This window comes from Amblyomma maculatum, chromosome 10 (genome assembly GCF_055883805.1).
Source record: "Amblyomma maculatum isolate TAMU_Amacu chromosome 10, ASM5588380v1, whole genome shotgun sequence".
Taxonomy (NCBI): domain Eukaryota; kingdom Metazoa; phylum Arthropoda; class Arachnida; order Ixodida; family Ixodidae; genus Amblyomma; species Amblyomma maculatum.
The window spans coordinates 103,316,575-103,382,445 of NC_139353.1; the positions used below are offsets into that span (position 1 = coordinate 103,316,575).

Sequence of the window (65,871 nt, forward strand, 5' to 3'; positions counted from 1 at the left end):
AGAATGGCGGGTTATCACTGCGATAGGGATGCTCGACCCGCTAGAATATACTTTCGGGAAAGTGTGAATTGGTTTATTGCCATACAGAAAGTGGCTGCTGAACCTCCCGAATGGCTCTCAAGGGTAGAGCCTTTGCTGTCGTTGCGGGAGTTTTAATGTACTGAGACGAAGCCAGCCTGACATTGGCTGATGATGACCTTCCAATATGTACTTTGTTTTGTGTTATTCGTGTTGTGTTCTTGTGAAATGGTATGATCCAAAGCCAGGAAATAAAGAAAAAAAAAAAAAACTCGTGGCTGAGTGGTAGCGTCTCTGTCTCACACTCCGGAGACCCAGGTTCGATTCCCACCCAGCCCATCTTGGAACTTGCTTTTTATTTATGAAGTGCATGCCGGGATTTATCGCTCACTGGACGCCGACGACACCGGCTTTTGTGCGACACGAGCTCCTTAACGCTACCGCGTTAAAAGCAGAACAATCCAAACCATGCAGAGTTACGTCCACTAATATAAATGTACTTAGGTTTCAAACATTTCAATTTACAAACGGTCAGTGAGATGGATGGACGGGTCGCATTTTTCCACCCAGCTGCCGGAGGCTTTCCCTATTTTGCAAACCATTGTCCTTTATGTATCAAAATTACGCTTTTTTATCAGAAAGAAGTAAAGGAGGCAACCAGGCGGAGAACTGCATGAATAGCAATAATCTGATCACCAACGTTTACAAAAATGACATGCTCTTAATCGCATGCCTGCGGAGGTCGAGTTGATTTTTTAAGCACACATAATGTTGCTGCTTCAAGAAACATCATCACGATCTATCATCATTGAATGTTACAATGGTCTATTATCAACTAGCATGACCTCGGGCAATTCAATGCCACTCTAAAAAGCGCATAAAAGTGGTAATAATGAGAATCAGCATTTTACAATTGTAGTTGAGTACCAAACGAAAAATCTAAATTCTAGAAAAGCACCACATTTCCATTCTGCCTCTGCACATCGTTGTTATCAGAACTCCAACTTCAAAAAAGTAAAAGCAGTTACTGAAATTACACTGGAAGGTTTGGAGCACCGCAGAGCAGCTCATGCACACACACATGCATATATATATATATATATATATATATATATATATATATATATATATATATATATATATATATATATATATATATATATATATATATATATATATATATATATATATATATATATTGTTACCCGGTGATAAGCAAAGACACGGCACAACAAGGTGACAGGATGAACGATGATTTAATGGCTGGCCTATTACGAGGGCTCCTCTCGTGGCACTGCCCATCTTCTTCGCAACACTACGCGGGGCCCGTATTTGGGTTTGCTCGGTCCGGTGGCTCCGCAAGAGACAAAACAACAGAAGAGACGAAGAAAGCGGGCTGTTCCGACTAGCATCTACAGCCCCCAGGAGCCGAGCGGCCTCGCGGTACTCGCGGTTCGCGGCGCATTGCCATGGCATTGCTTTTAGTGCGTCGCACTACTAGCCGCAATCACGGATTTCGCCGGGGTCTATCCGAAGCCGCTAACTCTCTCTCTTCGTGAACTAGAAGCGGAGAAAGAGAAGGTGGCTCGCGCGTGTGTCAGCATTGAGGAGGTGAAGCAGCCACGGAGCTGTATTAGAAGCTTCTCTCTTTCTCTCTCCATCCATCTCTCCGTAAACTTGAGAGGAGGAAGAGAAAGTGGCGCCGCCTACATCCCGCGATCTAACACTGAGGGGGCGGAGTGACAGCATGATGCACCCAGTTAGAGAGTAAGACAGTGAGAGAGGGGCGTGTCAGTTGCGGACGTGGCGGCCGTCCCAGGGCAGCGTTGCACAAGCATGTGTGCGTTTGCTTCGCGTCGCAGTGGATGAAGCCGGTCCATCTGGCATTCCGGCGCAGGTTCGCCGAGCTCGACGTGCTGAAGCACAATTACTACCAAGGCAGCGGGAACGTGAGTTACTGAATCTGGTGTTGCAGCTAAACGGTGCAAGAATTTAGAAGCATAAAGAACGAGGAAACGTGCCGAGCGTGCTCACGAAACGGCTAAAGACACTGAGCTTCGGCGTGAAATGGATGCCGAAGCGAAGAGCAAGAAACGTGCGGTAGAAACTCCGGGGCAACGGGATGCTCTACTGAAAAGCGAAGGCTGCTGCCAGAAAGGTACACGCCTCTGAGAGGCTCGCGAAAAATCAAGCTGCTACAAGGATATTTGAACGCAATTTTCTTGCTTTCGCAGAGGTGTCTCGGTCGCGCACGTGTTCCGGTTCGGCGTTAACTGCTCTGTCTCTCGGTATGAGGGGAAAGGGCGCGGAGGCCATAAATCTCCGAAACGAGGCGAAGCACGGGCTGTGGAGAATGCGCGGCAGAGGGAGCTGCGTTCGGTGCCTTCTCGGGAAGATGGCCGGACATGCGTCCCTTTGAAACCGCCGCCCGGGTGCAACCGTCCAAGGGCAGAGATCGGCGGCGCTGACATCGAGGCACCCTAGCCTTAGGTTTGTGTGTTATGTGGTTTGGAAACGCAACCGCCGGCGCTGTTTGTCTTTGTGACTGCTGGCCACCTCTTGCTTGAGCTGAGGGAAGATTTTGGAGAGAGTGTAAATCGCTGAAGTGTATGCATGAAAGGTATAGCGGGGACAAGCGGTGCTACGCACCTACTTCGTATTTGATTAGCTATTCAAATCGGCCATATTTTTTTCAATAGGCGTCATGTTGGCCGCGGCACTGCCATGAGAGAGCCTATAATAATAATAATAATTAATATTATTAATACTACTACTAATAATAATAATATTAAATTATTATTATCAATTGGTTCAAGGGAAGGGAAAGGCGCAGTATCGGTCACACTTGTTTCTCTGGACACCTGAAACGCTTCCGTTGCCTCTGGGGGCGGTAGATGCCGGTCAGAACAGCCTGCTTTCTTCGTCTCTTCTGTCGTTTTTGTCTCCTTGAAGCCACCGTACCGAGCAAACCAAAATACGCTTCCGGGGCCACTGAACGATCGTCCCAATCGGCTCGTTGAAGTTGGGGGTGAAGTGACGGTGAGAATGTTCAAGAGATAGAAGAGAATGATGTGCTTGTCAGCACGATGACGATGACCCCGATGATTGGGTGATCCGCCTCCCCTGGAGCTCTTCAGCCATCCGCAAACAAACCACCGATAGGACCGATGGCTCGAGGTCGCGTCGGGCGGGTGTTCCGTGTTCGGGTCTTTCGGTTCTTCAGCCCCGTTAGGTCTTTGATCTGATCTGGGGTCAGTTCGTGTGCGTGCCTTGTCTTCAAATCCTGTCTGGGGGCTGGATGGCGGTATTTGCGGCTGACCGGGTCTGGGCAGGAAGGGCTGGGGCGGCGCTGCGCGGCGGCATCCCAGGGTTCTTGGTCGATGGTCACGGCTTAAAGATATCGTCGATGTTCCAAGGTGAGAATGGAGATGACGTACGCCGCACCTCCAACCAAAACGTTACGTGGTGACAAGCGAAGAGACGGCACAACATGGTGACAGGGTGAATGATGTTAATGGCTGGCCTAGCGTGAGGGCTCCTCTCGCGCCACTGCCGATCTTCTTCGCAACAATATTTATATATATTCTTGGGTCAGATTGTTCAGGAAACTCCGGTGGATGGAACTACTCAGGCGGAACATGCAGCGAAGCGTCAAGCGTGGCCAACCACAGGAAGCGGCCAACTTTGTGTTCGAGCCCCCGAGCATGCAGTGCATGCCTGTGGCTGAAGCGAAGCGATGACAACCACCCGCTTCCCGGTAGAAAATAATGACAGATGGCTTAGCTCTTTCATGCCTGGATATACGTAGCGAAAAGCAGTGACTACCTCGGGATCAGAAGTTATTTTTTCTCCAGTCTTCTGCGCCGTTCGTCAGCTGCTAAACTCTCCTTGGCTTCCATGTCGAGCGCGTCTAAGTTGAGCGGCGTTGTATAATTCGTTTACAGGGAAGGAAAGGCGCAGCATCCGTCACTCGACGATGATGATGATAGTGTTAGCTCGTGGAAGGCAATAAGCGCTGCCAGGCGGCGTCGGAGCGCACTCGCTTTTAGTGTAGCCTTTGTACCCCGAAAGCTTCCATACACCTCGCGTATCCTGCGGAGCCATTGCCACAGGCTGTGTGTTCTGGCTAGCTACGTACTGCTGCAACAGCCATCACTTCATTGATAACGACAGGCAATTCTATTGCCAAATTTTAGACGTTTTAAGATTGCGGAGCGAGGTCCCTGCTCCAAAGCAACAAGCCATCCGCCTGGCGGAGGAAGCCACAAAGAACCAAGACCTCACTCTCTGCTTCTGATCGTGGAGGTCCCGGCGTTCTTTCATCAGGCCTGCGTTCCGGGGGCGGGGACTAGGATAAAGTTGTTATCAGATCACATCACACATATACGAAGCTGACTCCACCGCGCGTTCGATCCAGGCGTCCATGTGGCGCCTTTCATTTGGCTACCGTAATTTGGCGCTTCCTCGAACGCCGCACCAAAGAGAATTTAGGAATAGACACAGTATAGCAGGCCTCAGCAGCATGTGAAATTGCTTGACATCAAAGAAAAAGTGCAGTATCTGTCACAATTCTGCGCGGACACCTTACCCGAGCTGTAAAGAAAAGGAGGAAGGTGGCAGTAATGACTGGTTATGACGTCACAGTTATTACTGCCAATGTATTCAATGTGTTCACAGTCATTGTATTCCTGGGACCTTATAAATGGCCGGATAAAAAGAATCCAAGAAAGCGGAAACGAAGATGTCGAAAGAGAATATTTTGAGGGCAAAACTGTGAACTACGTTAAAGCTATGTTATTAAGGAGCTTTAAGAGGGTAACCTTCTCAAACATAGGAGCAGGCCAGGGAAACAGAATAGAAATCAGCTTAGGTAAGACCACTCAAAACTGGCAATGGTGGAAAAAATTACACCTGAACTTACATAAGAAAGGAGAGAAAAAATTTCGAACGAGTTGAAAAATGAATGTGGTCCAATTGGCAAAGGAACTTTTTAAGCATTGGAAATAGTTATAACGAATAGGCGAATTTCGGGCCGCAAGCGACTCAGTAAAATAATTTTCCTTTATAAAAGCAAAGAAGAGAGGAGGCATATCAGCTGCTCCAGATTTCTTACGATACAGGCAGATATACAAAATGCAATTATAAGTAAAAAGAAATAAGTTAGTCGGAGAACTTAGAACAGCTGGTGTCCACAAATAATGCTTAGAAAAAGTTAAAGCCGAAAACAGTCCCTTCAATTTAGGTTCCCTGTACATAAACGACAATGTAAACAGGGAGCGCCTTAGAAATGTGCTAAAAGTGAACGTATCTGGTTATATATACATTATTTCCGAAGGGAAGTACACAAAGACAGTAAACGTGAAATCATATGGAATGGAATAAGAAGCACTGCTACATTAGAAGTATGAAAAACAAATGAAAACCGTCCTCTATTTTTATTTTGTGTGCAAAGTAGACAGAATAGCCGTAGAACTGCGGTTGCCGTGATTACTAAATGCTCACTATATTGCACTGTTGGTAGCTAGCGAGGAAGGCTTACAAACTGTTTTATTTTCGTGAAACAAAAAGGGCGCTCGAAGCATCGGTTTTAGCGCAACAAATCTAGCCAGGTGATGTTACGGGAAGAACCACAGTCCGATAGCTGTCCACAAAACTAATTTGATGACAGCACCGATTGCAGCACCCTCAGCGTCTGGGAGTCTGTCGCACTTCATCGTCCTCAGCACGGCCAGCGAATACCGTTAAGCAGCACAGCCTCCCTCCCCCCCCTCCTCGGGAAAAGCACAGTCCCGGTGCGTTCAACGTTAGGCGGGGCGGGGCTCGGCTGGTTTGGTAGCAAAGCATTGAGGTCCATAATATTACCGATGGTCAGCGTTATGTTAGTAGCGAGGGGTGGGGAAGGTACGGCTATGACTATAGCGCGCAATGTGGCCAGCGCGACAGCAAATAAAACAGACTGGACTGTCGTCTGAGGTGCGCCACTCTGCAGGATTGTGACCAACATAGCGACGTGGGGAGGTTGGACTGGTGTGTTGCAGCAGCTACTAAAGGAACAGGGTGCGATGGTGGCGGGGGCGACACGGGGAGGAGAGGCCGACGTTTGCAAGCTCCTTGCGGACAACGGCTTGTATCATGGCCACTGTGTCGGGCAGCGGAGACGGGAGTGGTGCAGGAGTTAGGTCCTCGAGTTCTCTCCGGACGATCCGAGTGGCGGTCGTGGGATGGGAGGGCTGGTGCAAAGGGGCCAGGTCATTGCAGGATGAAGTAGCCGCCGTGTTCGGAAGACGCTCAAAGCCATGCACGAGACGTCTTTGTTTTGCCTCCTCGAATTTTCTGCAGACTTGTAGCACCGGGTCAACAGTAGAGCAGTCCGTGCAGAACAGGCTGTAGAACGCATCATCCGCGATGCCCTTCAGGATATGCCCTATCTTGTCAATTTCCAAGATGGAGCTGTTGATCTTGCGACACAACGCGAGCGCGTCCGGTTTGTAGGCAAGGTAGGACCCCGTGGGGGACTGGACATGAGAAGAAACACTATAGCCAAACGGGCGAGTTGATGGAACATATTGGATGGAAAAACAGCGCGACAGACAAACACGACAGCAAAGGAACACAAGACGAGCTTCATCCACGAGAAGAAAGTTCCGTTTTTGCGGCCAGAATCCGCCCAATGGGCTTCCCGAACAGGTCTTGAAGCTTTTGCTTGTAGATGTCCCAAGTAACGAGCTCTTGTTCGTGATTTTGGAACCATGTTCGAGCTGTTCCCGTCAAAAAGAAGATTATGTTAGCGGGCATGATAGTTGCGTCACAGTGGCTATTCGTGCTGCAACGCTCTTACTCATCTAGCCAGTCGTCCACGTCTGGGTGGTCGTCGCCAATAGTGGCGAAGTTTAGTGAGTACTACTGGTTGAGGCGATGCTCCCGCGGTGGTAGGGGCTGTCTCGGAGGTCATCGTGGCTGTTTTTGACGTCGTTGTGATGCCAGGTAGATGACGGCCGCTGCGCAAGTGCAGCTTTTAGCAGCGTAAATGAGTTAATCTATGCGCACGGGGATCTTGATTCACCTCCACCAAGATGATACGAGGCAGAAGGCTAGTTCAGGAAAACCACAACAGCTGATGACAGACGTAAGTGTTCTGGAAAGCACGAAACCTGGCTTCGGCGTCGTCGTCTCTCACTGTTTTCCATCGTCGTTCTCTTCGGTGGCATATACGTAACAATATGGAATTGTTTGTAAAAAAAGTGACTTTCTTGTACTTATTGCTCAGTTACACACTGACACGTACTTCACGGGTTGACCAGCCTAACTTTTAACTGTGTCCTCAAATCTCATAAAGGAACGACGCGTAACCGTAATGGGGATCCCGCGACTCTGTTGACCGCAAAGGCGGCGGCTTGTGACAGTTTTCCTCACCGCTCGGACGCATTCTATCAAATTGGGGCGCCTTGCAATAATTCATTCGCGCAACACGATTTTAAAATGTGCAGATTTCATGGCTTCAGCTGAGTCGATATATGTGGGCAGCAATGTATTGTGACGTCACAAATATTATATCCGCGTTATTTTCCAATCCCTGTGTCATCATGAAACAGAGGAAAATGCCCTAGAAGATCAAAACCCACTCGAGAAAATGGATCTATGGGGATGTCGATCGACTGCAGGAGTCCTAGTAGTAAACTGATGGCTTTTTCCGGTTTTGACAGCGGTAACAAGCAGCCACGTAGCGGCGGACTGCGCGGTATAGGCCTGGCCAAAAAAAAACGACGGCGCACACTGTCGTATGTGCGAGAGACGCCTAGATGACCCGCTGTGGGAACGTCGTGAAGCTGTTCAAGGACGGCTGTGCGTAGGTGCTGAGGTACTACTAGCAGAAGGTCGGGGCCGTCAGGTCGCATATTGTGCCGGTTTAAGGTGCCGTCATGGAGCACAAACAAACGAAGGGGAGGGTCATGGGGATCAGCGTTGAGGCGATTGATAATTTCGCGAAGCTGAGGGTCCAGGCGTTGCTCCCGGCGAATGTTGGAAAAGTCAGAAATGGAGAGCACGCAAGCGTCATTGCCATATTCAAGTTGGCTTGGCGGGTCGGCTGGATAACGGGACAGGCAATCGGCGTCTCGATGCAACTGGCCAGACTTATAAACTACTGAAAAATCGTACTCCTGAAGGCGCAAAGCCCAACTTCCAGGGCGGTCAGTAGGGCCTTTGAGTGTGGAAATCCAACACAATGCGTGGTGGTGATACTGTGAATGGCCTCCCTGCAAGTAAGGGCGGAACTTTGTAATTGCCCGAACTAGGGCTAAGCACCCACGTTCAGTGATGGAATAATTCTGTTCGGCAGCAGACAGGAGTCGGCTGGCATAGGCGATGACGCGAGGGGAACCGAGCAGACGTGCGTAAACGGCACCACTTGCGTCGGTGCGTATATCTGTGGGCGCTGACGGATTGAAGTGAGCCAACACTAGAGGACCGGTTAGGTGGGCAATAAGAGCGACGAAGGCGGCCGATTGTTCGTGGCCCCAGGAAAAGGAGACCCTTTTTTTCAGAAGCTGCGCGAGTGGACGGGCGATTTCGGCGAAGTTTGGTACAAATCGCCGGAAATATGAGCAAAGTCTGAGGAAGCTACGCACGTCGTTGCTAGATTTCGGTATAGGAAAATCACTTACAGCTTGAATTTTTTAATGGCCCGGCTGGATGCCATGGGTGTTGACCAAGTGTCCTAGGACCTTGAGTTCCCGGCGACCAAAGCTACACTTCTTGGAGTTCAACTGAAGGCCAGCTCGTCGGAAGACGCCAAGAATAGCCGAAACATAATGGAGGAAGCCCTCAAAGGTCGATGAAAATAAGATGACGTCATCGGTGTAGCACAGACATGTGTCCATTATGGGGGTTCATTCTCGCAAGATATATGCCCCAGGAGGGGGGGGGGGGGGGGCTAGGCGCTACAGTCACCTTCTAGCCCCGACGTGCCAGCTCTAGCAGAAAGAGCTGTGACCCCCAACCCGCGGTGCGAGAAATCGCCACTGCGGCGGGTTCGGGCCAGAGGGTACAAACACCGAGTTACGTACTCGAACAGAGTTTATTGTGCTCGAGTACACAGCAAAGGAATAGCAATCAAGAACAACCACCGTGTAGTGAGCGAACGCCGCGTACGTGGGTGAAATAAAAACCCACCTAATAGGGAAGCGCATCAAGGAGGTGAGAGGAAGAGTCTTCTCACCTGACACGGCTTCTCGCTCACATCCCTTTGCGGTAAGTGCCTACGGTCAGTGGGCGATTCTCGGTGACGGCGGTGGTCTCCTCGGCGGAAATCATGAATCGCGCGCGTGCGCGCCCATTCGCCGAAGAACCCCGAGTGAGTTGCTGCAGTCGCGCTCCTCGACACGGAACGGGAGAGGAGGTCTCCCGATTACGCCGGCAGGAAAGAGGGAAGCCCGCGGCAGCGTCGCCGCAGGGCCCGGGAGGCGGCGGGGGGTGGCCAGCATGCCCTCTCCTCCGCCAACCTCTCTGCCAGCGCGCGTAATCACGCGTGTTAATTACGCGCGGGCGTTACAATGAAGGAAGGGGATTGTGAATCCCCACACCTATTAACCCGCGTAGTAACAAGTCTATCATGCGCTCGAAGGTCGCAGGGACATTACATAAGCCGAAAGGCATCACCTTGAATTGGTAGAGGCCATCTGGGGTGACAAAAACCGTCTTTTCGCGATCTCTCGTCAACAGAGGTCTGCCAATATTCAGAACGTAGATCGTTGGAGGGGAAGTAGTTGGCACCATGCAGGCAGTCGAGAGCGTTATCGATCCTTGGAAGAGGGTACACGTCTTTCTTGGCTATCTTATTTATGTGTTGTTACGTTTCTCCACCGAGAAGTGGGACAGCTGACGCGGCCACCGCACAGCAACAGGCAGAAACGCGAGCGGATCGGCCATTTCGACGCCGTTCATCGGCCGCGCAACGCTTCGCCCGGCCGACAAGTCTCAACGTGATCCTGCCACGCGCCAAATGTGTGTGCGTGCGTGTGTGTGTGTGCAAACGCCGGCCAAGCCTGGAGCTCGTGAGAGAGGGCGCCGTCCTCGCCCGTCTGCAAGAGGTGGAGGAGATGAGGTCGGACCAGCTGCGATTGAGTCATTCGTCGTGAACCAACATGTTTGGCTCTCCCTTTCCTGTGAGGGTTTACCCTTTCCCTGTGAACGGGAAAACCTATAAAAAGCAGCGGCCGACTCCGCTGGGAAAGAGACTAGACTACTTTGACGCGCCGTTGGCACGACGCTAGACACTAGCTGTGTGAAAGTGTCTGCGATCTCTCCGGGTCAGCTTCACTGCCCGTTTCTTCCTGATGTTACAGTAAAGGTTGTTTCGTTAAAAGACGCCTCGTCTTTGCTGGCACCTTTGATGCCGTCCGCCGTCCATGGAGCCGCCAGGCCAACGCTACCGAGGGGCGCGCAAGCGCGAGCCGCACGTAATAACTGCTGGCAGTGGTACGCTACCCAGGCGCCCGCAAGCCCCAAACCTAACAATTGGTAAACAGCGGTGGGACGACGACGCCCAAGCCGTAACCGTGGTCGGTGGGACGACCAAGCCGTAACCGTGGTTGGAGGGACGAGCCAGGTGATACCGTCGTCCAACAACTGGTGAACAGCGGAGAGACGAGGACGACCAAGCAGTGACCGTGGTCGGTGAAACGAGCCAGGCCTGACCGAGGTGAAACATCTGGTGGGAAGAGCGGAGATGTCACAGGCGTGACCCGTGAATCAAAGCAGCTCAGCGGAAAGGCGGGAGCAGTGCAACGAGCCCTGTGTGATGACTGGTTGCCTGCAGCGGAACGACTGCGTTGGATTCTTGGCTGCGAGGTTTGGTGAGTGCGGGACTTTCTTCTACTGAGTTTTGCCAGGCTTTTGTTAAGAAGAGAACAGAGCTGGTAATTGTGTTGTCGTTGTTGCTGGGTTAATTGCAGCAAGGCAATAGTCGGCAGTAGAGAAGGTGGCATTCGGAACAGCCATGGATTTGGATTTGAAGTCGTTTCGCAAACCGAAATTGCTGGAGCTTGCGAAGGAGCTGGGTCTGAATTTGTCAGACAAACTCAGAAAACCAGAAGTGTTAAAGGCTATTCTTGAGTCGAAAGCTGAAGATGACGAGCTTTTGGAATGCCTTGAGATCATTGAAGAACGTAAGGAAAGGCTAGAGAAAGAGGAACGTGAACGTGAGCGTGAACGTGAACGTGAACTTAAGGAAAGGCTAGGAAAAGAGGAACGTGAACGTAAGGAAAGGCTAGAGAAAGAGGAACGTGAGCATGAACGTGAACGTAAGGAAAGGCTAGAGAAAGAGGAACGTGAACTTAAGGAAAGGCTAGGAAAAGAGGAACGTGACTGTAAGGAAAGGCAAGAGAAAGAGGAGCGAGACCGTCAACTCACTATGGAACTGAAACGTATCGAGGTAAACGCGGGACGCGCCGGTAGTACAAGTCGGGTTCACGGTGCAGGAGAACGGGAATCGTTCAAAATCAGTGACCTAATGCGGCCGTTTAAGCTTGGAGAGGACATTGGTTTGTTCCTGATTAACTTCGAGCGAACATGCGAGAAGCAAGAGTTTTCTCGGGAAACGTGGCCACAGCGCTTGCTCACTTTGTTACCCGGTGAGGCGGCAGACGTAATCGCTCGCTTGACAAAAGAGGAAGCAGAGGATTACGACAAAGTTAAATCGAGTCTGCTAAGAAAGTACAGGCTGTCAGCAGAAGCATTCCGTCGGAATTTTCGAGAGCATGAGAAAAGCAAAAGTGAGTCGTATACAGAGTTTGCCTACAAGCTTATGTCAAACGTATGAGTGGCTCAAACAAGAAAAAGCGTATGGTAACCACGATAAGATTTTGCAGTGTTTCGGGCTGGAACAGTTTTACAGTCGGTTACCCGAGAACGTGCGGTATTGGGTCATGGATAGGCCAGATGTTAGTACGGTGGATAGAGCCGCCGAGCTAGCTGAACAGTTTGTGACGCGTCGGGCTCGTGGAGCTAAGGACGGTCAACAGGGGGAATTCGGCTCTAAGTTTGAGAGGCCGAAGTTCAAGCCCTTTAAAGCTAAGGAGAATAAACGTGGTGCGGATGCGAGTCAAAGCAGTCCGGCCGACGATAAAGCGACGGTGGTAACCGAAGCCGAACGGAAAAAGAGGTTCGAGGCAAGGCAATCGCGCGTCTGTTATACGCGCCAGAAGCCTGGTCATTTTTCGGCGCAGTGTCCAGAGACGAAACCAAAGATCGTGTTTTTGTCGTTATGCAGAAGTGACGAGAACATGAAGCTTCTCGAACCGTACACTCGAGACCTCCTCGTGAACGGGAAGCAGTGTCGAGTGCTTCGCGATTCTGCGGCCACCATAGATGTTGTTCACCCTTCTTACATAGAACCAGAGATGTTCACGGGTGAATGCGCGTGGATCAAACAAGCAGTGGAAGCTCACAGCGTGTGTTTGCCCATAGCCAAAGTGCTTATTGAGGGGCCTTTCGGCGCACTTGAGACAGAAGCTGCGGTGTCATCTATGCTTCCTCCTCAGTACCCGTACCTGTTCTCAAACAAGTCCGGTCACCTCTTGCGCGAAAAGGGGCTTGTTTTTGGAGAGGCTAGCGTACTAGCCTTAACCAGATCTAGAGCTCGGGAGCTAGCTGCAAAGGCGGTAGTTCAGAAGATGAGGTTGTCAAGCGATGAAAAAGGGTCGGAGGAACAGCACGCTGAGATTGAGACCACGTCCGCTGTAAACACAAGTGAGCCTGAAAAATTGAAGACACCGGATACAGGAGAGAAAATGCCCAGCACGGGTAGTTTAGAAGAACTATCTGCAGGTTTGTTCGTCGCGCCTACGTCAGAGAGACTTAACGTGTTGCTGAATGTCAGCAAGTCTGCTTTGATAGCCGAGCAACAAAAGGATCGCAGCCTTGAGAACATCCGCTGCAATCTAAAAGAAGGTACCGCCAAAAAAAATGTCAGTTTTGAAGTAAGAAATGGGGTCCTGTACCGAAAGTATCTAGACCGCAGGGGAATTGAGTTCGATCAGCTGATCGTGCCCGAGTGCTATCGTCAGGATGTGTTGCGCTTGTCGCATGGAGGTTCGTGGTCGGGGCATCTAGGAATTAAAAAGACTAAGGATCGCCTATTGCAAGAGTACTATTGGCCAGGATGTTTTCGGGACGCAGAAGAGTTTGTAAAGACATGTGACACCTGTCAGCATGTGGGCAAACCTGGGGACAAATCGAGAGCGCCGATAAGGTTGGTGCCCGTCATTACGGAACCGTTCAGAAGGCTCGTTATTGACACTGTGGGACCACCACCGGTAACAAACTCAGGGTATAGACATATTCTGACAGTGATTTGTCCCGCGACAAAGTTCCCCGAGGCAGTCCTGCTTAAAGAACTCAGTTCAGTGGAGATAGTGAATGCACTGCTGTCCATATTTGCGCGAGTTGGTTTTCCTGCAGAAATCCAATCAGATCAGGGCACAGTGTTCACTAGCGCTTTGACCACATCATTCCTGGAAAGATGCGGAATAAGGCTCTTGCATAGCTCCGTGTACCATCCACAGTCGAATTCCGTTGAAAAGCTTCACTCCGTCATGAAGCGGCTTTTGAGAGCTATGTGTTTTGAGCGAAAAACTGACTGGGAGCTATGCCTACCGGCGGCGATGTTTGCCCCAAGAACCGCGCCGCATGAAACTACAGGGTTTTCGCCAGCAGAGCTCGTGTACGGTCGGACGCTGCGATCTCCTCTTCGCATGCTTCGTGAATCGTGGGAAGGCCAGGGCGATGACCCAGTCGTTGTAGAGTACGTGCTCAGGTTGCTCGAACGTTTGAGGCGGGCGCAGGAGTTGTCAGAAGAAGCCATGATCAAAGCTCAGCTGAGGGCCAAAGTCCATTGTGATAGGACAGCCAGGACCCGTCGCTTTGAGGTAGGCGATGAGGTAATGATTTTGCGCCCATCGCTGAAAAACAAGCTGGACGTGCAGTGGGAGGGTCCGGCACGGATTGTGCAAAAATTGTCGGACGTTAACTACACAGTGAGTCTGCCAGGAAAACGGAAGGTACATCAAGTTTACCATTGTAATCTGCTTAAGCCATACAGGCAAAGGGAAGCAGTGGTGAGTATGATGGTGGACATGCCCGAAGAGCTTCCGGTTGAGCTTCCGGGACTAGGTACAGTGACGAACAGGGAAGTCACCGAACAGCTATTTAGTGACTTAGTCGATAAAGCACCGCTTCCGCCTGAGCAGAAATCCGAATTGCACGAACTCTTGCAAGAGTTTCGAGGTCAATTTTCTGATAGGCCTGGTAGAACTTCTGTCCTTACTCATGACATGGAACTTACCTCCTCAGAGCCTGTAAGGTCTAAGGCGTACCGTGTACCACCCCGTCAGCGCGATATTATGGAGGCTGAGGTAAAGAAAATGTTGGAGCTGGATGTTGTGGAGGCCTGTGAGAGTGATTACACCTCCCCTTTGATTTTGGTTGAGGTACCAGGCAAGGACCCTCGTCCTTGTGTCGACTACCGTAAGCCAAACTCCATCACTAGGGATCAAATTTATCCGATCCCAAACATCGAGGAGCGCATCGAGAAAGTTAGTAGCGCTCAGTTTATTTTCACACTGGACCTTGTCAGGGGTTACTGGCAGGTTCCCCTAACAGAGCAGGCTAGTAGGTATGCGGCGTTCATTTCACCACTGGGAACTTTCCGTCCTAAAGTTTTGAGTTTTGGTCTAAAGAACGCGCCTTACTGCTTTTCAAGCCTCATGGACAAAGTGTTGCGGGGACTGGAGGAGTTCGCTTTGCCTTATTTGGACGATGTTGCGATATTCTCCGCATCCTGGTCGGAGCACATGACACACTTGCGGGCAGTGCTAACCCGTTTGCGCCAAGCCAGCTTAACGGTCAAAACTCCCAAGTGCCACTTGGCACGTGCCGAAGTTGTTTACTTCGGTCACGTTGTTGGACAGAGTCGTCGCCGTCCTTCTGAAATAAAGGTTGCCGCGATACGAAACTTCCCTTAGCCGCGCACAAAGACCGATATCCGGTCGTTCTTAGGTGTCGCCGGCTACTATCAGAGATACATCCCCAGGTATTCTGATATTGCGAGTCCCCTGACAGATGCTCTCAGAAAAACGGAGCCTCAAACAGTCGTCTGGGACGAGACGAAGGAAAGCGCTTTTAGAGCCTTAAAGAGCGCTCTAACGTGCCAGCCTGTGCTACGATCGCCAGACTACACTAAAGAGTTCGTGGTTCAGTGCGATGCTAGTGAGCGTGGCATGGAAGTTGTACTATGCCAGAAAGAGACTGGAGGAGAGGAACACCCCGTCCTGTATGCTAGTCGCAAACTGACCGGTCGTGAGCAGGCGTACAGTGCCACCGAGAAAGAGTGTGCCTGTCTCGTGTGGGCCGTTCAGAAACTATCGTGCTACCTTGCCGACTCGAAGTTTATCATCGAGACGGATCACTGCCCTCTCCAATGGCTGCAGACAACCTCTTCTAAAAATGGTCGCCTCTTGCGCTGGAGCCTCGCTTTACAGCAGTATTCTTTTGAGGTGCGTTACAAAAAGGGGAGTCTCAACGGTAATGCCGATAGCTTAAGTCGAAGCCCATAACGTGAGAAGAAGCCTTTATTCACTAGTTGGTGTTTTTCTTCCTGAAATAGAATTTTGAACAGATTGCATTGCATTATTTTTGTTTGAAGTGCTGTTTTGAAAATGCGATTTTCAAATTTGTGGACGCGTTCCAAGTGCTGCTAAGCTGCCCTTTAATGTAGATGGGGGCATAAGAGGGAAATAGTCTGGCAAAACTAAGTGAAGTTTGTGCCGTGCTTGCTGGCTGAACGGTTGAGTTTTTAGCGTGGTTGTGACGTTGTGGGTTGTTTGAGCTCAAGAGAAGCTGAGTGGGACGACCCCGGCTAGCAGCAACATCCCGATCCCTCCGGACAGCGGATGCAGTCCCCTGCCCTTCGGGATCTCCCTTCCCCGGCGGGGCAGTCTGTTACGTTTCTCCACCGAGAAGTGGGACAGCTGACGCGGCCACCGCACAGCAACAGGCAGAACCGCGAGCGGATCGGCCATTTCGACGCCGTTCATCGGCCGCGCAACGCTTCCTCCCGCCGACAAGTCTCAACGTGATCCTGCCACGCGCGAAATGTGTGTGCGTGCGTGTGTGTGTGCAAACGCCGGCCGAGCCTGGAGCTCGTGAGAGAGGGCGCCGTCCTCGCCCGTCTGCAGGAGGTGGAGGAGATGAGGTCGGACCAGCTGCGATTGAGTCATTCGTCGTGAACCAACATGTTTGGCTCTCCCTTTCCTGTGAGGGCTTACCCTTACCCTGTGAACGGGAAAACCTATAAAAAGCAGCGGCCGACTCCGCTGGGACAGAGACTACTTTGACGCGCCGTTAGCACGACGCTAGACACTAGCTGTGTGAAAGTGTCTGTAATCTCTCCGGGTCAGCTTCACTGCCCGTTTCTTCCTGATGTTACAGTAAAGGTTGTTTCGTTAAAAGACGCCTCGTCTTTGCTGGCACCTTTGATGCCGTACGCCGTCCACGGAGCCGCCAGGCCAACGCTACCGAGGGGCGCGCAAGCGCGAGCCGCACGTAATAACTGCTGGCAGTGCTACGCTACCCAGGCGCCCGCAAGCCCCAAACCTAACAGTGTCGATAATCTACGCAAAACCTCCAGCTGTTGTCTTTCTTTTTAACGAGTACTACCGGAGAAGCCCGGGGGCTGCTCGACCACTCAATAATGTTGCTGGCCAACATTTTCTCGACTTCTTTCTGAATGACCCGGCGTTCGGAAAGAGCTACTCTGTAAGGTCGTCTGGGAATAGGGCAAGCATCTCCAGTACCAATGCGATGTGTGACGACGGACGTTTACCCCAGGAACCCGTGACCGAAATCTAAAAAGTCGCTGTAGGACCGTAAAAGGCCGGCAAGGGCGCTGGCATATTCGGGACGCAGGTTAGAGGCAATCATGACTGAGATGCGGTCCTCCGGAATATGTGACGGGACAGGTTGTGCAGGTACCTCGGCGTGACGGTCGGACAGCACTGCAATAATAGTAAAGCTGGACAAATGTGACCGCTCAGCAAGGAAAATGCCCTCCGGGAGAACTTGCGAAGACATGCTGAAGACGGTAATGTAGGTGAGGTTATTCCTGACATGTACAATGTTATGAGGTAGGACGATGTTGCACTGTACAGTGACGTCGGTGATGGGGTAGACAACGTAGTCGCCGTCAGGAAGGGAGGGAAAAGGTGGCGTGGGCACGTATACTGCTCTCCGGACCACAGGCGAGGCTGGTAATGGCGGGCACTAGGGTCGTGAACACAATTAGGCAGGGCTAGGCGCAGAAGTCCGAAGGCACAGTCAGTGAGAGCGGAATGGGCTGTTAAAAAGTCTAGGCCATCAATCACGTCTTGAGGACAAGTAATAAGGACGGCGAAGAACACAGGGACGTATTGGCCGGCGATGCTGACGTGCGCAGTGCACATTCCGATGATGGCAGCAGTGTTTCCATCAGCAACACGAACTGTAGAGGTGTTATCGGGTGTAAGAACGTTTTTGAGGCGCTGGCGGAACGACGAACTAATGACTGAAATAATGGCTCCAGTGTCAATAAGGCCAGAAACGGAGACTCCGTTCACAAGAATGTCTATGATGTTTCGTCTGGGTGTGGAGGTCCGTTCCGAGTTGACAGTCCGGGTCGGTAATGCAGCGTCACTCGCGGACGCTGCACTCGCTAGTTTCCCGAGTAGGTGCCGGCGTATGATGGGGAGGAGCTGCGATAAGGCACCGGTGAACGGGATCGACGAGCCAGTGGGGATGGAGATTGTCTGGAGCGATGGGCAGTCGGGACAGTTTCGTTGCGAGGCTTATCTGTTTGAGGAAGATAATGTCTACGTCCATCATAGGCGGGGCGGGGCTCCTCTGGTTGGGCAGGGCAGCGTCGGGGTCCATTGTAGTATCGACGGTCGGCGTTGTAATAAGAGCGGGGGGCGAAGAAGGTACGGCTACGGCAATAACGAGATGTGTGGCCGGCGCGACAGCAAATGAAGTAAATTGGCCTGTCGCCTGAGGTGCGGCGCTCTGCAGGATTGCGGCTAAGGTAGCGACGTATGGAAGCCTGGCTTGCGGTAGCAGCAGCCACTGCAGGAACAGGGTGTGTTGGTGACGGTGGCGGCACGGTGCTTTAGGAGATGCCGACGTCGGCGAGTTCTTGGCGAACAACGGCCTGTATTATGGCCATGGTGTCGGGCGGCGGAGACGTGAATGGTGCAGAAGCCAAGGCCTCGAGTTCTCTCCGGATGATCCTACTGATGTTCGCTGGATGAGAAGGCTGTTTCAAAGGCGGCAGGTCAACGCAGGATGATGTAGCCGCCGTGCTTTGAAGGCGGTCAAGACGATTTACGAGACGGCGTTGTTTAGCCTGCTCTAAATTTCGACAGACTTGAAGTGCCGAGTCGACGGTAGCGCAATCCGTGCAGAAGAGGATGTTGAACGCATCATCCGCTATACCCTTGAGGATGCGCCCTATCTTGTCACTTCCTGGCTTAAAGATGTTCACCTTGCGGCAAAACGAAAGGACGTCTTGAATATAGGCAAGGTGGGACTCCGTCGGCGATTGGGTGCGAATAGAAAGTTCTGTTTTTGCTGCGAGAGCCCACCCAATCGGCTTTCTGAACAAGTCCTGTAGCTTTTGTTTATAGATTTCCCAGGTCACTAGCTCTTGCTCGTGATTTTGGAACCACGTCTGAGCTGTTCCCAAAAAATAGAAGATTATGTTCGCCACCATAACGGTCGCGTCCCAGTGGTTGTTTCTGCTGCAGCGCTCGTACTCATCTAGCCAGTCGTCAACGTCGGGCTTGTCTTCGCCATTAAAGATAGGAGGGTGACGGATCTTTGTGAGTACCACTAGCTGAGCCGATGTTGCTGCGATGGTAGAGGCTGCCTCGGAGGTCATAGTGGTCATTGCCGACGTCGCTTTGAGCCCAGGTATGTGGAGGCCACTGCGCAAATGCAGCTTTTCCTGTGTTATTTTGCTCTTATTTTCTGTTCTGAGCGCTCGGGGACCTTTATCACCTCCACCAAGATGATACGTGGCAAGGTAAGGACAAGAGATTAGTCCAAGATGATACCGCAAGCAGTTACAGAAACACAGCAGCGTCAACCGGGCACCAACCGACACTACTCGAACATCGTCTTCACCGAAACTCACAAGATTGTTCTTCCGTCCTGTTTCAGATATCATTGCATGCACCGCCTAATGTAACAATATTAAGGTAATTGTACAACACAAGGTAATATACAACGAATACTAAAATTGACGCATTTCTACAGCTGACAATACGGACACAAAGTTTGCCGTCTTCCAATATATATTGGCGGTAAATAATCGATGTTACAATTCCTTTAATTCATGCTCACGGTGTACGAGGGTGTGCAAGCTACATCTATATGCTGGCTTAAAAAGTGATCGCGATTGCTCAGCCATGTAGTCCAAAGCACCTCAAAAACTGCTGTTTGTGTAGTGCTTTCATAATTTTTGGATGTACACTTTCTCCTTAAGAAAACACGGGATATATCTTATTTTGGCGTCTAATTTACTTTGATTTTTCTTGAGCAGAATAATTAGTGCATATCAAGTTATAATTCATTATTAATGTAAACAGCGCGAACACGAAGACAAAGGACCAGATAAAAGAAAGCCACAGTACTGTGGCTTTCTTTTATCTTGTCCTTTGTCCTCGTGTGCTCGCTGTTTATATTAATAATGAATAAGTACCATCTCGCCCAACAAAGTATCTTGGTAAGTCAAGTTATAATGCTGCGGATGGCAGTGGTGCTAGCCTAAGTGGCGCCGGGGTACCTGCTTGTTACTGAGCGGGCGTACGCTTTTACCCGGTGTTATCGCCAACTTTAAAAAACTTCTTTAAAATGGGTGCTGGATGCCACTTTAGTGCACACAAAAACTTAATTGTGACGCCCTAGGCAAATCGATTTCATTGTGCTACTGAAATGTTTCACCTTTATCACCATAAGCAATACTCAACAGTTACAAGTGTCAAAGAGGGGATTACATGAGAAATTCACATACATCTCAAATTTAGAGTTGCCTGGAACACTGAATGCACGAAGTGCACGGATTGGCATCAATGGCCATAAATACTTTTAAAAGCTCCGAGATAATAGTATGTGGAATTGATGACAGGTTGCGAAAGGAAGCAGTTCTTAAGAGCGTCACGATAGCGCTCTAGATAAAACAACGCTGCGTGAACACACCACTCAGACTTAATTCTTATCGAATGGAGCAGCGCGGGCGTGTGCAACAACTGAATTACTATCTTATCTAAGCAGAAACCTGTACTCTATTGGGAAGAAATTGTGGGGAGGTTGTGTCGCGGTGTTTTTGAGTGTTTTGTCAAAGATAAAAGGCGCTGCCTTTAGGACGTTATTTTCCACGCCGAGAAAGCTTGTATTTGCGCTTAGCTTAAAAAGTATATAGCCATTAGTTTCTAGTATACACTTATTGAAGCACACTCAGAGCAGAAAATAAGATAAATTTTGCTTTACTGAACTCAAACTGATACCATTTTGCGCGGTCATGTCTCAATAGCAGCTTGGCTTCTAAATTTTCTGAGATTAAGTGATCATGGCCGTTCACCCTTATCTTGAATACGATCGCTGCGAGAACTGCGCTATTGCTCCCGACGCGATCCCATACCATGTGCTTCACAAGACTCCCCAATTTGATTCTATGCGTTGCCGCGTAGAGCGCAATAGCGCATCAAAGACAGTAACCCTGTTGGAACTGAAAGTGGTTGACTCGGTACTTCGAATTCTGCATAAGTGGAAGGAAAATAGCATTTTTATAACACACATTGAAATTTTGGACACTTTCTAGAATGAAATTATTGCACGCATGTTTCCCTTTGTTATGGAATGTGATCATCATAAATATATATGCAGATCTTTCTTGGGTAAAAATATGTAGTCTGCTATTTATGAATGCGGACGTGGAACACATTAAAAGAGGTTTGGTAAAACGACAATACTAATGTGTTGTGAATTTTCGCCACCACGAACCTGAAGCCAGGATCTAAACGGCAACCTTCGAATAACCTGACTGCAACGACTAACCGATTTTTCGGGGGTATACATGTCGGTGCTTTTCGGGTGATCACCGAGGAGGTTAAAATATTGCGCAAGTATCACTCCATACTTTCTGAAAATATACTGAATGTGGTTCGTATTTATTTCATATATATTTGTACATTTCATATGCAAAGGTCTTTCTTTGGTAAAAATATGTAGTCTGCTATTTATGAATGCGGACGTGGAACACATTAAAAGAGGTTTGGTAAAACGACAATACTAATGTGTTGTGAATTTTCGCCACCACGAACCTGAAGCCAGGATCTAAACGGCAACCTTCGAATAACCTGACTGCAACGACTAACCGATTTTTCGGGGGTATACATGTCGGTGCTTTTCGGGTGATCACCGAGGAGGTTAAAATATTGCGCAAGTATCACTCCATACTTTCTGAAAATATACTGAATGTGGTTCGTATTTATTTCATATATATTTGTACATTTCATATGCTAACCGGCGAATCATTCTGTCTTAATAGCCGTTTGATACGATCGGTAGATGATGCGACGAAGCAGCTCTGTCCTGGAACACACACTGCACAAAGTGCCTCTAGGCTACCGATGCTTCGTGTCCTCCAATCCGGACGCAGAAGTGGACGCAATGACGAAGCGTCTTGAAGTTGTTCCCGTTGCTGTTGCATCCCCCGTAGAGGAATTCCTTACATCGGTTTGTCTTAACGTCGTAGTAGAAGCGTTTCTCCATATACACGCAAGGACCAGAGTATACGGGGCGGCGGCAGATATCTTGCACCGATGCTGCGAAAAGAAATCGTCGCAGTCAGTGGCAGCACAGTCTCATTTGGTAAGAAGTAAAATGAGTGCTTTTAGTGCTAAACCAGATGCATTCTATCGTCGAAATAAGATCAGTCCTTCAGCTTTATATATAAACCCCAAATTAGATTTGGTACAGGTTAGAAATTTGTCTTACCAGATGCCTTTCTTTGTCGCTTAATACAATAGACACACATCATTCGTCATGCTTTTTTAAAGCATTTCTGCAGTGATGCTACAATGTTTTGTCGCCTGTGGCCAGGAGCGGCGTTTACAAACGCCTATTCCGATCTGTTTGGAATGGGAGACAATCCAACGCGTGAGAAATGCGGGTGGGTTGAAACATTACTCACATACTTCGCGAGTGCTCTCAATTTGAGCGTGAGCGTGCCTTCCTGGCTGCTGCACTCCGCCGCTTGGACTCTCGTCCTCTTACACAAGCTAATAGTCTGGGCACTTGGACGACACCTTCATCAGGAAGGAAAACAGTGAAGGCGCTCCTTAAGTTAAGGGATTGAGTTCAAAACTCCAAGTGTCGGCTTTCTACCCCTTTCCTCATCTTTCTTTCCTTTTTCTCCCATTGTTACTCACCACACGTGTAGGGTAGCCTACTGGGGATCGCTTAGTTAACCTCTCTGTTTTTCTATTCTATTCTTTCTTTCTATTTAAATTATTCGTTGGAAATTAAAGTAACGGCTACGATAAAAAGGATTTAGCCACAAGAGATAATCTCGCCAAATATACGACGTCTATTCGCCGCGAGATCGACCCAGAGGTGGCGCCACCGTCGCTCCGATAGTGGGGATCGGCAGCCGGCGGCGCTCGCAAAAATGCAAGCGGTTTATGTCTGCTTCCGAGTTTATGGCGGGTTTGTTGGCGATGAAAACGTGACTTGTGCAATGCATTAGCGATTCACTGTTAAAATCGTTCCGATATTGCAGAAAAAAAACGGCGGATTTCACCAATGCAGCAAAAAAGTGAAATGCGTGGGGTTTAGGAAAACAAGGCGTTCAGCCACACGTCTTTTAGATTTACTGCCATCGCTTTGCACGCTTTTTGCGTTGTACGGCCCTCGCAGGCATGATACTTTGGCCTGAACATGACATATATTATCGCCATTTCTACAGCGCGCGCGTGTCTTATACGAGTAAGACAAGCGAATTTAATGTCAAGCCCACGGAGATACAAGGTTCGAGCTCTGATCTTCAGTATTTTAGAATGAATCGAGGCAGCCTGATTCATTATATCGCACTTTACTCGAAGAATACACAGGTTAAATATAGCACTGACAGCGTACTGCGCGGCGGGTTGCTGTAGACTGAGTGAAATCAACTCTCGCTTAAAAAAAAAAAAGAAATAGCTCTGGCTAGACAATCAGGCATAAGTATTCCCCAAAACCCAGATTACGCCAACACAGTGCAGGTAACCTCGCCACACAGGAAAGCTTATTACTCACGTGTAGAGTGGTGAATGGATTTAGTTTGCCGAGCTCACAACAAGGCGGATGCTTCGTGCGGCAGAAAATATGGTTTTGCACTCTGAAATGACACTAAATGACTTCCTGAAATCGAGGGAAGTATCAAGAATTTCTAACGTGTGTGATGTTTATAAATGGTAAATTAGTGTTTTAATTATTTTTTTTTTTCAATGACAATTAATTTCACCATGTGAGAGAACGTTTGCACACTTCACAAAATTTATGAATACCAGCGATTAGCTTTCAGTAAGGTTAAAGTGTAAGCGGTAAATCAGCCGCTGCGAAGACATCGTAATAACTGCGCTTGGTCGCTGTAATGTTCTGGCAAGGAATTTTGAAGGCTAAAGATTTCTTTATCATTGAAATTATTGTTGAGTAGTGAGTCGGGGTGGTTCTGTCGTTTACTTCTCATTGTTAAACCCCAAAACACATGTCCCAGTAAAACTTTGTCACTTGATAGAACACCTGTTTTGTCTCTCTTCGCATTTGTCCTCGTCCCTGTGATGACACAACAATATGAATCCATACCAACTCGCCCAGTTTTCCACCCTCTTGAGCTACAATATATGTATGCCTTCATCTTCTCCTGGTTCGCTCCTGCACTGTTCACTCGGTCGTCGCCAGTACATCACGCTCGGCCACGACTGGGTGCGTCCTTAAACGGAGCACCACTACATCGCTGACGTCGCATCTGCTGCATATTAATTTTTTTTGGGGGGTTGTCCTCCTGCGGAGCCATGATAATATTAGTACAGATATTCTTTGCATATTGTCTGCCTAAGTGAGTGGCGCATTGCTCTCTGTGCGGGACTATAGTTGCCACTTCGACATCCTGCCATGGCCTTGATGATAGTCATACTCCTGAAAATTTCCCTAATGGGAGTTACTTGCTGTTGACTTCCTCGCCTTTCGCGGTATCCGATGGTTTATCCTGATCTGGAGTTTCGCTCATGAAGCATCCCCACTGGTGACAGAAATTGAAGAAGCCGCACCGCAGTACTTGTTGCTGCTGGCACCGTTTCCACCGGAAGGACAATGCCATGCACAGCTTCCCTGAGTACGCCGGTAGGTGTGGGCTCGTTCCTTCCCGACGAACTCGCGACGTTTTTCAGCGCGGACTTAACGTATAGCACACTGACATAGGCAGCAGTGGAGCCTTGTACTACTGGATTCACTTAATATTCAACCTCCAGCCCTTTCTGGATGTGGCGAAGTTTATGGGAGTATTGTTGATGAAGCCGTATCCGTCGATCACGTTAAACCACTTAACTGTTCCACTCATCCGCTCTCAAGAAACATAGGCTCTCTTTGGGTGCTACACCGCTTCCTGTTGGCGATGCATGCGGTTAGCCTTACCTTCACGATGCTTGTTCACTGGTTGGCTAGGAGCGGTACGGCACGAGCGGAGCTGCACTTCACCGTTTTGGATGAATAGAGCCACCTTCCCGGACGTGAGGTAGTCCGTACCCAAGATGATGTCAGTAGGTAAGTTCGCAAACACACGAACGCCCACAAAGACTTTGCTGCCAGCCTCACCGCGGATGCAGAGACCGACTGCACCTACGGGAACGGCGCTCCCCTCTAAGCCTTGCAATGGAGGCGAGGTCAATTGACTCACAGGGTACGGTGCATGGCGTTGGAGCACTGCCGTTTGCTTAGCGCAAGTGTAAACTAATGCAGTCAACACCCCGATGCCGTCGACATGCACCGGCAGGAAAGGAACAGGATAGTGATGGACATTTATGCATAGGTGGGCAGCATGTTGGGGTGCTGCTGATGTGTCGGTGGCAGCAAGAACCCCCGCCGACTGGCGATGTCATGCAAGGTCGCCGTCTGGCGGACAAAGTTGGCTAGGCTGTTGGTGTCCAGTGTGGTCATAATGGATGCGTGGGTGGCATCGTGAAGGCCGTCGACGATGTACTGCGTAGCAGCGGGCACGGGACACTAAATATTGCAGGTCTGAAAAAGGCGGACTTTGTCGTAAATGTATAGGGTGAAGTCTTCATCTCAAGCCTGGCGCCGCGATCTCATCGTCGTGAATTTGACGTCGTACGCACTGGCGAAGGATGTAAAGGCGCAAGAAGGGCAGCGGCCCAGGCCGACCAAGTGGTGCAGCGGCTGCCTTCGTTCAGGTGCCAGGCCTGGGCGACACCACGGAGATGTTCTTCCGCGATGGCGAGCGTGATGGCGAGAGAACAGGCGGAAAGCCGGGCCGCAGCATCGACAAGCTGAACCCGCGCTTCGGCGTCATCAGAAAAACACGGAACTGCGAAAGCGCTACCGGGGGTACGGGCACCCAGAGAACAGCGAGGGACGGCCAAGCGCTGCAGTGACAGAGGCGGTTAACTCCCGGAGGGTGGAGAGGGCTTCGGGAAGGAGGGTCAAGGCCGAACACACACACACACACACACACACACACACACACACACACACACACACACACACACACACACACACACACACACACACACACACACACACACACACACACACACACACACACACACACACACACACACACGCACACGCACACACACACACACACACACACACACACACACACACACACACACACACACACACACACACACACACACACACACACACACACACACACACACACACACACACACACACACACACACACACACACACACACACACACACACACACACACACACACACACACACACACACACACACACACACACACACACACACACACACACACACACACACACACACACACACACACACACACACACACACACACATAAAGATAAGGACAATGCTTCACTGATAACTATTGACTTTATTTTGGTTGTAGGCGTCTTTAAAAATGGCACGTACCCACCATGTGTCGTCCACAAACTCAATTACAAGCATAAGCTTGTCGAAAAGCGAGATTGTAAATAATTATAAGAATGCAGCTATTTGAATTGTAAACGTGAAAAAAACAATCATTTTAATATATATTAAATATGGTTGTGTTCAGATAAGAACAAAAATTGATGTCCCAAGACCGTTTTTATTTTCAACGAACTTTTTATATACGTGGGCGAATGTCTCGACACAGAGGAATGAACCTTTGGTTTGCAAGATATGCAGTAGATTTCTCGGGAAAAAATTCTATATCACATGAGGGGGAGAACGCCGTTCATGCCATTTCAAAAAGTTGCAAGTTTGGAGCCCGGTTGCATAGACACTAAACTTTTCTCGTCAATTATTTTCTTACCAAATAAGTATTGCGCAACTTTTACCAAATAAAATATTAAATAGAGTGTTTTAATGCAATGTGTGTCTACGAAGCTGCCTGCCTTTTGTATGGCCTCATTCGCAGGCTTTCTCAAGTTGTGGTGCGTTGCTCGATGTTTGCGAGATGTTTACGAGATTACGTCGCTTTCACGCACACGGAGAGCTTCTTCGGGAAGAAGGACTTCCCTGAGAGCCGCGGCATCTAGATCCACTACACTGCGATAATTTCGTCCCCTTTCAGTTTTCTTCATGTGTCTCTCAGTAATCAGCGCAAATCGTTCGCCTCAGATAGATCTTCATGGTCCGAAATGCCCCCTCTTTTGAAGTGTCTTCCGATTAATAGTTGTTACCAGAAGCAGGTCCCAAGGCACACTTTCTTGTCGCACTTCACTGGCTATGAACCGGCAACACTGTTGTTGTGTAAAACGGTATGCAGTACGTATGAGCGGATATATGTGCCAAGCACTCTTGCGGAGGGAGCGTGCAGAGAAGCCTGGGAGAAAAAGCAACCTCACTAAATTTTAAGCCCGATGACATCCGCTCACGAATAGATTGGGCTACGTGTAGGGCTATAGCTCAAACAGATGTGTTAAGCTTTAGAATAAGAGGTAGTTTGCTACTGAGAACGATGCGATCGAGCTGAGCTCCCCACGCGGCGGCGGCAAAAGGGGTGTTATCACAGCCGGGATACGCCTACGGGGCGGTTTCAATTGTGAGCAGCGGCATCTCGTTAAAGATACACGGAGAGCAGCAACGCACGTCTTGAATACATATCTCTACTACCACTAAATTTCCGGCCTCAAACATTACGACCTAAAATATACCGCGAGTTAAACATGCCCCAGTGTCATGCACGTTTTCAAAGCGAATACGAGTTTTTGTCTTATATGATGGCTAAAAACGCATATAATTTGCACTTACGCACAAGACAACTACACCACTAAATATGTAGAATTATACCTAGCCTTCTCTAGGTCGAATGCTCGTAGAAGACACTTTCCGAGAGCAAATTTTAAGAAATCCCAATGAATGAAAACATTACCTTAAATTTGTATTTATTTTTATAATTCGAAACAATAGAATGAAACACTTTTTTTTAATGCGTTATAATTGTGAGACATGTGAAATTATTCTGGCAAATTAAAAACAAATATCGAAGACGATGTTTCTTTTCTAAATTTAAATCAAGTTCGGTCGTTTTTTGACGGTTTTGAACCTGAGGAAATTTTGAAGCGCCATGAAAGAAATTTTACAATTTTACAACCGCATTTTTTGCTTCAAATAGAGAATATAACCTCCTTAATGCAGGCAAAAACGTTCTGCGGAAAACGTTAGGAGCATCATGCCAGAATAAAGGGCTGAATTGAAGTTTTGTGCAGCGCACTGCTTCTGAGTCAAAGTTCACAATTTGTTCATAAAACACATATTACATTAAAACGTTTTCTTTTCATGTTTTTATTAGCAAATGTTTCATAAACGTATTCGCTAAGAAAATAATTCACGAGAACAGTTTAGTGTATGTGCAACCGGGCTCCAAACTTCCAACGCTTTCAAATGGCAAAAATGGCGTTTTCTACCTGTAGTGATATATAATTTTATTACGAAAAATATGCTGCATATCTTGCAAAACTAAGGTTCATTCCTTTGTGGGGAGACATTTGCCCACCACATAGAAACAATTCATTGAAAACAAAAAAAAATGTTCATGGGACCTCAATTTTCGCTCTTTCCAGAATACATATTGTGCTCCGGAGAGGAACCATGGAAGGACTCTTGCTATCTCATTACCGACTACGCCGCATATACCTGTTGCACTTAAGGGGAAATTCCTCTTTATACACTGAGCGGTCAGTTATACCTTATGTTTCGCATTTAGAAGCCAAGCTTTTCTTATTTGATTTAACTTGTATATCGAAGTTTTATACATGTAGGCGCGGCGTTGGCAATTCTTGACGTCAGTATCAGCAGCTTTCTCGGTTGAAAATGTCACTGTGCGCTTTCGGAGATCGATAACTCCATACTCCCGGAGAAAATCAACCCCAAGGATAACGTCACGGGAGCAGTCAGGTATAACGAGGCAGCTTACAATAAACGTGGAGCAGCGAATTTGAACTCGTACCGTGCACAGGCCACTAGGAGTTACGACATGTCCACCAGCGGTGGAATCTGCGTGCCCGACCATGGTGTCATGACTTTTTTTAGAAGCGCTGCTAGCTTTCCGCTTATAATCGAAAAATCCGCGCCAGTGTCCACCAATGCGCTAACCTTATGGCCGTCGAGAAGCACGGGTATGTCCAGCGAGAGTCGATGTTCATGCGTAGGAACTGTCGTCGGTGCCGTAAAATCCAGATCGCTCACAGGTCTCCTTGTCAGGGGGTCTTCGTCACGTCGATTGCAAGCGGCCTCGCCCCCGGAGGTCGCTGTCTTTAGTTTTCCCGGTGGGGACTTGGCGAGCGTCGCTGCGCCGTCCAGGATGGCCCGCGCTGCGGCGATGGTCGGCGTGGGGACGTGGATCGTGACTGCCGCTGAGAAGTTGGCGCCATGCGCTGCTGCGCTAAGTAGTCTTCAATCTCCCGGGGTCTTTGGCCTATTGGAGGGCGACGCATGTCGATGGGAAATCCCTGAAGTCCAAGGTGTCGATAGGGGCACTGGCGATAGAGATGACCTGGCTCCCTGCAATGGAAGCACAGGCGCTGGCGATTTGGGGCACGCCACAGGTCCGCCTTCCGCTGGGGTAGTCGTCGGTTGTCGACGAACGGCTCAGTGTGTGCGGAATACAGTGAGCCTTGATCGGGTGGCGGTAATGGCGCGAAGCAGGGGCAGGGCGTCGCGCCATATCTGCATAAGTTGGACGCAGGTACTCCGTGGGGAAAGGTTGTGGATCAGCGGAGGCTACCGAGGGCTTCAACGCTTGAAGCTCTTCGCGGAAAATGCTAGCTACAGAGCACACCATCGGCTGTGGAGCACCGAAAAGCTTCTGGAGCTCTTCGCGCACAACTGAGCGGATGATGTCGCGTAGGTTCGGGGTAGCCCCGAAGGCCGGAAACGGCTCCACAACCGAAGCGGCGACCACCGGCCTGTCGTAAGTGGTAGACCGCTGCTGGAGCATCCTCTCTATTGTGACAGCTTCCGAAAGAAACTCAGCAACAGTCCTTGGTGGATTACGCACGAGGCCAGCGAACAGTTGCTCTTTAATACCGTGCATAAGGTGGCGCACTTTTTTGTCTTCGGTCATGGCACGGTCAGAACGTCGGAAGAGCCGGGTCATGTCCTCCACATACATGGTCACAGTCTCATTTGGCATCTGTATACGTGACTGTAGAGCCCTTTCTGCGCGTTCTCGCCGATCCGCGCTGGTATAGGTCTCACGAATTCGTCGGCACAACTCACGCCATGATGTTAGGGCGTCTTCTCGGTTCTCGTACCAAGTACGAGCGCCATCTTCCAGGCTGAAGAAGACATTTCGAAGCTTGGCGGCGTCGTCCCACTGATTAAACGAGGCGACCCGTTCAAATTGGATAAGCCAGTCTTCGACGTCTTCGCTCTGACTGCCGTGGAAGGGCTGAGGCAGTCGTGGATTTTGCAGGGTGTAGTAAGTTGGAGCTCCTTGCATAGCCGGTCGAGGGGCGCCTGCGGTGTTGAACTCCAACGGCCCGTGCTCAGGTGGTAGGCCTAGGTTCCTCCGGCTAGCGCGGTGAACAGGAGTGTCGATTGGCACAGGACCTGAATCCTGGGTATGCGGAGGAGTTCGGGACATATACTGGGATCGATACCCAGCACCTCCACCAAAATATGTCACGGACAACAGGGCTAGATGTGACTAAGACGACGGGACGAAGCTCAACGAGCAGGCAAAGTTCCGCGCACAGCACGCGAGACAACTTCGGCGTCCTTTTCTTCCAGGTGCCACCTAAAAACATCTGGGACACCAGGTGGCATTATTATTGTTAAAGGGTAAACATACATCCGGAATCCGTTACAAACCTCTTTCAGTGCGTGATTTAGACACATGACTTACGTTTTCGGTTTGAGCATGTCTTCATACATTCTTCCTCGGTTTCGTATCTGTTTTCGTTGCCTCCGCAGCCGCCGTAGTCGAACGGCTCGCATTTCCCAGTCCTCACATCAAACCACCATCTCGGAAACAGTTCCCTACAGGGCCCGCCATCAGGCAACTGGCCACACTGCATCTGGACATCGATGGCCGCTACGAGGAAAGGAAAAATGTTGTGTCAGCTAATATACTTACAATGCAACTCTTTTCATCATTTGAAACTTGGACCATGCATTTGCTTGTGGAGCATATATCGTAGTTTAAGGCTCTTGGAAGCTTTCCCTCCGTAATCGAATCGTCAGTTGAGTTGGAATATTAGGGGACCAACTGCAACTAATGATAAATGACCGGGACAGCACAAGCAGAAAGGCTTAATATGCAAAAAGGCTAAGGTAACGATGAAGGGCCTGGGAAAAGAAACGCAGTTTAAAATAGGTAGCGAAGCGCTGGAAGTGGTAGGCGAATATTTCTACTCCGGACAGGTAGTGAGCGCAGATATTTACCAGGAAAAGGAAATAACTAGGAGAATAAGATTGGACTGGAGCGATATTTCTACTCCGGACAGGTAGTGAGCGCAGATATTTACCAGGAAAAGGAAATAACTAGGAGAATAAGATTGGACTGGAGCGCATTTGGAAGGTAGTCAAACATTGTGACTAGGAGTTCACCGCTATCTCTCAAAAGGGAAGTGTATAGCAGTTGCATCTTACCGGTACTGACCTATGGGACTGAAACGTCGAGGTTAACGAAAAGGGTTCTACTTAAGTTGTAGACAACGCAAAGGGCCATGGAACCGAAAATGGTAGGTGTAACATTAAGAGATAGGAAGCGGGTAGAGTGGGTCAGAGAAGTAACTCAAGTCTCTGACATTCTAGTAGAAACTAGGAAGAAGAAATGGGCATGTGCAGGACATATAATTTGAAAAGAGGATAACCGATGGCGTCTAAGAGTAACCAATTGGATTCCAAGGAAAGGTAAGCGTAGCAGGGGGTGGCAGACAATTAGTGGGTGGTTAATGAGATTAAGAAATTCCCAGGATTCAAGTGGATGCAGCTGCTAGCACACTACCGGAATGGGAATGGGAGAGGCCTTCGCCTTGCAGTTAGTATAGTAAGGCTGATGATGATGATTTGTGTCGTACTCTAAAGAAATTAAATTCACATACATATTTACAGCGAACGTGTTAAGGTTCATCCTCCGCGTGTATGAGGCTTATAGTACCCTCAAAAGGTTTCTCTTTCTGCTCTGTGTGGAGCCAAGTATGAAGAACAAGTGTCGGTACTTCACCTGCGTTTTAACAGCAAATTTCAGGAGTTGTGAGAGTGCTGGACGACGTTAAAAAATTTCCTTTTTCACATTTGATTCAGTCAGAGCTGCGTTTCCGCGAAAAGGGCTTTTACGCCAGTGGCAATGTTTGCACGGACAAATTGCTAGTTGAAGGTGAGGTTGTGACATGGCAACCTGGTGTTCTAAAACATTCTGCACGCCATGAGGATGATTATCGACTGCCTATAGTCATATTTTGTGGAGAACGCGCACCTGAACTTTAAAGCAGCATCAAGAGTTGTCCAGAACCATTGCACCTTCGAGGCTCCGTAGACTGTACGCGGGTACGTTTTATACAGCTTACACGTCTTATGTCGCATCTCTGTAAAATAACTCTTCTATAATATATTTATTTTTACTTCTTAAGTTTTCATCGATATATAAATCATTCCAAAAACACCTTCTCCAACTCTGATAGTTGAAATCAATCTGCCTTGATATTGTTTTATTTGTATTTGGCTTCAGTAATTCAGGAAAATGCCTTGTGCAAAACATAAAGTACGTATAGTAGGGTATGTAGAGGATATTATGAAACATATGAAGATCTAAAGCAAATGTGGCGGGTCGCCGATTTCTTTATGAGCCACTACCAAGTTCCACTTTCCTAGAGTTAAATTTTGGTGGAGGGATAAAACCAGCGTGTAAAATAAGCGTGGAGAAGACATGCTGACTGGACATACGATAAAGCCCTAAAATGAAGGCTGAAATGAATTAAGGAGGCGGGTAATGCAACCGAAAAGAAAAAAAGTATATAGTGCAAGAAAGAAGTTGTGGACCGAATAAAATGATAAGAAAGATTGTGAAACGTCGAAAATAATAATAAGAAGACCTAACGATGCTTGTAGGCAGTAAAACACAGCAAGAAGGAAAAAATAAGTATAGGCAAAACGGAGAAACCGCAGAAGTTCTATTTCAAGCAAATCTGGTTCTGGGTATTTAATATGGTTCAGTTTGGTTTGTCGGGTTTAATGTCCCAAAGCGACTCGAAGCGCACAATAATAGAGAGTGACCGCTCGCGCAATTTATTTGAGGTACTTAAAAGCCACATGTATATGCACATCAGAGACAATAGATGCGACATGCGCTTGTAACGAGTTGCAAGTACTGTCACCATGCGGCGCATCAGTAGCTGGCAGTGGCGTTGGAGGGCATTTCTACACAAGGTACTTCAAAAACACGGAAAAACATATTCCTGTAACGGCAGTGTATAGTACGGCACAAATACGATAAATTGGTTGCTATCGAAATTCTAGCTCTAAGGCTTCATTCGACGCTATATTGTGCTTGCTTATCGTTTTCTTGAACATCATTGAAACATATCTATTCGAGATACTATCAACGTTCACGGCAATATTTAGACATTTTTTCACTCCCATGTACGCCATCTTGCACCAGTGGCTACTGCGTTCTGATGCCCTTAGATGGAAAGAGGCGCCCTAGTAGCTTCTCCGGTCCCTATATCAAATTCGGATAAGTCTAACTACCAGAAAATTATTTATAAACTCTGGTAATATTTTAAAAAAGGCCACATATTCGCTCATTTCAGACCAATTATAGAGTATGCCGGCGTTATGTGGGATCCGGTACACCGTACTCTCAATGATGTACCCCAGGGAACTGTCTTTCCTAAAGATTTGTCCTGGGTAGGTATGATCGCTTTCAGGCCTGTACTGAGGTAAATAAAAAAAAAGTTTGGCTGCGTGCCGCTTTGTGAGCAAAAAAGCCTGCTGCTGAAACGTTTTATTGAACTTACCATATCTAATTGGTAATCACTGCGTCTTATTGTTTTCGTCGACAGCGTTCTCTATCAGAACAGATCGCAGTCGGAAAGGTAAACATTACGCTTCCTGGAAAAATGCTTGCAAACATTCGTGTTTCTGGGGCAGAGACAAATAAATATCGTTATGGTTTACATGTGGATGTGGTGTGCTGCAACTCAGCGGACGCATTTAACTAGCTGTTCGCCTCCCCGCCCCCTGACGCAAAGCCAATGGCACTAGAGATAAATTTTCAAGTAAATGACGAATAATAGAATGAAACCTCTGAAGGCTAAAGGTACATCAAACACATGAGAAGGGCCTGTCGTCCTAAAGGAAAGGCATCCGAGTAAACAAATGCAACATTTCTTAGACTTCCTGTCCAAACCTTCAGCAGCCAACAAAAAGCAGACTGAAAAACCTTTAAACTGTCTTAGGAATACATGAACTAAGAAGATATAAAGGTAGCAGAATGAGACTTAGCATATATGTAAAAAAAGCTTAAAAATAAGAGATCTCAATTGCATCTAGTGAGGCAGAACAGCCCGAAGTTCAATCTTAAATTCATTGCCCATATTTACTTCAAGCGCTAAATATCAATTTCAGCGGTTAATGTTTCTGTAATCAATATCTTATTGTGAGAACGTTTAAACCGGAATTTGTACGGGGACTGCTAAATTTGTAATTATGTTAGCGATAGTTATACCCGGACATGAAATCAGATATTGATCCGCCAAATCTTCTCTATTAACTGTAATTACATTTTTAATATTCATCGCTAGTTTCGTCTTGTGGCCATTTGAAAATCCTAAAAATGTATGGAGGGAAAAAACAACAAATAATAAACAATTAAATGAACGTTTGGTATGGAAAGCGCGGATCTCTGCTTCAAAGTCTAGATATTTTTCTTGTTTGCAGTGGTCGTAGTAGCAGATGCAAATAAGCCGTAATACATCTAGCAGTGATAAAGGAAGCCATAATCATCATCATCACCAGCATCGTCATCAGCCTGATTATACCCACTGCAGGGCGAAGGCCTCTCCCATATTTTTCCACTTAACCCGGTTCTGTGCTAGCTGCATCCACTTGACCCCTACGAACTTCTTAACCTCATCCGCCCACTTAACTTTCTGCCGCCCCCTGCTACGCTTTCCTTCCCTTGGAATTCAGTTTGTTACCCTCAGCGACCATCGGTTATCCTCTCTTCGCACTACATGTCCAGCCCATGTCCATTTCTTCTTCTTAATTTCTACTAGAATGTCGGTAACTTGAGTTATTTCTCTGACCCACTCTGCACGCTTTCTATCTCTTAATGTTACCCCTACCACTTTTCGTTCCATAGCCCTCTAGGTTGTCCTCAACTTAAGATAGAACTCTCTTGGTTAGCCTCCACGTTTCAGCCCCATAGGTGAGTACAGGTAAGATGCAACTGTTGTATACTTTCCTTTTGAGCGATACCGGTAAGCTGCTAGTCATAATCTGCGAGTGCTTGCCAAATGCGCTTCATCCCAATCTTATTATTCTTGTTATTTCCTTTTCATGGTCCGGATCTGCGGTTACTACCTGTCCTAAGTAGACATATTCGCCCACTACTACCAGTATTTCGCTACCTAATGTAAACTGCTGTTCCTTCCCGAGGCTGTTGAACATTACCTTAGTCTTCTGCATATTGATTTTCAAGCCTACCTTTCTACTTTTCCTGTCTAGGACATCAATCATTTTTTGCAGTTCATCCCCCGAGTTGCTTAGCAAGGCAATGTCATAATAAAATAAAGCCATAAATTATTAGCTAAACCGGTCTACATGTAATGCTGCAGTAAAAAACAGCAAGAATATGCATTTCACAATTGCAAGTAAAGGTACCTGAGCTGAAGGTAGTCGAAGAGTAGTTATAGGCTCCTAATTATTGAACTAGTCAGAGAATAAAATAGTTCAAAAGGAGCCTAATGTAATAAAAATTGAGGGAAGCTTAAGCTTAGGACTTTTAAACCCCGATATTTGAAGATGATGTATGGATGTAACATGCCCTACAAAGTGTTTTACTGGATGTATAATGCTTTGAATCGGGCGGTGCCTCGCGCCATGACTTGCTGCAGGGCCGTACAATCGAAGGAAAATTTCCGGTTAGCACCGTATCGCAGGCAAGTAAAACGGAAATGTTCATTGCTACGTTAACTATTACTTCCGTGATTAGTCTCTAACGACGCACCTAAACATTAACTGGCAGCCATAGGGCAATGCATACATTAGGACCACCTTATTTCGGAGAGAAGCGACGCTGCTCTGTGGCTGAGTGACTGCGTGTTCACCTCGAAATGCGAAGGAACAATTTTCGTCTCCGCAGGTTTCCGTAAACGTTTATTCTTTCTTTACGTTCTTGTAATATTCGAGATACGGCCAAAACGCTGACACCGGCTTTTTGGAGACAAGTGGCCGATAACGCCATCGTGTTAATATGCGTCATACTCGCGTGACAGGCATAAAAATGTTGGTTCAAGCCCAGACTGGTAGCACCCAATTAGAGAAATAGAGTTAGTGTAAATGTACTAAAGTGCACAGAACGCAATCAAAGGAACAGCACTCCATATGGAGGGAATAGAGCAATGCGTTACAGGAAGTTAGTGAAAAAGTCAGTGGATAAAATAGCTAAACTGCTCTGAATGTAATCAGATAAAAAAGTACTTGTATAGGAGGTTATAAAGTCTGAATAGTGAAACCAATTAGACATCTTAATTAGTTAATATATTTGGTGGACGAATAGGGAGAAATTTCACGAACGCAGAGGAAGCAACAGTAATTGAACTACAGGAAGGGAAACCTTCAAAAAAATATGTTTTAGGGGTTTATTTCGAATGTAATGCATTTATTTCAGGTTGAATTCGTATCATTTTGCCCCTATACTTAATATGCAGAATATATACATTATAAATATATTAGGAGTACAATACTGCATACTTCTTAAAATGCTAAATATAAAATATTTGGCAGCGTAGTGTATTTTGTCATATTAAAAAAGTATTCTATAAAGTTCGGCTCGTTATGCAGGGAGGAAATATGTCCTGAATATAGGCTGATAGTGTACTTTCATATATTTATTATTCCTTCATGATCTTTTTTTCTTTCACGCAGACAGTATAAAAAAATGTGCCAAAAGTAAATTTCTAGCGTGCTTCGAATACACTAACAATGCATCAGAAATAGGATGCACTTTTCAAAACAGAAAAAAAAAACGATCGGGAGAATACCCCATAAATATACTCATGAACGCTGTAGGAAAAGGAAAATATACAAAACTCTTTCAGAAAAGGCAAATAATAAACAGAAGTCTAATATTCACTAAGGTACCCATAAGTTACCTTGCGTGAGGAAATGAATATGGAAGCTGAAATGATTTTCAACTTGCATGAAGTTCAGTGGTTGGAAAGAAGGGGCTTTATTAATCACGTGTGGTATTTATTTCTGAATTCTGTCGATAGAAAAAGCTCAGATCGGTTAGTGAAGACGTGCCACGAGCACGTCCTCTTCCAAGCCGGGAGAGGCAGGGGCAGGACGCCGAAATCGTGGAACAGGAGGATGTGACGTCAATGTCGGAATGCCGGCGGCCAACGCCGGTCCCGCGGTTTGCACGCTTGCTCCGTTCCATGCTGCGGTTTCGTTATCGACCTATCGGCACAATCTGCTGCTGGTGACGTTTGTTTTCTCCAGTTCTGTTGTTCTGTGCTAACGATTCCGCGTGTTCAAAGGTTCTACGAGGTTGAGCATAAGACAGGCAGCTATTGTCGAGAAGCGCTCTCCGCGCTTCGAACTCCTCCGACGAGGGTGCCTCTTTTGTATTTTTGCTTAGTTGTAAAATAAACGTCGTTAGATGTTCGAGATGTATTTCCCCCTGTCATTAAACAACAAACATTTTGAGTGTGGGCGTAATGCAACTGGTGACAAGGCGACATGGTGCTTCACAGTTTGCCAGAAATTAAACTTTCAGTGCGGTGGTGGGTCTCTGAAAGGAAAAGGAAAACTTTCTTGCCTTTGAAATCATCTGTAATGTGCACTGCAGATTTCCGTGCCGACGACGGTAATCGGGAATTGGCAGTGACTGCGGCCACTTCGGATCCCAATAAATCAGTGCAGTGGTTATCGTGTGCCGCCCTGTCATTGTTCGTGCACTTATTAAGTTAATACCCTTGTTGCAAGGCTAACTTCACCGCTGTTTCGCTTAACCGAAGGTACTGAATATGAAACGCGTGTCGCGGCTCACTTGTTAGTGAGCTCGTCGCCGTTCTTGGCCACGGCAACAATTACAAATTAGGTGCAGCAAACGAAATGTACAATGTGGTGATCGTCAGAACGAAGCTGCACTTGCAGTAGTCATTTGTAAAGCTGCGTTTTGAATGCACTACGGCTCGAACGGTCACAGCGGGCTCAAGGTTCATCCGTAGGCAGCACTACATGCCTCTACGTGCCGCGCTGGCTGCGTCTCTCGCAAGCCGTACGTGGATTCCTTGCGCTGGCTTCAAAAAAGAGAGCTAATATTTATGGTTATGTGAAATAATAAGCCCAGGGGTAAAGGAATATCAAATATGTACTCTTATGGAGGTTCGCTGATCCGACCACTTCATTTCCATTAATTTCTCCGATCACAAAGCCTCTCTCATGACAGCCAAGAACTGTTGTGGATTCTTTCTTGAAGGAATACATGCGAAAACTTTAAAAAAGTTGTCTGTAATTGTACATACATGTCTTGCTCGGAATCGTTGCCTCAATCTATCAAAAAGGTAAAACAGCTGATGAGCTGCGCTCAAATGTCGCATTGGGAAGTAACATAATCGTCAGCAATTATTTTGTAGGCACCTGCTGTCCGAGTTTATTTCTTAAATTTTTAAGCATGATAGTCGCGTTCAGTGAACTAAAAAGTGTTCAAGTTTCGCAAATGTGTTTCAGCTTCTCTTTAACCACGCATAACGTGAGCACTAGGCATCATGTAACAATAGACGTCATCCCTAGGGGATGTAAATGTGGTGCTACTTATGAGAATTATGTGTCAGTATTTGTTCGTCACCTATTGTTAGCTCAGCGTTCCGAGTGCTGCCATGCAATTACTCGTTTAATGTAGCATACAACTGTTAGTCAAGTTAGACAATGCTTGCGACAGAGATTATAGCTCATAGAATAAGTGCGCATGTTAAATATAAATTTTAGTGGCGAGCAATACTCAAAGTGCACTTCACAGGACCTAATTCCATAAGCTAAAAATTGCATTTTGTATACATTCCCCATATGCTTAAAAATGTTTTCACGTATTCGAAGTATGCTCGAGGCGCACTTTCGGGTCCAATATTTTTGTCATTTATAAAAAACATATTTAATATAGAGCAAGACTTGACAGGCACTTCAAAAGAATTGTTTTATATTTACAAAGCTACATCTAAAATACATTCGCAGTGTGCTAAAACCACATATCTATTTTTCACTCTTGGAAGGATGCTTGAAGCGCACTTTCAGGTCCAGCATTTTCGACAGGTTTAAAAATACATTTCGTACGTCGAAAAACATATGAAATGTACTTCAGAGCAATTTTTTATATTTACAAAACAATACTTTTCATGCATCGCCAACAGGCTAAAACAAATATGTAATTTTTCCTATTCGAAATAAGCTCGAGTGCACTTCCATATATGTATTTTCGACGTATTTAAAAATATATTTCGAATATTCATAAGAAATATAGCAAATCTATCTTTAATTTATTTTGAGCGCATTCCTGAGTGCATAGTACGTTTAAAATACATCGCGAATATACCGCGCATGCTCAAAACCTATTATTTATGCTAAGGGAAGACTTACCAACTTATCAGCAACCTGCCATTAGAAAAAACGTTTTAGCTTATTTGTTGACATCAGCTGTGGCAACAGGGCATAATTTGGGAGTGCCCACAGTCTCCAGGGATAGGACAAAACATTACAAGTAGAGAAGCCTGGAATACCCTGCTACGAAGCGGGGACCCTGCGATCCAGCACCGCACCCTCCATCTGGCGGAAGAGGCCGCAACAAACCAAGGGCTACCAGCCAGCCTCTAATCCGCGGGCGCACGACTCCCCGTCTTCCCCGGCACGCGTGCCGGGGGCGTGGAAGAGGACCCCCATTTCCGCTGGAAATAAACGTTGTGCAACCAACCAAGGGCACTGATGAGTTACAATGTATCATATTGGTCGTTTAAGCGCGATGACGTCAAACAGATTTTCTAAAAACTGATGACACCAGAGAATGGTCTCAAGAATGCGAGGTAGTCACCGAACCCGCTATAGAGGAAAGGAAAACGCTAACCTTTCTGAAGATCAGAGGTCATCGCTACCTTCGTCGGCACGCAATATGCACATGACAGCGGTGCGCCGAAAGTGTGGGAGGAATATACGATGGTGCGCTCGCTCAGCGAAACAAGGCATGAAAAGTTCTAAAAAATCACAAAATGCATTCGCAATAATTTTAGGTGGGAAAACTTACAAATTCTTTGTATTGTTTTACATGGAATAATTGAGTGCTTTGTGCCGCCGCCGAGAGGTTTCCGAAGATGCATAACGAGCTGACTTATGTGGAAGATGTTTGTCTATTAAACTGTCATAACGTCATTGCAACATGACATTCGCAGGTTATATTTGCTGCCTGATGTTAAAATCATATCGCTATACAAGCAGTAAAAACAAGGCCTGGGGCCGATTTTGGCACCGATTATCAGCTTCTTGTTGCCAAAATTAAGCTTCGATTGAGGAAAACGCAGAAAACTAGAAGGCCTTTCAGGTATGATCTGGATCAGATTCCATTAGAATATGCTGTGGAAGTGAGGAATCGATTTCAAGAATTAGATCTAGAAGACAAAGAGCCCGAAGAGATGTGGACTGATGTTCGTGATATAATACAAGAAGTTGCTACTAAGGTAGTTCCAAAGCAAAAGAAATGCAAAAAAGCAAACTGGTTATCTGAAGAGGCTTTGCAAATAGCTGAGGAAAGGAGGATGGCAAAAGGTATGGGGGAAAGAGAAAGATACAAGGTTCTCAATGCAGATTTTCAGAAAATAGCAAGGAGAGATAAGAATGCCTTCCTGAACATACAGTGTCAAGCAGTTGAGGACAACAGCCAATTAAGGAACACAAGAGCTCTGTATAAGACAATCAAATATATCAAAGGAAGCTTCTGTGCTAAGCTGGGCGTGATAAAGCACAAACAAGGCAAGGACCTCACTGAAGCCTCAGAGATAAAGAAGAGGTGGCAGGAATACACAGAAGAACTGTACAAGAAGGACCCGGATGTGCAAACCCAACATAGGACGGTTGTGATTACTGATCTCGAGCCGGGCATCCTGAAGAGTGAAGTTGAATGGGCCTTAGCCAGCCTTGCTAAGAACAAAGCTAGCGGAATTGATGGTATTCCAGCTGAGTTGCTTCAAAACCTCAACCACGACGCTGTTAACACACTGCATACATTATGTCAAAAGATTTGGACAACCCTGCAGTGGCCACAGGATTGGAGGAGGTCAGTTTACATCCCCATTCCAAAGAAAGGCAGTGCCAAAGATTGTTCCAACTACCGCACGATCGCGCTTATTTCGCATGCTAGCAAGGTGATGTTAAAAATCCTGCAAGGTAGGCTGCAGCAGTATGTGGATCGGGAGCTTCCGGACGTGCAAGCTGGGTTTCGCAAGGGCAGAGGAACTAGAGACCAAATTGCCAACCTTCGCTGGATCATGGAAAAAGCAAGAGAGTTCCAGAAACCCATTTACTTCTGCTTTATTGATTATGCGAAAGCGTTTGACTGCGTAGATCACAGCAGATTGTGGCAAGCTCTCCAAAAGATGGGAGTTCCAATTCGCCTCATCTGTCTCCTCAGGAACCTTTATGATGGGCAAGAGGCCACAGTCAGAACTGGGCATGATCTTACTGATTGGTTTCCGATTGAGAAAGGGGTGAGGCAAGGCTGCATACTGTCGCCCTGCCTATTTAACCTATATGCAGAGTGCATCATGAGGAAGGCCGGTCTGGACGAGTCTTCAGCTGGAGTGAAGATTGCTGGAAAACGTATCAACAACCTTAGATATGCGGATGATACCACTTTAATGGCAGAAAGTGAAGTGGAACTCAAGAGACTTCTGATGCGCGTACAAGATAAGAGTGAGAAGTTTGGGCTTAAACTGAACATTAAAAAGACGAAGATCATGGCGTCTTGCCCTATCAAGTCCTGGAGCATCAATGGACAAGAAGTGGAAGCTGTGAGAGATTTTCTGTTCTTGGGCGCCAAGATTACCTCGGAAGGAGACTGCAGCCATGAAATTAGGAGACGCCTGCTTCTGGGAAAGAGAGCAATGGTTAGCCTTGACCGCCTAGTAAAGAGCAGAGACATTAGTCTGCCAACCAAGATCCGTATAACCCGTGCTATGGTCTTTCCAGTTGTGATGTATGGATGCGAGAGTTGGACTGTGAAAAAGGCTTCCGCCGAAGAATTGACGCGTTTGAATTGTGGTGCTGGCGAAGACTCTTAAGAGTTCCTTGGACTGCCAGAAGATCAAATCAGTCGATATTGTCGACCATAAACCCTGACTGCTCATTGGAGGGTCAAATTCTAAAGTTAAAGCTCAGCTACTTTGGTCATTTGATGAGAAGAGAGGAGTCGCTGGAGAAAGATTTGATGTTGGGAAATGTTGAGGGTCGCCGGAGAAGGGGTAGGCAGCGAACGCGATGGTTAGATGGCATTCTCGAGGCATTGCAGATGAAGCTATGTGATGTTAAGAAGATAGTGAGAGACCGGAAAGCGTGGCGTGACATGGTCCATAGGGTCACGAAGAGTCGGACACGACTGAACGCCTGAACTGTTACAATCATATATTCATTCCATTGCATATATCAGCTAGCGAATGCTGTAAAAAGTATCTCCGACCGAAAAAAAAAACAACTCCATTTAGAGGAACCATGACACTTACCGAATGCAGAACATACAACCGCCAGGAGGACGTACGCCTTCATTTTTCCATGCGGTGGCAAAAGCATGGGCACTTCATTCGCAGCTGCCACTGTTATGCTCCTTAGAACAATGGGAGAGATAAGTGGTTTTATCGACTGGCACAATACTTCGGCCTTGGGCAGAGAAGATAAACCCAGTTCGTGTAAAATATGTTCATGAATCCATACTTTCTAACTGTTTTCCAAAGAAGGCACTTAGCCTTATTAACTATCAATCGCTATAATACCTTGTGCGATATAATTTCTATTGACAGATCAATAATGTTCTTTTGAACAAAAAACCAAAATGAGGTTGGCTAATCAAAACGCGACCATGCTGAATCATACTGAGTTTCCCCAGAATAGTGTCAGTTGTGCCAGGGGACTAAAGAACTTGGTACCTTTGCCATTTTTGTGAAAATAAAATGTTTTGTTATGAGCAAATATTTGAATCAATTACATAAACTCTTCTCAGCCGGTGGAGAAACGCAACTTGACAACTTTTTTGATAATGTAACGTACAAACTATACTACAGCTATAAAGTAAACACTTAGGAGGGATGATTCGCATGTTCTTTGAGTGGTGTTGCATTCTTGTAAAATAATTGTATTATACCTGAAAGCTGTCATAAAGATCGATGCATTCTTCTGAAATATCTTTATCTTTACGAAATGTACAATAGACACGTCTGAATTCGCCGGATAACAATGGCTTCGTGAACAGTGTTTAAGGATATGAAAATTCGCATGATTTATCTCTACTTTAATTTTTGTCTAACAATCTCAGGAATCACGCCAATATTATACCAGTACTATTGTTATCCGTGATAGCTTAATTCTCCCACGACAGTTTCAACGCCAGAGCACTGGAGTCTACCTCCGCAACCTTCAATTCCCACGGTGAAATCTCGCTCTCTAGACGCAAACCGAAGCTAAAACCTCGTGTACTAGGTTTGAGCTAGACAAATTGACAAAGGGCATTTAAAATAGTTCACGGAACCCCCTGGAAGTATTTGTCCGTACGAAAACGCGCAAGACTAACCTGCCATTAAGGGTGATTATTTCAAAAAATGAGCGTGGCAGAATAGCATGGCCTAGTTTCTGCAAGAAAACCTGAACCTGCTGAGCATGTGCGACCGTTTTGTAGCTAAAATTTTCCTCAGAAGAATTCGACTTTCTATCATCCTATCCCGACAAGAGCCTTCAGGCTTTCTAAACTGATGTCAAAGACTTGTAATACACACTGCCGCATGCCTCTCTGCTTGAATATGTTCGAGACAGCATCGGCCGCTTCGGGGTTGTCTTCTTCCAGACTGATTCCTGGGTTTTATGCGGCGGCTTTCCGAAACCTTTGCAGTTTTATCTGAAAAATCCCTTTTTTGTCTTGGAATAACGAGCCCTTCCTACAGACGGAAGGTGTGTGTATTGGCTCCTGTATAGCAACGGTGCTTAGTGATCTGTTTTTAAGCTACCATGCAAGAGGCCTCCATCGCTACCTTGAGGGTTCAAAGGTGTTTAAGGTTTTTAGATTTGTGAATGACGTTTTTAATTGTTTATTGACTGTGACCGGACCTCCCTTAAGAATGAAGCTGGGCAGATTTTGGCAGCCTTGCAGAATAATCGCAGGCTACTAAAACGAACACATGAACTACCATCTGACGGGACAATACGCTTTCTTGACATTACCTTTTCAGTCACCGACAACCACATTTGCTGGAACTACGAACCTCGCGGCAATAAGCCCCTCTTAGCGTTTCGCTCCGCCTACTCAAAGCTGGTAAAACGGTGAGTCATTGCACTTAGCTTTTTAAACGCATTGACAAAATTTTGCCAAAACTGCATGTCCAGTAGTTTTCACGAACAAGTCAACCGGTTATCCGCCGCGGGCTACCCCGTTCCACTTCAAGTCTCGGTAGCAGATCGCACCCTTAGGCACCTTCCCGCTCGTGAAAAAAACGCACAGAAATCTAGCGAAAGGAAAAAGGTGGCTTTGCTGCCTTACGTGCGAAGTGTCTCCCGTATTTTAAAAAAGATAGCGCCGAAAGCAGATGTGCTGTTGTGTTCCCCGCCCCTCATTTGAGGAAGCCCAACCCTTCATTCGAACGAGCATGTGGCATTAAATACCTAACCCCTTATGTGAACTGTGTAGATTGCGTTGTATATTGCATCCCTCTATTGTGTCGCAAACAGTATGTTGGACGAACAGGCAATTATTTATCTTAACTACCGGCAACGCCAGCACAAAAACAATGTCAAGAATTCTTGCGGCATGGCGACTAAACATAGCGGGCCGTCTAGATCTTGTTTCAGAAAATTATTCGCACTATCGTGTCTGGATATATTTCAGGGTGGAATAATAAACCACGTATCAAGGCAAAGGACGAAGGCGGGAGTGTGAGAAGCAAGAGCTTCCACAGTGGTGGGCACCGGAATAACCTCGACTACCCGGGCATATTTAGCGTGCACTGAAATCACACATCACAACGACGCTTTTGCGTTTCTTCATCGAATCCCGAGCCGCAATCGGGATTGAAGGCGGCTGAACGTGTTGTGATGTCAGTGCAGACAGGGCTGGGTAAGATACAGTCCAGCCCACTTGTAACGAACTTGATCGTCACGCGGCATTTGTTCGTTGTATCCAAAGTTCATAGTAAGTGGGCCACCTATAATACGGGCAAAAAGAGCAAGCGAGACGAAAGTAACTTTATTTTTGAAAAACGTCCGTGATGCATGTCTGCTTCTTCAAAGCTGATCGCATCACTGCTGTTTGTAATTTTTCCAGCGCGGTAATATGTTCATCACCAAGGCCTCTGCTGCACACGCGTTTCTTAAGCGACGCGATGTAACCGATCGCGGTTGAAGCATTCACAGCAACCGGTGGTAGAGCAGCATCCTCGTCATCGTCCTCGTCGGTCTCTGGGCAGTCAGGAAGGGCTCGCACTTCACGCACAATAGCTTCGTCAGTGCATGACTCCGCAATGTCGGCGTCGTCATCGGCAGAAACGAAATCATCCCGGGCAACGTCAGGTCCGGCCAGCTGCACGTCAACGACGCGTTGCCACGAGTCCTCGTGCGACCGGCCTTCCGGTGGGTGATCTATGGCGTCCTCAGTGCCTGGGCCCATAAAACCTGCCTTGCGGAAGCAATTTGCCATGCACTCCGCGGTGAGTTCCATCCACGCCGCTTTAAACATCTCCACGGCGCAAGCGAGCTGATGCGAACTGGCATGGCAGCATCAACAGCGACCAACAAGCGTTGGATGACGCGCCGCCGGTAGCACACCTTGAACGCATGAATGATGCCCATATCCAGCGGCTGAATTTTGCAGGTTGCATTGGGAAGCAAGAAGAGCAGTGTCACCGCACTCAAGGAAGGCTGCACATGGTGCGCCGCACAGTTATCCAGCACGAGCAGGACCTTCCTGTTTTTTCGTGCCATGTCGCGGTCGAACTCGACAAGCCACTAGGCAAGTAAGTCACGACTCATCCAGGCTTTTGTATTGTTCCTGTAGCATACGGGCACGTAGCTTCCAAAGCATCGCGGCTTACGTGACTTGCCAATGACAAAAGGCAGCCGCCGGTCACTGCCGTCCATATTGACACACAGAAGGAAGGTTATGCGCAACTTGTTGTTCTTCCCTCTTGCGCACTTGTCGCCTTTCAAGGCATGCGTTTTAGATGGCAACATCTGATAAAACAACGCAGTCTCGTCGGCATTGTAAACGTCCCGTGGAGCATAGCTCGTGATTGTTGGGAGATTGTCGGAAAGCCACGCATCGACGTCCTCGTTGTTCACATACGCGGCCTCGCCGAGGACCGCATTGAAAACAATTCCGTGGCGAGCCTTAAACCGGTGGAGCCATCCATTGCCTGGGCTGAAATCGGGAAAGTCCAAAAGGAAGGCAAAGTCTTTAGCCTTGGAGTGCATCAGCGGTCCACTGATCGGAATGCTGCGAGACCGGGCGTCAGCGAACCACTTCAGCAGTTCGCCCTCAACGTCCGCGTAGGTCGCCTTCCGAAGGCGATTTCTAGTCGTCGGGTCGGCATTCACGGTAGCACCAAGAATCTTTTCCTTGTTGCCCTTAACAATGGTTGAAATGGTCGATTTCGACAGTCGGTACTTCTTGACCAGTTCGCAGTTTTTTGCACCTTGAGCAAGTTCATTAACAATGGCCATCTTCGTTGCGATGTCGACAGCTTTCTTTTTAGCACCTCGAGAGGTCGGCTTACAGTCCTCCGTCGACCAGGCGCAAGTCAAGCCCTCGGGCTCGCGCGTTGAGGCAGCCTTCAACTCCCCGATCTGGGAAAGGCACGGATGCGGCAACGATGTCAACGCAGTGCCATCGCACAGAAAGAATAGATGGCGCAATGCCCTCAGCGCGGGGTGGCAATGGAGCAACAAATGGAGAACCGGTTTGAGCCGGTAGAGCAGGCGCCTGACTTTCCGGATTGGCCGACGCAAATCACGTGGATGCATCACAGCGACGCGGGCGGCGCTTGGCTTATATATACAGTATGATAATACTCGATTGACAGAATAAGGGCGCAATGTTTCATTTTTAAATAAACTACTTTACTCGCGCAACGCCATCTGCTACTTGTTTCACGGCTCAAAACCTACACCAAACCGAATTTATTGACCGGACAAATGTACTATATCCCCCGTGTACGATTTTCGGGCCCGACTCACGCTGCTGTCGCTTTGCTAGTTTGCACGCGAGTCAGACCTCGACACTGAGCTTTGACCTCTCTGACCCTACTACCCCTCTTCCTTGCATAGGCCTTCGTTCCAACTCTATTCATTGTTGAAAGGGACACTAAAGAGAAAAACGAAGCGGGCTTGCATCGATAGAATGCCAGTTCCTGGTTACAAAAAGGCCACGCTTATTGAAAACAGAGCTGCTTTAAGGTAGTAAAGACGAAGAACAGAAATACAGGTATCGCCGCCACAGCCGAAACGGCTGAGACGCGCCACTACAAATCACGTGACGCGCAAGGGATCCCGGAGCCTGACAAATGCGGATTACATTGCCCGTTTGAATACGGCACTAGGTGTTGTCTCGAATATGATAACATGTTTTTATCACACGTAAACAACGGCTAAAAGACAACGTAAATGTTGCAGGGCAAATATAAAATTATACTTGGCGACACCACAGGCGTCCACTTCAGTTTCTGTTATGTTCCGGATCAGGCAATTCATGCGTGCGCAGATAGCTTTGGTTTGGACAGGCGGCGCCTGAAATATGACCTCGAAGCAGCAGACGCGCCTATATCCCCCAAGTGCGTGTCGAATGAAGGTCATGACTCGGCACGCACCTGCGAAGTATTTTCCGCTCTCTGCGCGCCCGCGATCACAGAGTCTCCTCTTGAGTCATCGTGTGCGTCATGCTACCCTACTACATAGTAGGAGAAAAAAGTTTCAATTCGACTGGCGGGAAACTCTTTTTCGCAATATTTCAGCAATTATTCGATTGCTTGCTGCCGGTTATGCGGCGACTGTGTCACCAAATGCCAATTATTAGATTTTCGTATCATATTTGGGTGTCTTAGTGTCCCTTGAATATTACACACTCACCCAACCAGCGAGTGCCTGAAAACACACAGTGAACCTGAATTTTTCCTGTAAATACCGTCTGCTATTCCTTTGACGAATTAAAGCCAACGCCCCGCCGGGGTGGCGCAGTGGTTACGGCGCTCGACCACTGTTCCCAAGAATGCGGGATCGAATCCCGGCCTCGGCGGCCGCTTTTCGTTGCAGGCGAAAAGCAAGGCGCCCGTGTGCTGTGATGTCAGTGCACGTTAAAGAACACCAGGTGGTCGAAATTTCCGGAGTCCTTCACTACGGCGTCTCTCATAGCCTGAGTCGCTTTGGGACGTTAAACCCCACAAACCAAACCGAATTAAAGCCAACTCCAGAAAAAGGCTAGCGCTGGACAATAACGGCCTACCCGCTGATGCCGGGACGACACAAGATGGTCCTTAATGCTCGTCGTGAATACCGTATGCAATATTCACCAAGAGAAAACCAGAGGCCCGAAAAAATATGGCGTGCCCATCAGTGCCGGCAGGACACATGGCGAATCTGAAATCGAAAGTATCGACTAAATAGAAAATCTATTTCTTGTAGTCTTTTCCTATGCGAGTGTTTAAAGTAAAGCTGCAATGAGGTATTCATTTTTATAGGAGGGCATGCGCATAACGCAGGCTGCAGAGGTGCATACCAGGTTTTCAACAGACCTGGTCACTTTCGAAGCACTATATTCGACGCGCACCTTTCGGAAATGCTAGTTCTTTACATCCAAGTACCTGCTCCTTTATATGCCACCAAATCACAGAACCAAGCTGCTTACGGACGAGAAAGAATAGACTATTTTATTTTCAAGTTCTTAATAAGCTCCTAAATGGATAGTGTTCGTTATGCGTGCTACGGCCGCAGTAAACGGAAGAATAATTTAATGGAGCGAAATCTGAGCTGTTATTGATACGCGGCCCAGCCATACTTGGAAACAAAATATAGCAAATGATAAAACAAGCATGCCGCAAAAGCAAACGAAAAAGCCGCTATGGTGAATCAAGCATAGCAATGGCGGCTGCCTGTTCAGCTGCGCAACCTTCATCGCGATACAAAGCAGTCTCTGTAACTCGGTTCACAAGATTGCTATAAATGCGCACATATGGGAAATCGTTCCTGACAACGTAGTTACAGGCCCGGCAGTGATGTTGTCAAATGATTCGGCATATTCTATTCTATAGTAATTCCTCCAGCACGTTTCCATTAAAGACAGAAAACACGCTGACGCCTTTCGCTTTGTGCCAAGAAAACAGTCGTGGACTTCTTGCGGCATGCTGCTCATTTCTCTCGTGGTGCTTTTGCACGCTTGCCTTATCTTTTCTTCTAAAGGATAACTGGCAGACACCCCCTCATGTACAACTAATCAGAGGGAAGAGCCATGCTCCATCAAACAGGGTTGAAATCTCCCTTGGTCCAATGCTGACTCTAGTTCTCCGATGGTGTTCAAGAAATTTGGTGGCACTACCACACTGAGATGCGAAGTGAACTGCCCTCGAAAGTACAGACAGCGGCATGGTTACGATGAGTCGGAGAAATAGAAGCAGGTAACGGCCAAGCAAAAAAAAAGCGGGTAGAATCGCGTCATTTTTTTGTGTGTACTGGAGCAGATGTTGAGAGTGTGGAGGCAATTAGAAACATTCCGGAATCCAGAAGGGTTTCAAAACAATACTCACCTAAATAAAAAAAGCTGTCTGAGGGTTCCAGCTACCCAGCATGCGAGCACAGCAACCGCTGCGAGCATGAAGCCCCTTTTCGACTGCTTCAAGAGGAGAGAAGGTAACCTCCATCAGCTCGGGGTCGTTTCACGTGCAAAACCGTTCGGAGCCAAGAGTAATAGACGATGGAATGCGTACTAGCTGGAAATTTACATGTTTTACCTTCAGTGCACTAAGTATTACTGAGGCGCCTCACCTTCTGCAACCTGTGGATATGGTCGGGTGAATATGTTCGGAAACGCAAGCGAAAGTGAATACGTTCATCTTTGGCGGAAAGCGAAACGTCGTTTGTGTTCCGAAGGCTTCCATCGAACAGGTAGTAGACACAACTTTAAAATGAGGCGGATTCGAAGGGGTCTTTTTTGGCATGCTTGTATTCGAAAGTAGATGGTTTCCGTCGCACAACGAATAGCGCGTCATAGAGATAGCGAGGTTTTCTCTTTTCTTTTGCAGTATATTTGTCATGGAACATCATCCATTCAAGCAGAAGGGGTGGGTTGTCGCTTTGGGACGTTAAACCCCACAAATCAAATCAGAAGAGGTCGGTTATGTTGGTATAAGGCGCTTTTCACAACAGCAAACATTTCCTCCAGGGTGCCCATAAAGACAACGACGGTCCTTAGATTCATTTTTCTATTATCGTCCACGTATTTTATCAGTTCATTTAGGCGGGTCCATTGAAACACTTCCCCTGTGAATGTGTGCAGCAATTTGCGTCAGCCTCTTCTATCTTGAGACCAATAGAGAAAAACGCCACATAATCTTTGGACATCGCACGTCCACGCAAAATATTTGCCATGCTTTCTGCTTTCCAGCTTTGAAATATTTCTGCGAGTCATTCTGGTTTGAAAGAGCGTTGGCGAGTACCATACGCAGCAAGATTACTTCACATAAAAGCAGCGTCATCATGTTCGTAGAAAGGCACGGGAAATTATTCGCAGTATAGAGCAGCAATGAGAGCAAATGATTAAATATGTTTGCGATATAATATCCCATCTTTCTGAGCACACAGGAAAACTGAGGTTTATTACTATGCAAATTTTACACAGGGAAGCAGAATGAATAGGCTTCTTCTAAAGTAGAAGCTGAAACACTTCAATTAGTTATTTGTATGAAACCCATATTTACATAGATCCAGAGGGAACCAGTGCGACCGAATGTTTGTTTAGCTCTAACTTGGCACTTCGGTGAAAGGAATTCTCACTCATATGTGGCATTTGCTATAGGTGAACAGTTTGTAGGGAGGCCATTATTCAGTTTCCAGTACGGGGAATCCGGCGACTAGTTGCCTGGTTAAGTCATTTTTCTCGTGTCCAACTACATGGCCAGTTGATGATGATGACGTAGCGGAAATTGTTTTTCGTAGTTGTCAGCTTTATTACTGCTAGGCAACTTTCCAATCGGCAAGCCGTCATGGATATTATTTTTCTAAATACGTTAGTCAAACTATAATCTATGTAAAGAGAGAGTGTGGAGAATTGCAAGGTCAATCTACAGAAAACAGCGGCGATTCAAACAAAAGAAAAAGATCGAGAATGTCTCATTTTGAAATACTGCGACCCGAGTGCAGCTTCCCCAAAGGGTGAGTAGGATATGTTCGGTATACGGTATCCTTGCCAGCAAGAGCTTCAAGATACCTCCCTATCGGTTGATGTCATGCTGCATTTCTTTGCGAACGCCGCCTGAAAAGAACAATACATTTCATTGCCACTACAGGCTGTCAACAAATGACATTGGTTAATTTATTTCAGATCAAAGCAAAGACCACCCCACAACAACCACAAGGCACAAAATGAAATCAAGCAAATATCATGTTTTTTTTCCCAACAGACAGGCGACGTTTATATTTAGTTAGAAAGTCGCTCAAAGAACTTTCAACTGAATTGCTTGACGGCGAAGAAAGCGAATTTATTGTTTACAACAAATATTCTGCGCAAGGTAGCGAAATAGATGAAAAAAAAGTAGAAGCTCTGATAGCTCTTGCTACAAAAATTTGCATGCGCTACCGACCTCTCTGAAAAATTTGGCTATCACCCGTACATGAACAGGGTGGTGACTGCTCGAAAGGTCTCTGTTATGGATCTTAAGGTCGGAATTTTTGTACACTTATATTCAGTGTGCAAAAGCCTCAACTGGAGCCTCTTTTCTCGGTAGCGGGTGAACGGATAATCATGGACCTTGATTCTGGGTCATTCCATTCAGGCATCGTGAGGTAAATCTCACTGCAGCAGCGCAGGCATTTTTTGTTGTTGGCATTTGAGGCGTGGCCCGAACAATGAGCAGCTGTTATTTTGTATATATAACATCAAACCTCGAAGACCCAACAGGAGCGATGCATAAAAATACAATGTACAATGACGAACTTTCACCAAAATATGAATAAGCCCAAAATACCAATATCAACAAATCTAACGCAGTTCTAAAAAGTTATCAAACAATAATAATTATACCATCCATCTTGCACATGGCAGGCTACCAATTCTTAATGCTGATTATCTGGAGAACGGGACAAGCACTGAAATAAATTCACACTAGCCATGTACTTAAGTAGCGGAAAGCAGTGCGAGTGTCTCTGCTGCTTTTATCACGACGCCATTTCATATATAGCCTCAAACGCGAGCGTGTTTTCATTGAGCAAATCAGATGTAAGACATATGGTATAGTGAACCAACAATGTGCGCCGATACCAGGTCACTGGCAGGCGTTCAGAAATATACCACGGCACAGCACATAAAACAAATTATCTCCTCTCATTTGGAAATATATTGAAAACTGCATTAAAATGCTCTCAGCCTAGCCCAGTAGACGGCAAGACGTGAGTTCAATATGAGGCATTTTGTACACTGTGTTTCGCAGCTGACTAGCCCAGTTACACCTCTGTGAAAAGAATATAGAAAATGAATCTAACCATTCACTTTGATATTTCCAAGTGCGCTTCATAACAATGTTTTCTATCATAAAAATTATGTGAACTCTTATCAGCATCTGATCGGTAGGGAATGCTTATGGCAGGGGCCTCATAGAGAAACTTAAGTAAAGAGCCGACACTCCCGTAGAGCACTGCGGCCGAGCTGCGGCTCTACCGTCAGCGCCTCGAGCGGCTGGCCAGACCGGTAGTATCGTCCTTCGAGGTTTTAGGCTCGTGATTTCTCTCTGTCTCGGTTTCAGTTTCGATAGCATTGCCTTCGAAACTGATTTACAATTGGCTAATAAAGTATTCAACTTTATCGTGTAAAGTGGAGCGCAAAGGCTTTAATTATTGCTAAGCATGCCATAAATACAGATATAATGAAACCGCGGATTGCAACCATTTTACTCGATATACCACCAAGCTCCTCAGAGGACCTAAGCAAGGCTGAATTAGTTCATGGAGATATGAATAATACGATCAGAGATGTTCTCATTGTGATTTTTACCGATATTGAGCCGCTTTTCTCACTTGCACAGAATAAGAGGCAGTGGTTTCACACAAGCAGTCTATTTTTCTTTTTTACACATTGCATTGGTTAAAACGAAGACTGATCACATTATGAAATGCATCTTATTACAAACAGCAGCAAGAAAGAAATGACGGCAAAGCTTTGATCTGGAAGCCGGAAGTCTTGAACAACCTGAAACCGTGTAAAACTAAATGCGGGTGGCTTCATTCATTCGATATATTTCTTGGGCATCTAGCTCGCCGGGGAAAACTACAAAGCCTTGCTCGGTGGCATGAGCAAGCCCAAACAGAACAAAAAATAGTCGAGGCATTGCTTAGATCATTGTGCGCGTTACAAGCAAAGCGATGAGGCCATATGTCCGCGGCTCTTCACAGCAGATAATAAAGATTATAATAGTACGCGTCAGTATGACCCAGAGCCTACTATACCAGAATGATGTTGAAATTACAAGTAACGCGGAGCAAATTAAAACAGGCGCTTGCGAACCAGCCAAGCCGCACGCACCTTTCATATACAGTGGAGTAAACAGGCTTTACAAGACTTAAGATGTGCATTACACTGCTCGAGCATCGCCAAATAAAACAATTATATGTCACGGGTGAGTCGCAGATCACAAATGCTGTTGAAAGGGAATGCGTTTTAAATAACTTTTCAAAAATTATGCTTGCAAGTAATGCACATGCCCTTCCGTAGAAGAGCCCAACAACAAATGGGGGGATGCTTGGTAAATCTTCTTGATGGCTTATATTTTGTTACATGTACAAAAATCTGGAGAACGCTTAAGCTTCGCCACCTCGTTCGCACCGCCCACTCATTCTCTCGGTATGCTCGGTGCGAACGAGGTGCAATAACGCTATCGCGTTCCACTCTTAAGGCGAAGCTTAAGCGTCAGGAGCGAGTGGCGCGCCACGTGTCGGGGCAGCGCCGCACATTGCGAGGAGGGGTTCTTCTGTGTTTGCCGCAAGATGGCTCTGCATGTGCGCAGAGCGCAGAAGAAATGTAGCGGAAACGTACTTCGCTACTCGTGTAACTGCGACTTCTGTAAGTAACATGCTCATAATTACCGATATACACCGCAGTATAACGTTCTACGGCACGTTTCTAAGGCAACACCGCATTCACTAGAAGCGCTTTTGTACCGCTTTCAAGCATCGATCTCGTGGCTGAGTTTGGTAAGACTGAAAACGTTTTAACCCGCCGTGTCACGCGAAAGTGTGCTGGCACGTTTTATTGTTCATCGTCTTGTTTTGAATGTCCAAGTTGGCAATAACGAAAAAAAAAGAAAAACTCGTGGCTGACTGGTAGCGTCTCCGTCTCACACTCCAGAGACCCTGGTTCGATTCCCACCCAGCCCACCTTGGAAGTTGCTTTTTATTTATGAAGTGCATGCCGGGACTTATCGCTCACGGCCAACGCCGCCGACGCCTACGACACCGGCTTTTCTGCGACACGAGCTCCTTAACGCTACCGCGTTAAAATACGTTCACACAGCATCACAAACAATCTGCAAACATGTTCTTAGCTCAAGAAACACTAAACTTTTCTATGAACAAAAGAAAACAAGTTACCGAAAAACCGAGGCGACGCGTTATAATGCACGTTAAGGTGGGCGGCACCGGCAGCACATGACCGGTGCAACACCAACGTCTATATAGAAACGGGACGCTTGGATGAAATCCGGTTGACGCATGATGAGTTGTCTATCTTTGAGGTGAAGTGGAAGCACAGATCGCTACGCCGCCTGGCGGGTGGTCAGACCCTTAATTGTTCGGCCGCAAACCGGCTCGAGTGTCCGCTCTTTACGTAAGTATGTTTCTCTATGGGGGGCCTACGCCTAGCTGTACTTCGGCTGCACTGGCACTTTGAAGAATTTCTCAAAACGGATAATTTTTGACAACCACTCCGCTGTAGTGTGGGAACTGTACTTCAAGAGACGATAAACAAGACGCTAGTGAAAAGAAATTCATGGCAAATGCACGCTTGACACAAGCTGCACTTATTTTATGTCGCAACGCTAGGCTTGCTTCCTAACCATTTTCTAAACTTCTTGAAGATGTTGATTTCTTCAGAATTACGGAGTGCTGCTTCCATAAAAAGGCGCAGCTCTATATGCCTGCGTGCTAATATGCTGCCAAATAAGAATCTAGCCTACAGCTCGGGATCAGCTGAAGAGGATAAGGTAAAGTGTCCACATGTCTCTTCAATGGCCTGTTTCGAATAAGCGGCTTTGCAGCGATTAGTTCCCATAAGTCACGTGAAAGAATCCGAATTAGGCTTTATCGTTGAACGTGCATTGAATAGCGAAAGGTCCTTCCGGGTGTGGTTGTTAAAGGGAATGTTGGGGTATAGTTGGTGTTTTAGAAGTACACTAAACAATTACAAAGGTTCAACGCTGCTGAACCAAATATTGAGCGAAAGCATTAGCTGCGGGTGACCGAGCGTTCCTCTTGTTTTTCTTCTTCCTCAGCCAACTTATAAAGCCCCGCTTTTACCAAACCGTATGAACGTGTCTTAGTGGTCTATAGGGGTAACGTGAATGCCAGGGTTCTAGCAGGCTGATTCTGACAAAACCGAACCATGTGAAACGAGAGACCCAAGTTGGCAGCTCCTACCAGCCCGTGTGTCACGTGGGATCTGACGTCAAAGCGTCACGTGGCGAAGACGTAACTGCGACCGGGTCACCAGAAGGCTTGAAAGTGGGAATAGTATTGCTTTCACAATAAACCAGCACCCCGCATATCCCACAATCTTTCGTAAATATTCTGCAGGTGTACAAAAGAAGGCGTAACATTTGTTTTCCTATCTGGTACCTTCATCAAAGATGGCGTGAGGTCCCCGCTATAACTTTGGTTTCGTGTAAACGGTGCATGCCAAGCAGAAGTGAGTTGGAACAATCGTGGCGGCAAATAGAAGCCTGGCTCAATCACTTCACCGCTTCGCACCTGTTCTATGATAGGTGGTTCGCATTGTGAACGTTCCTTTTTTCGTCACGGTTTATAAATATTTCACCCTCACCATGTGATGAAACCATATATGAGCCTCCGTTTTGGGATTATTCCTGTGAATATGTGCAAGGAAACCGTACAGCCTTCTCACAATGAATCCACCGCTGAGTGATTCTGTTTTAATTTCATTTTTCCAGAAACATATTACTTGCCCCGCTTTTCCAATGACGTCGCGCTATGCGGCAGAAGAATGTGTGCGCTGCGAAACGCCACCACCGTTTTCAGGATGGCTGCTCCGAATCTGAACTATAACAAAACGAATCATGCAGATCGGCAAGTGCTTACTCGGCCCCTTGTACTGGTCGACATGCACTCTATCAGCTTGGCCAATGTACAAATATGTAGTTATACTGCGGACAAAGTTGGTTAGCTTTCTGTCTAAATAATACTTCTCTGACACGGAAGGGAACAGCATCTACGTAGCAGCTCAAGCAAGGAATCTTGAGCTACTCGCAGCCATGCAATCGGATGTGAACTGCTTCTCATCTGTAGCTGAACGAACGTACAAAGCGTCCGAACTAAACTACTGCTGACTCCCATCGCATATCTGCTATGTCCGCGTCGATGCAGAAAACAAGACCTGGACCATCATCAAGAGACAAGCAAGGTAAAGCTTTTGCACCATGCCAAAAGCAGGTAGCCCACTAATGATGGCAACTTCGACTTGTAGAGAAAGCGAGGGTAGCCTGTCAGAGCAATAAACATAAGCACCTAATGATACAAGCCGTTACAATTTAAGATGACGCGAGTTAGAATAGAAGAAAGGAGGTGGAGTCTGGATTTGGATTTCCGTACACCGTCGCGGACTGAGATAAGAGTTTTCGCCACTACTGGTGGGGCAAAAGATATTCATGGTGCAGATAAAGGGCAAGTTGAGGCGTTTCTTATGTCCAGATAGTAACTGAACGGCGAAGCCATGGCATAGAATTGATCATGCTGTGAGCTATTTGCCCGCGGGCGGTGGCTGCATACAAGTTGATAAGGGTGATAATAATGTCACGGTGTGAAGTCTCTGATCAGAAGTCACCGCGGGACACAGGAGTAACAGAAGTCACAGTGCGGCAGGAAACTAGCAGGCCCGCTTCGACAGAAGAACTTCAGTTTCTTCGCCTCGAGGAGACGAACGTCGGTTTCTTCGCCTCGAGGAGGCACACGCTCGCGATCAGCACAGAGGGAAAATAAAGAATGCAGCGTGTCATTGCCCCCCCGGGTACAAGAAGCATCGTCCCGATGCTGGGAGTGTGGGTAGAGATAAAGAAAAAACCATTGCACGAAGGGCAGTTGCTCACGCACAGAAAGAGTCAACACTATCGGTCGTAATACGGTTTCAGGCGGACCACGTGGACCACGTCCGGGAGCGTGGAGCGTCGGGACTTTTTAAATCCATCAGGAACAACCTCATAGTTTAGGTCCCCAACTTGGCTTACCACTTTGTACGGGTCAAAGTAACGACACAGCAGTTTCTCGCTGAGGCCTCGTCGACGTACAGGAAACCAAACCCAGACGCGGTCTCCAGCTGTGTACCGGGCGTCACGGTGTCGGAGGTTGTATCGCTGGGCATCGCGGCGTTGCTGATTCTGAATTCGCAGCCTGGCCAGCTGACGGGCTTCTTCGGCGAGGTGCAGAAAGGTGTGAACATCTGGTTGTTGGTTGCCGTCGTCTAGATGTGGTAACATGGCATCAAGCATTGTGGTCACTTCGCGGCCATGGACCAGACGGAAAGGTGTCATGTTCGTTGTTTCCTGGACCGCTGTATTGTATGCAAAGGTAACGTACGGGAGCACTTCATCCCACGTTTTGTGCTCTACATCGACGTACATTGAGAGCATGTCAGCGAGTGTTTTGTTCAAGCGTTCGGTCAAGCCGTTCGTTTGAGGATGGTAAGGTGTTGCTTTCCTGTGTTCAGTATGACTGTGAATTAAAATCTGCTGCAGCAATTCGGCTGTAAATGCGGCTCCTCTGTCAGTAATCAAAATCTCCGGTGCGCCATGGCGCAGGACAACGCAATTGATGAAAAACTTTGCAACCTTTAAGGCAGTACCGTTGGGTAGAGCGGAGGTTTCCGCGTATCGTGTAAGGTAATCCGTGGCAATAATGACCCACCGCTTACCGGAGTGTGAAAGGGGAAATGGTCCCAGCATGTCCATGCCAATCTGCTGGAAAGGCCTCGACGGTGGGTCTATTGGCTTCAAGAGTCCGGTGGGCTTAGTCGGCGGCACCTTACGACGCTGACAGTTGCGACACGTTTTCACATAGTGTGAAACGTCTGAGTGAAGTCGAGGCCAGTAGTACTTTTCCTTGAGCCTTGCAAGCGTGCGCGTGACTCCCAAATGTCCAGAGGTTGGTTCATCGTGGCAAGCTTGTAAGATTTCATCACGTAGACACATAGGTACAACAATCAGGTACGGCGTTTGGCTGGCGGAAAAGTTTTTCTTCATGAGGACACCATTGCGCACACATAACGATGACAGAGCACGCTTGAAAGCTCTCGGAGCGGTTGTACATGCACCGTTTAGATAGTCCATGATGTGACGAAGTTCGGGATCTGCAGATTGTCTTTCAGCGAGGCACTCTGTGCTGATGGCATTTAGCAGTATGGCCTCATCAGGAATTTCATCTGCGGGGGGATCTACGGGGGCCCGTGAGAGGCAGTCTGCGTCCGAATGCTGACGGCCAGATTTGTATGTGACAGTTATGTCGAATTCCTGTAATCGTAGACTCCATCTTACAAGACGGGTTGAAGGGTCCTTTAGGGTTGCAAGCCAGCATAGGGCATGGTGGTCAGTTACTAACTTGAATGGTTTCCCGTAAAGGTATGGCCGGAACTTCGACGTCGCCCACACAATGGCGAGACATTCTTTCTCTGTTGCGGAATAGTTCGCTTCCGCTTTAGATAGACAGCGACTGGCGTAAGCGATTACACGTTCTTGGCCGCCCTGGATTTGAACTAGAACGGCGCCCAGGCCTATGTTGCTTGCATCGGTGTGAAGCTCCGCGTCGGCGTTTTCGTCGCAGTGAGCCAATATGGGAGGTGTTTGTAGGCGGCGTTGAAGCTCTTTGAATGCTTGTTCCTGTGGTGCGTCCCAAGTGAAAGGCGTGTCTGTCTTTGTCAGACGTGTTAGGGGCTCGGCGAGTCGAGCGAAATCTTTGACGTAGCGCCGGTAGTAGGCACATAAGCCAAGAAATCGTCCAACAGCTTTCTGGTCTTTGGGCGGAGGGAAGTTGGCAATAGCTGTCGTTTTCTCTGGATCCGGCAGGACACTAGCGTGGCTTACGACGTGCCCCAAGAACTTGAGCTCCGTATAAGCAAAATGACATTTCTCGTTCTTTAACGTAAGGCCAGAGGATGCTATGGCTTGCAAAACAGTTTCAAGGCGCCGAAGGTGCTCCTCGAACGTTGGAGCGAAGACCACAACGTCGTCAAGGTAAACGAGACATGTCTGCCACTTGAGATCTGCAAGTACGGTGTCCATAAGCCGTTGGAAAGTAGCCGGAGCAGAGCAGAGACCAAAGGGCATAGCCTTGAACTCGTAGAGCCCATCCGGAGTAATAAACGCCGTTTTCTCGCGGTCCCTCTCATCTACCTCTATTTGCCAGTATCCGGATTTCAAGTCCATTGAAGAGAAATATTTCGCGGAGCAGAGACGATCCAAAGCATCGTCGATACGTGGCAGGGGATAGACGTCTTTCTTTGTAACTTTGTTTAGCCGGCGGTAATCCACACAAAACCTCAGCGTACCATCCTTTTTCTTCACGAGAACGACAGGTGCAGCCCATGGACTCCGCGAGGGCTGGATGACATCGTCGCGAAGCATCTCTTTCACTTGGCGGGTGATAGCGGCGCGTTCAGTCTGAGACACTCGGTAAGGTGACTGTCTGAGAGGTGGCACGGTATCATCCGTAATAATGCGATGCTTGGCGAGATCGGTTCTGCCAACACGTGAAGAGTTGGAGAAGGTCGCCCGATAGCGCTGGAGGAGCTGGTTCACTTGGCGATGGTGCAGTTGAGAAAGTGCAGGGTTAATGTCGAAGTGTAAATCGGTGGTAGGCCTCTCCATTTCGGTAAATGACAGCGTCGCAAGTCCAGAGGCTTTTCGAACATGCGTGATACCGCAAATATGGGCCACTACAGTCCCAGTGCTTAAATGCTGGTGCTCACCGCCAAAATTTGTGAGTAGGACGTCTGCTTTGCCGTCTTCGAGGCGAACGACTCCTCTGGCTACAGCAAGACTGCGTTCGAAAAGTAAGATCTGTTTACTCTCCACGACACCTTCAAAGTTTCGCAGTGTATTCGCAGCCACAGACGTCATCACGCTGGAACGGGGCGGAATAGTGACGTGATCATCAAGGATGTGCAGTGCTGTCGGTCGCTCTGAAGCACTGTGTATTGCGTTCTCAGTCGATAAGGTCACTGACTTAGTCTGCAGGTCGATAACGGCTCCATTCTCTGCTAAGAAATCCATGCCAAGGATGACGTCGCGGGTACACTGGACAAGTACGACGAAGGTTGTTAAGTACGTTTCTTCTTGCACAGTTACCCTAGAAGTGCAGGTACCGGTCGGCGTTATCAAGTGGCCTCCGGCGGTACGAATTTGTGGGCCTGTCCAGGGTGTAGTCACCTTTTTCAGAGTGGCGGCGAAAGGCCCACTCATCACAGAATAATCGGCGCCGGTATCCACAAGCGCTGTCACGTCGGTTCCGTCCACTGAATGTTCAGGTCGGCGGTTACGGCTGTGGTGTTACCGGAACGTCGCGGGGTCCGCTCACGGCTGCGGTGTGGTACTAGCTGATTTCGTGTCGTCAAAGAACTGGAGCGCCGAGGCAGCGGATCATTGTGGGGCGCGTCGTGTCGTCGTGAAACGGAGTGGCCATCCGGTTGCAGCGGTGGAGGAGCTTGAGAATTTCGTCGATGAGCAACCTTCCCTCCAAAGGTTGCCGCGTCTAGTTTTCCCGATGGGGGCTAGGGGAGCGGACCCGCGTCAGGCCGGCATTACCACGTGTCTGCGAGGAGTATTGGCCCGGTGAAGGCGACCGCGAGTAGTCATAGGGCGTTCCGGATGATTCAGCCAGGTACGCGTCGATGGCAGGGGGTCGTTCACCACGCTGCGGCTTTCGCGCGTCGGCGCTAAATCCCGGCAGACCCATTCGTCGGTAATAGCAATCGCGGAACAGGTGACCAGCTTCACCACAGTGGAAGCACAGCGGGCGATTATCGCGAGTGCACCAGACGTCGCTTTTGCGTGGACGCACCTGAGAAATTCGAGCGGGAGGTGCTTGACGAGTGTATACAGGGGCTGCTTGGTACTGACTTGGAGGTGGATGCTGACTGGGAGGTGGACAGGCACGACGAGTGACTGCGGCGTAGGTCATGGCCTGCTGTGGTGGCATTGTCGGGAGTGGCTCGGGTGGGTTGAGTGCCTGGTTGACCTCTTCCCGAACCATCTGAGAAAGGCTGGATACTTGAGGGGGTGCTGCCGTCGAAAATAGTTTTTGCAGCTCCTCGCGTACGATGGCCCGTATGGTCTCACGGAGCACGTCAGTGCTACCAGTGTCCGCGATGGCGGCAGCAATAGGGATGGACGGCCGCTCGTAGTGCTTAGATCGCATCTCTAGAGCCCTCTCAATGGTAGTGGCCTCGGATACAAATTCCCCGATGGTCTTGGGGGGACATCGCACTAATCCAACGAAGATCTGTTCCTTAATTCCCTTCATAAGATATCGAAGTTTTTTTTCTTCGGACATGTTTGGATCAGCGCGACGGAATAGCCTCGTCATGTCCTCGAAGTAAACGAGGACGCTCTCGTTAGGGAGCTGAACTCTCGTCTGTAGGAGCAGCTCGGCGCGTTCTTTCCGAAAAACGGTGGTGAAAGCTTGCAGAAACTGGTCCTTGAAGGAACTCCACGTTGGGATAGTAGTCTCATGATTTTCAAACCATGTGCGAGCTGAACCGTCAAGCGAAAAAAATACATGTTGCAGTTTCTGGTCGTCGCCCCAGCGATTGTACTGGGCTACTCGCTCAAATTTATCTAGCCAGTCTTCCGGGTCGTCGCCGGGAAAGGCTTGGAAGATGGGTATCTCCCGCGGCTGCTGCAACACGAAGGAGGGGGCAGTGGTGTCTACCTGCGTCATTACGGGTGGTTGTGTTGTCTCCGAAGGTGGTGCTGGAGAAGATGGTGGCGGCCTCGCAGTACGAGAAAATTGTAGAGGCGCGAATTCAGGATCAAGCCCTCGAAGCCGTCGGCTACTCTGATGGGTAGGCGTAATCTCGATGGTAGGAGATCCTTGAGGGCTGGAGTCTCGGCTGGTTGGAGGTGTTCGGAGCATGGGTTGCGTTACCCAGCAGCTCCACCAGATGTCACGGTGTGAAGTCTCTGATCAGAAGTCACCGCGGGACACAGGAGTAACAGAAGTCACAGTGCGGCAGGAAACTAGCAGGCCCGCTTCGACAGAAGAACTTCAGTTTCTTCGCCTCGAGGAGACGAACGTCGGTTTCTTCGCCTCGAGGAGGCACACGCTCGCGATCAGCACAGAGGGAAAATAAAGAATGCAGCGTGTCAATATTAGAATTCCCTCAAATATGTTGAAGCCTATGGGCGGTTGCGCGGGGTGGAGAGCACGGGCAAGCGTCGCTGGCCTATAAAGCATATATCATCATGTTATGACGCAACCAGTTCTCTGCTGTGTTTCCGTGCTCAGTCGATTACACCACCTATCACTAATATACATCACGTTATAGCGACATAGATGTCACCATCTATGCAATTTAGTTTACTTGGAAATGTGAATGAACACACAAAAAAATTCAGTGTGAATTGGATTCAAGCCAGAGCTTCCGGTGCTATAGTACTAATCATGACACATGTTTTTGGGCGGCAGAGCAGCCTTCACTGTCCAGTGCTAAGCGTTCAAACAGTGTACAATATGACGCATTTGTCTCCCTGCCCACAGCAGCATTGAAAAATATATATGGAGGGTCTTTCATCTGATATATATTATCATACCCCGGTAAATCATGTTCACCAACACGTCGCAGTTCTGGCGTTTCTTGTATTTCTTAATAACGAATAAAAGCACGTTTTTCTTTTGGCTTAATTAGTTGTGGTAAAGTGCATATATTAGCTTTTTCTATACACGTTATCGTCACGTAAAATATTATCGCACTGACGCATGCTTGGTTTGGAAGTGCTATATGCCCGCGAAAATATGGTGATGCTGAACACTTAGGCTACTGGAATGTAGAGGAAGTGTTCTACTTCCATTTCAAGCCATGAAACAAGCTGAAAAATACATGTCATGAATTTTCAGGCAATCATGTGGTGCTGTTCAAAGTAAAGCATGAAATGTATGCGCAGAGATCAAACTTTCTTCAACGTGTGCTTACATTGCTACTGAAATTCTCCCTGGCGCACTTTGGCTTGTTTCCAATATAGGCACCGCTTGAACAAACTGAGCCACTTTCTCATACAGTGCACGATTAGGGAGTGTACCAATCTTTTATGTCCTTCTTCAGCCGTGTCCGAATGGTTTATGGTCACAATACTTCAGATTACTATGTATATTTTACCTGAGTAATTAGATATCGGATCCCTCGAAGTTGGCTAGGGACGTATTCAGATCGGGTACAAAGCTGTCTTTCGGAACCCTGTTTTGTCCCACGGTGCAAAAAGTATTCTAGTCTTTTTCATTGAGATGTCAGAGTAGCGGTATTCTTTTGTATACATTTTACGTAGAAATAATGTGCAAAAAAGATTAGTTTCTGCCCCACGTTGTACCATCATTTGTACGGAAGCCGGTCATGAGAAATCATGTTTAATATTTAGCAGATGTTTATAGGTTCCTCAGCTTCCTTTGATAGACTGCAAGGCTTAAAACGCATTTACATGTGTTGTATTTACAATTATTAACCGCACATTACGCCAACTCTTTCTTTCAATATCAATTCACTAATATTCGTTTCAAATGCGTACAAAGGGAACATACAGGTAGAAGTTTGAGGCGCAAGAACACCTTATGGAGAACCGCTAAGTGGGTTAACTGTGTTATCACTACATGGCGTTTCTTCCATAAATAAATATCTATGCAATGTCTGTGAAAGCAATGTCTTCCATAAATATTAAAGCAATAACTCTCGTTAACCTTGTGAACATTGTCAACTTTTGAGTATATAATTTCATTCATCACGAATCATCTGCTCTGCCTAGTGCTTTGCAACGGTGCGATATATGCTCGACAGAGTTCCCTGCATTCTTAATCTGGTTCCACATAGGTTCCAGTTATAAGTGGAACTTTTAAAAATGTCCCACTTATATGCAAAACAGTTTTTAAAATTTGCACGTATAATTGGAACATACGTGGAACCAGATTAAAAGTGCAGCCAGCTGTAACTTGCTCCTGTCCAGCCAAACTAGATTAAGAAATCTCATTTGTTTTTTCATGTAACGTTGAAATATATGTAAAATAACTGAAAACAACCGACTCTATTGTGCGCTTGGAGAAGTAGTAGTGACCACTGCATAAATATTCATAGCAATGTACACCGACCTCACGCTGTCTATGCTTCACTCGTTGCATTTGATTTCCAAAACTATGATGTTTACGCAGATACACATCTCTATGGAAGCGCATGTCGATTTGAAAAGCCAGCGACCTAAATGAAATCAAATAACTCAACCGGGACATCAATTACGTATTTGACATCACGTTATAAAATAGGCCTACAGACTTCAAGCCAGAATTAATCATATTCGTCGAAATGGGGTAGCTCGTGGTCCATTCATTCATAATCCTAGTTCAAAAGCCTCCAAAATCGACCTAGCAGGACCTTATTAGAAACAACATTTACTTTCACTATTTCCAGTGAATCGATGCTTCCCCCACTTAGTTGAAGGATCGGAATGAATAATGTCATTCTGCACGCTGGGACATCTGCTATAAAAGCAGTGGTATTCCATGTGGAGCTCCGTGCTTGACAGGCTCGCTCATCGGTGACAAGCCTCAAGCAGGAGAGACGGACCACAATGCGTTGTCATCTGCGTGTCGGCGTCCTTCCGGTAAGCAAAGAGAACGCGGAATAATTTGAACCGATTTACTCAATAATTAAAAAAATAAATGTAGCTCAAAGAGAGAATAACCGATGGTCACTGAGGGTAATAAATTGGATTCCAAGGGAAGGAAAGCCTAGCAGGGAGCGGCCGAAAGTCATGTGGGCGGATGAGGTTAAGAAGTTCAGTTCACGGGGGGAAGTGGATGCAGCTATCACAGAACAGGGATAATTGGAGGAATATGGGAAAGGCCTTCGTTTTGAAGCGGGTATAATACGGCTGATGATGATGATGATGA

At 47.3% G+C, this 65,871-nt stretch overlaps 2 protein-coding genes across 2 annotated transcripts; one reads left to right on the plus strand and one right to left on the minus strand.

Moving 5' to 3' along the window:
* Positions 1-11,774: 11,774 nt before the first annotated feature.
* Positions 11,775-14,376, plus strand: LOC146177156 (uncharacterized). The gene is made up of 3 exons (XM_084581472.1): positions 11,775-12,765; positions 13,792-13,943; positions 14,368-14,376. The coding sequence occupies exons 1-3, from the start codon at positions 11,775-11,777 to the stop codon at positions 14,374-14,376; spliced, it is 1,152 nt and encodes a 383-aa protein (XP_084437598.1).
* A 7,281-nt stretch (positions 14,377-21,657) lies between these two features.
* On the minus strand, positions 21,658-42,903 carry LOC146177157 (BPTI/Kunitz domain-containing protein-like). The gene is made up of 3 exons (XM_084581097.1): positions 42,780-42,903; positions 30,695-30,883; positions 21,658-21,929 (listed from the first exon to the last, which is right to left on the minus strand). Exons 1-3 carry the CDS (start codon positions 42,844-42,846, stop codon positions 21,724-21,726), a joined length of 462 nt encoding a protein of 153 aa, XP_084437223.1. The 5' UTR covers positions 42,847-42,903; the 3' UTR covers positions 21,658-21,723.
* Between the last annotated feature and the right edge of the window lie 22,968 nt (positions 42,904-65,871).

Excerpts from the sequence above, each read along its gene's own strand:
- LOC146177156 (XM_084581472.1), top strand. The coding sequence starts at position 11,775 with ATGAGAAAAGCAAAAGTGAGTCGTATACAGAGTTTGCCTACAAGCTTA. Across the intron at positions 12,766-13,791 it reads CACGTCCGCTGTAAACACAA|GCCAGGGCGATGACCCAGTC; the intron begins GTGAGCCTGAAA and ends AATCGTGGGAAG.
- LOC146177157 (XM_084581097.1), bottom strand. The coding sequence starts at position 42,846 with ATGCTTTTGCCACCGCATGGAAAAATGAAGGCGTACGTCCTCCTGGCG. Across the intron at positions 30,884-42,779 it reads GGTTGTATGTTCTGCATTCG|CGGCCATCGATGTCCAGATG; the intron begins GTAAGTGTCATG and ends CTTTCCTCGTAG. Across the intron at positions 21,930-30,694 it reads GACATGCTCAAACCGAAAAC|CATCGGTGCAAGATATCTGC; the intron begins GTAAGTCATGTG and ends TTCTTTTCGCAG.